Raw genomic sequence first — 58341 nt, 5'->3', positions numbered from 1 at the left:
AAGCCCCTAAACAAAAATGCATACTAGTTCAGTGATAATGGATGTCATACTATAAACAACTTGATCTTAGTAAGTAAGAGACAAGATCATACAAGCATCATATTGTTTACTTCTATTAGACTTATTTGAAGAAGATTTCATTCAGCAATAATTTGTACAATTACATTTATTTTGTAAAAGAGGGACGAAAGATACCAAAGGGACAGTCGAACTCATAAATCTAAAACAAAGCTGACAACGCCATGGCTAAAAATGAAAAAGACAAACTGACAAACAATAGTACACATGACTCAACATATAAAATGAAAGAATTAACAACAGGAACCCCACCAAAAACTAGGGTTGGTCTCAGGTGCTCCGGAAGCTAAGCAGATCCTGCTCCACATGTGGCACCAGTCGTGTTGCTTATGTGATAATAAATCTGATAAATAGTCTAATTCGGTAAGTAACTGTCCTTGGATAATCTAATTAGTGCACTTAAACTTATATACACACATGCTTTTTAGCCACAACATCTATATAGACATTTTAACCATCAATATATTTTGCTATCATCAAAATTGAATGTTGGGTGAACCTAAACAGTCTCTTGTAATGGCTGATTTTGGCTTACTCTGATAAAATGCTGACTTGTAATGCTCATGAGTTTGCTTAGAAGGTGGCACAGTAGTAATTGCATTCCAGAATTTAGGTTGCTGTTTGTGTACCCTACCTAAGTCAATGTTTCTGAACAGTGATTAGACAAAAAATACTGTATCAACTGAACATACTTTTCCAAACTGAGGGATTAGGTGTAGAAAAATATGAAATGATTTTACATATAGATGAAAATTAATTTTTGAGAATTTTGTATTCACTGCTTGATAAAAGACTAGTGGCCTTAGGTTTTTATACGACCGCAAAAAATTTTGGCGTCGTATAATGGTATAATGGTATGTCGTTGTTGTCCAAAGACGCATTTAGTTTCCAAACTGTAACTTTTTTTTTTATTATGAATGGATCTCTATAAATTTAAACCAGAATGTTCAATATCACTAAAGGAAGCTTTGGATTGACTTTTTGGGTTATGGTCCCAATAGTTTAGGAATTAGGGGCCAAAAAGGGGACCCAAAATAAGCATTTTTGTAGTTTTCAAACAATAACTTGTTTTTAAGTGTATGAATCTCTGAAATTATACCACAAGTTTCCATACCATGAAGGGATTGTTGTTAGTTTTGACTTGGGGGTATTATTGCTCTAAATGATTTGGTAATGGGGGCAAAAGGGGCAAAAACTAGTGTTTTTTTTTGGTCAATGGACATTTAAAACAATTTGAAAGCAGTGTTAGACAAGTTGAAAAACATATAACATGGGTATGTTCAGATTTACCTCCCTTACACTACTTGTAAATTATGTATAAAGAAATGTCAGGTTTTGGACTAATTGGAAAAAAGGGGGGTGGACGTAGTTTCAATTTTTTTTTTCCAAATTTCTCAAATTTCAAATTTTTAAAAGTTTAAAGATGAACTCTTTTAATTTGCACAATATTGCGCAATAGATTTGTATACTTTTTATAGACTTCGAAATAGCCTGAGTCAGTCCACCGAGAGAGTCTATGGTATATCATGAAGAGCTATGGAATACCAGACAAGAAAATAAGAACCATAAAGGAGATATATAAAGGATTTAAGTGTTTCGCATTGATCAGGGAGAAACATCAGAATGGTTTGAGATTAAATCAGGAGTGAAACAGGGATGCGTAATGTCAGGTTTTCTTTTCCTTTTAGTCATGGACTGGATCATGCGGGTAACAACTGCAGACAAAGCAAGAGGGATACGATGGAACTTCAATGCTGTTCTAGAAGATCTTGACTTTGCTGATGACATCGCACTTCTTTCCTCAAAATTTAGCGACCTTGATGAAAAAACACAGAAATTAACAACTGAAGCTGAAAGAGTTGGAATGAAACTTAACCTCAAAAAGTGTAAAACTCTGAGATCCCAGCAAACAAAGAATAAAGAGTTGATAACGTTATACGACCAGAAAATAGAAGATGTAGACAAATTCACATACCTGGGAGCAGTCATGGACAAAGAGGGAGGAGGCAGTTGTGACATCAAAAACAGAATACAGAAAGCAAGAGGGACATTTCATCGCCTAAGAAATATAGGGTATTCAAGAGGAATTGGCTGAAAAACAAAAATACACCTATATAAATCATTAGTAAGACCTGTATTATTGTATGGATGCGAAACATGGAAATTAACAAATATTGAAGAAAAGAAACTAAATACTGTAGAACACCAATGCCTAAGAAAGATCCTAAAAAGAAGATGGCAAAGTAAAACATTGAACAAAACAGTAAACGAAATAGCTAACACCAGAAACATCAGTTGTGAAATCAGAAGGAGACGGTGGACATGGATAGGACATACATTAAGACGAGAAAGAGACAACAACAGCTATGTAGCTCTACAATGGGCACCAGCAGGGAAAAGAACTAGAGGAAGGCCAAAAACTACATGGAGAAGAACAACAGAGAGAGAAAGGAACCAACAAGGATGGACAAGTTGGAACGTAGCCAGAACAGCAGCAAAAGATAGAAAAGGGTGGAAAAACAGCGTGGAGGCCTTATGCGACTTCTGGCGCGGAGAGAATTAAGGTTAAGGTAAGGTAAGATTTGTATGCTATTGACATTTGTTTTGTGTCAGACACTCATATTATGTAAAAAAAATTGATCACAATCCAAATTCAGAGCTGCATCAAGCTTGAATGTTGTGTCCTTACTAATGCCCCAACTGTTCAGGGTTCGACCTCTGCGGTCGTATAAAGCTGAGCCCGGTGGAGCACCTGGTTAAGAATGGCAAAACAAGTAAACGGTCATGATACACATTCAGATTCATTTCTGAATAGTAAAATAAAAGTAGTTCAGTTAAATGTAAATGTAGAATTTTTGGCAGTGTAAGACGGTGGTGAAAATTCTAGAGGCCCTAAAGAGCCTGTGTCGCTCACCTTGGTCTATGTGAATAATTACAAAGGAAGCAGATGGATTCATGAAGTGTTTTGGTGATGGTGATGTGTTTGTACATCTTACTTTACTGAACATTCTTGCTGATTACAATTATCTCTATCTATAATGAACTTGGCCCAGTAGTTTCAGTGGAATATGTTATTAAAAATTAACAAACAAATTTTATGAAAATTATTAAGAATTGACTATAAAGGACAATAACTCCTTATGGGTCAATTGACCATTTCGGTCATGTTGACTTATTTGTAAATCTTACTTTGCCGAACATTATTGCTGTTTACAGTTTATCTTTATGTATAATAATATTCAAGATAATAACCAAAAACAGCAAAATTTCCTTTAAATTACCAATTCAGGGGCAGCAACCCAACAAAAGGTTGTCCGATTCATCTGAAAATTTCAGTGCAGATAGATCTTAACCTGATTAACAATTTGGTCCATGTCAGATTTGCTTTAAATGCTTTGGTTTTTGAGTTATATATGCCAAAAACTGCATTTTATCCCTAAGTTCTGTTTTTAGCCATGACGGCCAATTTGGTTGGTTGGCCGGATAGCCGGACACATTTTTTAAACTAGATACCCCAATGATGATTGTGGCCAAGTTTGGTTCAATTTGGTCCAGTAGTTTCAGAGGAGTTGATTTTTGTAAAAGTTAACGACGACGGACGCAAAGTGATGGGGAAAAGATCACTTTAGGTGAGCTAAAAAGGCTATCGTTATCCCTCATGGGCTAGTAAATACTACTGTGCCACCATAAACGTAGCACTTACTAGGGTAAGCTGATATAGAGGTGTCACACATTTTCAGCCCGTTATAGTATTTGTATAAACCGTTATATGTCGAGAGGGAATAGGACTTGGCCACTTCATACTTTGTATGCATATGCCTTATGTTACAAAGCTCCAGTCTGTCATATTTCCATTTTCATGGTTCAGCGAATCACTATGAGTGATTGTGATAACTATATTTGGAGTTCCTTGTAAGGTCGACATGGTTCAGTTGATATCAACTTTATTTCATGGATTAGTGATTCTTCAAATACTGCTAGCAAAACGTCATCTGTATGTGATGTGTGCAATATTGTAAGATGTACATATTACTCTTGTATGTACATTCTGACCTTGACCTCATTTTCATGATAAATTAATCATTGTTTAATTTTCATGGTTTGGTCGGTCTTTATACTATAAACATTTGGCCAACTATGTATGTAGCATGGAATGATTGTAAGGTGTACATGTCTATCTGATATGTCTATCCATCTGACCTTGACCTCATTTTCATGATTCATTAACCAATGTTAAGTTTTTATGGTTTGGTCTTTCTTTTATGCTATAATTAACAAACTATATATGTAGCATGGAATATGTCTTATCTGATATTGAGCCCATTGCCATTGATATTGCTAATATTGAATAAATGTGATACTTGTGGCAATAATATCATTATATTAAGACTTTCAGTATAAAATTAATCATAGTCAGTAAATCTGACGCGACATATATCAGCATGTGTATTCCTGTTTGTGTAACTTTTTTTAGTACTTTAACATGTAGTTGTTAAAAGAAAACATGAATCCAGTATGAAAATCACAATAAGTTTATATATAATATGTAATATATCAATCCTTTAGAATATAAGACATGTTCAAGATATTGGACATTTCCAAGCGAGATAACTCAAGTAGTTTAAGAAAGTTTTAGAAAAACTCTGATAGTTTTAAAATTGCTCACCGAGATATTGTTTTATTATGACACTTGATACTAAGTGTATTTAAAGTATTTAAGTCTTCATAGTTTTGGTAAATTGATATAACCTCGGGTTTGAAATTACAGAATGTATCTGTGTTATCCTATTGTTCTTTTTTTTTTTTTAAATATATATCATGGTTACGGTATATCAAATTCATAAACAAAACACGTCATTTGATAACAATTTTCTGTATCAAATCTCTTATAATTCGATAGAACTTTCAATAACAACTACCACTTTTCATTTCAAAATAATGAAAGTGGGCATAGCAGACATTATTATAAAGTCAACCTTTCTATTATGTCAATCCATTTGTATACTGAACATAAAATGGGGCATCTCCGCTGTTATTGGTTCTACACAATGTTATAAAATGTGACATCTCCATTGTCATTGATTATACACAATGTTATAAAATGTGGCATCTCCGCTGTTATTGGTTCTACACAATGTTATAAAATGTAACATCTCCATTGTCATTGATTATACACAATGTTATAAAATGTGGTATCTCCATTGTCATTGATTATACACAATGTTATAAAATGTGGTATCTCCATTGTCATTGAGTCTACACAATGTTATAAAATGAGACATCTCCATTGTCATTGAGTCTACACAATGTTATAAAATGTGGCATCTCCATTGTCATTGATTCTACACAATGTTATAAAATGTGGCATCTCCGTTGTCATTGATTCTATACAATGTTATAAAATGTGGTATCTCCATTGTCATTGAGTCTACACAATGTTATAAAATGTGGCATCTCCGTTGTCATTGATTCTATACAATGTTATAAAATGTGGTATCTCCGTTGTCATTGATTCTACACAATGTTGTAAAATGTGGCATCTCCGTTGTCATTGCATACAAATAATGTTTTTTTGTTTTTATTGTAACACACTGGAACCGGATGATTCAGACCGTCAGATTCGCTAAGTAACATCTTACTAACCTTTCCATCATTCTGTATAATTAATAAATTGTTAGACACATGTCCTGCTGCAAACACATTCTGGATATTATCAACAGATATTCCCCTAGGATAGACCAGATATTTGTCACTGAACACCCATATTTCATCCCCTGTCATACTACAGCAATGGATTGTGTTGTTCACATAGTCTGTGTAGTAAATCCTGTCCTTGCATGCAACAATATCGAAGCAGGACACGTTACACTTTATTGTATTAAACATCTTTCCCGATTTATCCATCACAACTATTCCTTCGCTTTCTACTAGGACGTAGATTCTATTATCATGACATGAGATACCCCAACATGACCCTTTGGTATCTATTGTTTTAATGACAGTGCCATTTTCTATGTTTACAATATCTATGCGTTTGGATTCGCCACGAGAAACCGCAATACTTTCTCCATCTATTACAGCTACATCATACGCCATACCACAGACGGGAATGTTCCGGATGTGTTGACCTGTATCATTATATTCTAGAATTGCTTTGTCACTGGTGTAATTTGCAATCATTACATGACCGTTTGGTAAAATCGTTACTCCTGTGATTTCCGAGTTCTTTATTTGTCCTTTAAGTGAAAACTTGCTTCGGAAATTAACTGTGGTATTGTGAACGGATCGTACTGGTTTATATAGTTGTGTCTGTGCTTGGTCAATGTTCTCAAATATAAACGGTATACTGACAGCGTTTTCATTGACTTTTATTTTTCCAAAGGAGTTTATATTCTCTAACATTGAGGTCAATTCTTCGTTAACCTCTATTTCTATTGTGTATTTGCGTATAGAACCCAGCGACATCTTGACATATTCTATTTCTTCATGGACTATTTTATCAATCTGACGCGTACCAAGAAATACTTGGATATCAGAGTCGAAACGTTTAAGTTGGACTGTTTGTTTTCTTAGTCGTTTAATTTCATCATTCCTTCTGCTTAATTTTGTAATAATCTCTTCGTTTTTCGTCTTATAGTTATTTCTTGTTTCTGACAAATTAGCTAACAGTTTTTCTTCAAGTTCGTCTATTCGTTTGTTTACTGTAAATCGTATACTTTGTACCGATTTTTGAACGCTCTTTTCTTGTTCCTCGATATTTGTGGAGACCATTCCACAATCTTCAATAATACGTTGTAGTTGGTCTAAGGCTCCATCAATTGATTCCAATACTCCCTCGAGAGCTATCGATGTCTTAGCGTTTGTTGCTGCCTCTACTAGAGAGATAATAAAGTCAGAACATTTCTCATGGCGAGATGTTAAGCAGGTCTTACAAATTGCCACATCATGCGTCCTACAGAAACTTTCAAGGTCAATTCCATGCTCATCGCACGCTGTTTTAATCGAAATGCTTTCACAAGTTCTGTTATCTTCCATCGGTATTAATGTATCGTCCTGCTCTTTCCAGAAACGTCGGTTTACATTTCACACCACGTTCGTCTTTACTTCCGTGACAAGCCAACAAGGACTAAGTTGAATGACCTACAACATATAATATCGCATACATCAGTGCGGGAATTTTGTCGCAGAACGCTAGCTGGAAATAGGGATAGTGACCCGGTGATGGCGGCGGCAGTTTTAACTAACTTCTTAAAAGTTTTATATTTTAGAAGGTGGAAGACATGGATGCTTAATACTTTGTAAATAGATGCCTTATGTTTCAAAGTTTCCGTCTGTCACATGCCCATTGTCTTTGGCCTCATTTTCATGGTTCAGTGACTACTAGTACTTGAAAGTTATTTTGTTTTGTAATGTCAATTTCTCTCTTATTATGAGTAATATTATAGGATAACTATATTTGGTATGTGCGTACCTTGCAATGTCTTCATAATCGTTTGACAGTTTTCACTTGACCTCGACCTCATTTCATGGATCAGTGAATAAGGTTGAGTTTTGGTGGTCAAGTCCATATCTCAGATACTATAAGCAATAGGTCTAGTATATTTGGTGTATGGAATGATTGTAAGGTGTACATGTCCAACTGACAGGTGTCATCTGACCTTGACCTCATTTTCGTGGTTCAGTGTTTAAGTTTTTGTGTGTTGGTGTCTTTTTCTTGCATTGTGTGTAATAGGTCTACTATATTCGGTGTATGGAATTATTGTAAGGTGTACATGTCCAACTGGCAGGTGTCATCTGACTTTGACCTCATTTTCGTGGTTCAGTGTTTATAGTTAAGTTTTTGTGTTTTTTGTGTGTTTTTCTTGCATTGTATGTAATGGGTCTACTATATTTGGTGTATGGAATGATTGTAAGGTGTACATGTCCAACTGGTAGGTGTCATCTGACCTTGACCTCATTAACATGAATTTTTCATGGTTCAGGGGTCAAAGTTAAGTTTTTGAGTTTTGGTCTTTTGTTATTAATATTATATGCAATAGGTCAACTATATTCGGTTTCATTGGTCAGTTTAGTTTTCTTTGTTCAGTCTGTTTCTTTGAAACTATAAGCAAGGGTCAACTACATTTAGTGTATTGAATGATTGTTATATGACCTTGACCTCATTTTCTTGGATCATATTAAGTTTATGTGATATTTGTAGCTTTATATTTAGGACTATCAACATGATATCAATGGTTAGTAATTAAGAAGGCAAGACATTTCAGCATGTACAAGAGTAAGGGATAACATGATCTACTTTTATTTCCATGTTGATCATGATCAGTGGATTGATATCAATAAATGACTATGTGTCTTTTCAGGGTTGATTATTAGCTCACCTGGCCCGAAGGGCCAAGTGAGCCTTTCTCATCACTTGGCGTCCGTCGTCCGTCGTCCGTCGTCGTCGTCGTTAACATTTTGAACTTCTTCTAGAGAACCACTGAATGGAATGAAACCAAACATGTATGATTGTTCCTTATGAGGTGCTGACCAAGTGTTGTTACTTTGTAGCCGATCCATCATTCAAGATGGCCGCCAGCGGGGGCTTAGTTTAACATAGGACCCTATTGGAAATGCATACAAATCACTTCTTTTAGAGAACCACTGAATGGAATGAGACCAAACATGACATGAATGTTCCTTATGAGGTGCTGACCAAGTGGTGTTACTTTGTAGCCGCTCCATCTTCCAAGATGGCCGCCAGAGGGGAACTTAGTTTAACATAGGACCCTATGGGAAATGCATACAATTGACTTCTTTTAGAGAACCACTGAATGGAACGAAACCACACATGGCATGAATGTTCCTTGTGAGGTGCTGACCAAGATTTGTTACTTTGTAGCCGATTCATCATCCAAGATGGCCGCCAGCGGGGGACTTAGTTTAACATAGGACCCTATGGGAAATGCATACAAATGACTTCTTTTAGAAAACCAATGAATGGAATGAAACCAAACATGGCATGAATGTTCCTTATAAGGTGCTGACCAAGTGTTATTACTTTGTAGCTGATCCATCTTCCAAGATAGCCGTTAGCGGGGGAGTAAGTTTAACATAGGACCCTTTGGGAAATCATACAAATGACTTCATTTAGAGAATCAATGAATGGAACGAAACAAAACATGGCATAAATGTTCCTTATGAGTGAGGTGCTGACCAAGTGTTGTTACTTTGTAGCCAGCGATCCATCATCCAATGTGGCTGTCAGAGGGGGACTTAGTTTAACATAGGACCCTATTGGAAATGCATGGACATGATTTCTTTTAGAGAACCAATGAATGGAATGAAACCAAACATGGCATGCATATTACCTATGAGGTGCTGACCAAGTGTTGTTACTTTGTAGCCGATTCATCATCCAAGATGGCCGTCAGCGGGTAACATAGGACCCTATGGGAAATGCATACAAATGTCTTCTTTTAGAGAACCACTGAATGGAATGAAACCAAACATAGCATGAATGTTTCTTTTCTGGTGCTGACCAAGTGTTGTTACTTTGTAGCCAAATTTTATCTTTTTTTATATGAATTCAAAAACCCAAGTAGAGTCAGGTAAGCGATACAGGCTCTTGAGAGCCTCTATTTTTATAGTTTTTCTGTTAAATATAATCAAACACATACGCTTTACTTTGCAGTTGACTATGCTAATGCTATATCAAAACTGCTTTAACAACAATGTACACATTTAAATTATTGATTATTAAGGTTTGTTCATTTAGATTATTTTATAACTATTTAAATGCCATAAGATTTTAGCATAGATGTACCGATAATACCGAGTTTAGTAAGAAACCCTGGATATGGCCTTGAAATTCAAGGGTGGCTGATTATTCTAATTTCATACACATTTTCATCTTTTCATTCAAGTGCTAAACAAATTTTTTTTTTAAAGCAAAACATAAAATTGAATGTCTTAAAATAGCTTGCTATAAGTCTATGTATTGTCTTGTCACATAATAAAATAGCTTGCTATAAGTCTATGTATTGTCTTGTCACATAATAAAATAGCTTGCTATAAGTCTATGTATTGTCTTGTCACATAATAAAATAGCTTGCTATAAGTCTATGTATTGTCTTGTCACATAATAAAATATACTTAAATACCTCTAATTACTAACCGTTGATTGTCCATGGAAAACGAAACATATATATCAACCAGTGAACCAGAAGTAAACCATGACATCAATAAATATATTAAATGCATAAAGAATGATATACATGTAATATCATAACATGATTTCCCGACCTAACCGTTCTTATATTCTTTCCTTCTATTGTACAAGACCAAACACGTTAGCAAATAGATGTTTGGAAATGGTAAAATGTTTCTATACAAAATATTACGGAATAATAACCTACCTATAAAACTAATTCCATCAAATTGAAGTACTGTTCAATCTATATATAAACACCCTGATCTCACCAAATGTTCTTTTAAAACGCTGCCACGCACTAACAAATATAGGTATACATTATAAAAACTGAAACTGGATTTAATACAGGTAGCCTAAACAGTAACAATGACATGCAGTTGTGTTTTAAATTTGAATAAAAAAAAAGTTATCGATATACTAGTATATATACTGTCAAGGTTACTTCAAGAAAAAAACACTTATCTAGGTATGTATGGTGTAAACGGGGAAAATCTTATTGTCTTGGTTCTTATTTTGTTCTTTCGATTCGAAGATGTATATTTATTTAGAAAATTCTTCGTTACATCCTAAAACTAACTTTGGTTTTCAATCTAATTGAGCATTTTCAAAGGAAAATATTTTTAAAAAATCTTAAAAAAACCTGTGTATGTCATACAAACAAGGCATGACAAGACAGAGACTGACAACGATGACAAGATAGAGACTGACAACGATGACAAAACAGAGACTGACAACGACGACAAGACAGAGACTGACAACGATGACAAGACAGAGACTGACAACGATGACAAGGTAGAGACTGACAACGATGATAAGACAGAGACTGACAACGATGACAAGACAGAGACTGACAACGATGACAAGGTAGAGACTGACAACGATGACAAGAGAGAGAGACTGAAAACAATGACAAGACAGAGACTGACAAGAGAGAGAGAGACTGAAAACAATGACAAGACAGAGACTGACAACGATGACAAGTCAGAGACTGACGACGATGACACGACAGAGACTGACAACGTTGACTCGACAGAGACTTACAACGATGACAAGACAGATACTGGCAACGATGACAAGGCAGAGACTGACAACGATGACAAGACAGACTCTGACAACGATGACAAGGCAGAGACTGACAACGATGACAAGACAGAGACTGACAACGATGACAAAACAGAGACTGACAACGACGACAAGACAGAGACTGACAACGATGACAAGACAGAGACTGACAACGATGACAAGGTAGAGACTGACAACGATGATAAGACAGAGACTGACAACGATGACAAGACAGAGACTGACAACGATGACAAGGTAGAGACTGACAACGATGACAAAACAGAGACTGACAACGACGACAAGACAGAGACTGACAACGATGACAAGACAGAGACTGACAACGATGACAAGGTAGAGACTGACAACGATGATAAGACAGAGACTGACATCGATGACAAGACAGAGACTGACAACGATGACAAAGCAGTGAATGACAACGATGACAAGGCAAATACTGACACCGATGACAAGACAGAGACTGACAACGATAACAAGACAGAGACTGACAACGATGACAAGACAGAGACTGACAACGATGACAAGACAGAGACTGACAACGATGACAAGGCAGTGAATGACAACGATGACAAGGCAAATACTGACACCGATGACAAGACAGAGACTGACAACGATAACAAGACAGAGACGGACAACGATGACAAGTCAGAGACTGACAACGATGACAAGGCAGTGAATGACAACAATGATAAGACAGAGACTGACACCGATGACAAGACAGAGACTGACAACGATAACAAGACAGAGACGGACAACGATGACAAGTCAGAGACTGACAACGATGATAAGGCAGTGAATGACAACGATGATAAGACAGAGACTGACAACGATGACAAGACAGACTCTGACAACGATGACAAGGCAGAGACTGACATCGATGACAAGACAGAGACTGACAACGATGACAAGGCAGAGACTGACAACGATGACAAGGCAGAGATTGACAACGATGACAAGACAGAGACTGACAACGATGACAAGGCAGATACTGACACCGATGACAAGGCAGTGAATGACAACGAAGACAAGGCAGTGAATGACACCGATGAGAAGACAGAGAATGACAACGATGAGAAGACAGAGAATGACAACGATGACAAGACAGACTATGACAACGATGACACGGCAGAGACTGACAACGATGACAATGCAGAGACTGACAACGATGACGAGGCAGATACTGACACCGATGACAAGACAGAGACTGACAACGATGACAAGACAGAGACTGGCAACGATGACAAGGCAGTGATGACAACGATGATAAAACAGAGACTGACAACGATGACAAGACAGAGACTGACAACGATGACAAGACAGAGACTGACAACGATGACAAGACAGAGACTGACAACGATGACAAGGCAGAGACTGACAACGATGACAAGGCAGTGAATGACAACGATGATAAGACAGAGACTGACAACGATGACAAGACATTGACTGACAACGATGACAAGACAGAGACTGACAACGATGACAAGACAGAGACTGACAACGATGACAAGGCAGTGAATGACAACGATGACAAGGCAGATACTGACACCGATGACAAGAGAGAGACTGACAGACAAGACAGAGACTGACAACGATGACAAGGCAGAGACTGACAACGATGACAAGACAGAGACTGACAACGATGACAAAGCAGTGAATGACAACGATGACAAGGCAAATACTGACACCGATGACAAGACAGAGACTGACAACGATAACAAGACAGAGACTGACAACGATGACAAGACAGAGACTGACAACGATGACAAGACAGAGACTGACAACGATGACAAGGCAGTGAATGACAACGATGACAAGGCAAATACTGACACCGATGACAAGACAGAGACTGACAACGATAACAAGACAGAGACGGACAACGATGACAAGTCAGAGACTGACAACGATGACAAGGCAGTGAATGACAACAATGATAAGACAGAGACTGACACCGATGACAAGACAGAGACTGACAACGATAACAAGACAGAGACGGACAACGATGACAAGTCAGAGACTGACAACGATGATAAGGCAGTGAATGACAACGATGATAAGACAGAGACTGACAACGATGACAAGACAGACTCTGACAACGATGACAAGGCAGAGACTGACATCGATGACAAGACAGTGACTGACAACGATGACAAGGCAGAGACTGACAACGATGACAAGGCAGAGATTGACAACGATGACAAGACAGAGACTGACAACGATGACAAGGCAGATACTGACACCGATGACAAGGCAGTGAATGACAACGAAGACAAGGCAGTGAATGACACCGATGAGAAGACAGAGAATGACAACGATGAGAAGACAGAGAATGACAACGATGACAAGACAGACTATGACAACGATGACACGGCAGAGACTGACAACGATGACAATGCAGAGACTGACAACGATGACGAGGCAGATACTGACACCGATGACAAGACAGAGACTGACAACGATGACAAGACATAGACTGGCAACGATGACAAGGCAGTGATGACAACGATGATAAAACAGAGACTGACAACGATGACAAGACAGAGACTGACAACGATGACAAGACAGAGACTGACAACGATGACAAGGCAGAGACTGACAACGATGACAAGGCAGTGAATGACAACGATGATAAGACAGAGACTGACAACGATGACAAGACATTGACTGACAACGATGACAAGACAGAGACTGACAACGATGACAAGACAGAGACTGACAACGATGACAAGGCAGTGAATGACAACGATGACAAGGCAGATACTGACACCGATGACAAGAGAGAGACTGACAGACAAGACAGAGACTGACAACGATGACAAGGCAGAGACTGACAACGATGACAAGGCAGAGACTGACAACGATTACAAGACAGAGACTGACAAAAATGACAAGGTAGAGACTGACAACGATGACAAGACAGAGACTGACAAAGATGACAAGGTAGAGACTGACAAAGATGACAAGACAGAGACTGACAACGATGACAAGACAGAGACTGACAACGATGACAAGACAGACTATGACAACGATGACACGGCAGAGACTGACAACGATGACAATGCAGAGACTGACAACGATGACGAGGCAGATACTGACACCGATGACAAGACAGAGACTGACAACGATGACAAGACAGAGACTGGCAACGATGACAAGGCAGTGATGACAACGATGATAAAACAGAGACTGACAACGATGACAAGACAGAGACTGACAACGATGACAAGACAGAGACTGACAACGATGACAAGACAGAGACTGACAACGATGACAAGGCAGAGACTGACAACGATGACAAGGCAGTGAATGACAACGATGATAAGACAGAGACTGACAACGATGACAAGACATTGACTGACAACGATGACAAGACAGAGACTGACAACGATGACAAGACAGAGACTGACAACGATGACAAGGCAGTGAATGACAACGATGACAAGGCAGATACTGACACCGATGACAAGAGAGAGACTGACAGACAAGACAGAGACTGACAACGATGACAAGGCAGAGACTGACAACGATGACAAGACAGAGACTGACAACGATGACAAAGCAGTGAATGACAACGATGACAAGGCAAATACTGACACCGATGACAAGACAGAGACTGACAACGATAACAAGACAGAGACTGACAACGATGACAAGACAGAGACTGACAACGATGACAAGACAGAGACTGACAACGATGACAAGGCAGTGAATGACAACGATGACAAGGCAAATACTGACACCGATGACAAGACAGAGACTGACAACGATAACAAGACAGAGACGGACAACGATGACAAGTCAGAGACTGACAACGATGACAAGGCAGTGAATGACAACAATGATAAGACAGAGACTGACACCGATGACAAGACAGAGACTGACAACGATAACAAGACAGAGACGGACAACGATGACAAGTCAGAGACTGACAACGATGATAAGGCAGTGAATGACAACGATGATAAGACAGAGACTGACAACGATGACAAGACAGACTCTGACAACGATGACAAGGCAGAGACTGACATCGATGACAAGACAGTGACTGACAACGATGACAAGGCAGAGACTGACAACGATGACAAGGCAGAGATTGACAACGATGACAAGACAGAGACTGACAACGATGACAAGGCAGATACTGACACCGATGACAAGGCAGTGAATGACAACGAAGACAAGGCAGTGAATGACACCGATGAGAAGACAGAGAATGACAACGATGAGAAGACAGAGAATGACAACGATGACAAGACAGACTATGACAACGATGACACGGCAGAGACTGACAACGATGACAATGCAGAGACTGACAACGATGACGAGGCAGATACTGACACCGATGACAAGACAGAGACTGACAACGATGACAAGACATAGACTGGCAACGATGACAAGGCAGTGATGACAACGATGATAAAACAGAGACTGACAACGATGACAAGACAGAGACTGACAACGATGACAAGACAGAGACTGACAACGATGACAAGGCAGAGACTGACAACGATGACAAGGCAGTGAATGACAACGATGATAAGACAGAGACTGACAACGATGACAAGACATTGACTGACAACGATGACAAGACAGAGACTGACAACGATGACAAGACAGAGACTGACAACGATGACAAGGCAGTGAATGACAACGATGACAAGGCAGATACTGACACCGATGACAAGAGAGAGACTGACAGACAAGACAGAGACTGACAACGATGACAAGGCAGAGACTGACAACGATGACAAGGCAGAGACTGACAACGATTACAAGACAGAGACTGACAAAAATGACAAGGTAGAGACTGACAACGATGACAAGACAGAGACTGACAAAGATGACAAGGTAGAGACTGACAAAGATGACAAGACAGAGACTGACAACGATGACAAGACAGAGACTGACAACGATGACAAGACAGACTATGACAACGATGACACGGCAGAGACTGACAACGATGACAATGCAGAGACTGACAACGATGACGAGGCAGATACTGACAACGATGACATGACAGAGACTGACAACGATGACAAGGCAGAGACTGACAACGATGACAAGGCAGTGAATGACAACGATGATAAGACAGAGACTGACAACGATGACAAGACATAGACTGACAACGATGACAAGACAGAGACTGACAACGATGACAAGACAGAGACTGACAACGATGACAAGGCAGTGAATGACAACGATGACAAGGCAGATACTGACACCGATGACAAGAGAGAGACTGACAGACAAGACAGAGACTGACAACGATGACAAGGCAGAGACTGACAACGATGACAAGGCAGAGACTGACAACGATTACAAGACAGAGACTGACAAAAATGACAAGGTAGAGACTGACAACGATGACAAGACAGAGACTGACAAAGATGACAAGGTAGAGACTGACAAAGATGACAAGACAGAGACTGACAACGATGACAAGACAGAGACTGACAACGATGACAAGACAGAGACTGACAACGATGACAAGACAGAGACTGACAACGATGACAAGACAGAGACTGACAACGATGACAAGGCAGAGACTGACAACGATGACAAGGCAGTGAATGACAACGATGATAAGACAGAGACTGACAACGATGACAAGGCAGTGAATGACAACGATGACAAGACAGAGACTGACAACGATGACAAGACAGAGACTGACAACGATGACAAGGCAGTGAATGACAACGATGACAAGGCAGATACTGACACCGATGACAAGAGAGAGACTGACAGACAAGACAGAGACTGACAACGATGACAAGGCAGAGACTGACAACGATGACAAGGCAGAGACTGACAACGATTACAAGACAGAGACTGACAAAAATGACAAGGTAGAGACTGACAACGATGACAAGACAGAGACTGACAAAGATGACAAGGTAGAGACTGACAAAGATGACAAGGCAGAGACTGACAACGATGACAAGGCAGAGACTGACAACGATTACAAGACAGAGACTGACAAAAATGACAAGGTAGAGACTGACAACGATGACAAGACGGAGACTGACAAAGATGACAAGGTAGAGACTGACAAAGATGACAAGACAGAGACTGACAACGATGACAAGACAGAGACTGACAACGATGACAAGACAGACTCTGACAACGATGACACGGCAGAGACTGACAACGATGACAATGCAGAGACTGACAACGATGACGAGGTAGATACTGACACCGATGACAAGACAGAGACTAACAACGATGACAAGACAGAGACTGACAACGATGACAAGGCAGTGAATGACAACGATGATAAGACAGAGACTGACAACGATGACAAGACATAGACTGACAACGATGATAAGACAGAGACTGACAACGATGACAAGACAGAGACTGACAACGATGACAAGGCAGTGAATGACAACGATGACAAGGCAGATACTGACACCGATGACAAGAGAGAGACTGACAGACAAGACAGAGACTGACAACGATGACAAGGCAGAGACTGACAACGATGACAAGGCAGAGACTGACAACGATTACAAGACAGAGACTGACAAAGATGACAAGGCAGATACCGACAACGATGACAAGACAGAGACTGACAAAGATGACAAGGTAGAGACTGACAAAGATGACAAGACAGAGACTGACAACGATGACAACGCAGAGACTGACAACGATGACAAGGCAGAGACTGACAACGATGACAAGGCAGTGAATGACAACGATGACAAGGCAGAGACTGACAACGATGACAAGGCAGAGACTGACAACGATTACAAGACAGAGACTGACAAAGATGACAAGGCAGAGACTGACAACGATGACAAGGCAGAGACCGACAACGATGACAAGACAGAGACCGACAACGATGACAAGACAGAGACTGACAACGATGACAAGGCAGAGACCGACAACGATTACAAGACAGAGACCGACAACGATGACAAGACAGAGACTGACAACGATGACAAGGCAGAGACTGACAACGATGACAAGGCAGAGACGGACAACGATGACAAGGTAGAGACCGACAACGATGACAAGGCAGAGACTGACAACGATGACAAGGCAGAGACTGACAACGATGACAAGGCAGAGACTGGCAACGATGACAAGGCAGAGACTGACAACGATTACAAGACAGAGACTTACAACGATGACTCGACAGAGACCGACAACGATGACAAGACAGAGACTGACAACTATGACAAGGCAGAGACTGACAACGATGACAAGGCAGAGACTGACAACGATGACACGGCAGCCTGACAACGATGACAAGACAGACTGACAACGATGACACGGTAGAGACTGACAACGATGACAAGACAGAGACTGACAACGATGACAAGGCAGAGACTGACAACAATGACAAGGCAGAGACTGTTGTGTAATTGCTCATGTTTTTCTTTCTTCAGTTCGTACCATCTTTAAATGTAATGTCCTCAGAATCCATTTTAATTTTTTTTTTATCTATTTTGCTGGTTAAAAACTCATGAACAATTTGTTTTATAAAGGATATCAGAAAAGTCTTGATTAATGCATGATTATTTTTATTAGTTGTCCTTGGAATTAAACTGCCTGTCGGTTACTGAGATTCCTCTCAGATCTGTACTTCTTGTTGTGGGGATTTATAAGTACCCTGCCACTTCCACTACATGTTTTTTGTAACTTATATGTGTGCTTTGTATCAATCTGATGGGTTAAGCCTTTTTCAACGTTTGGTGTACTGTTACTCCACTGTCCCATGTTAGATGGAGGTTTGGGTGCCTGCTTACATGTTTAACCTCCTTGCCCTATTCTGTATATGCCTGTTCCAAGTCAGGAGCTTGTAATTCAGTGGTTGTTGTTTGTTCCTATATATCATGTTTTTTTTCATTCTTTATTTTGTACATAAATCAGGCCGTTAATTTTCTTGTTTGAGTTGTTTTACATTTGTCATTTCAGGGTCTTACACAGCTGATGATGCAGTAATGGGTTTAATCAACGTTGACGACTGTACAGTGATCTAGAGTTGTTAATTTTTTTTGTATGCCATTTAGTCTTTCGTGGAGAGTTGTCCAATTAGCAATCATATCACATCTTCTTATTTTCATGTTAAAATTATATCTACAGAAATATAAACACAGTCCTATTAGATGTCAATATTTTTATTCATTACTCATTATATAAAAACAGTTAAAGCTACTACATGTAACCTAGATACACTTTTAAAGTGTAACCAACATATACATCTTACTTGGCTAACAAACAAACATTTGCATACTTCAATAATAAAATGGTTAAATTCTTCACACAGTTATTGTAGCTTGTTATAAAGCTATCAAACATGTATACACCAAAGAATCTTTTGTTACATACTCAGCCAATACAATAGCAAATGTCCTTAGCTGTCTTTGTTCTTAATTTAAAAATAATGACATGTTCATACATATTTAAATTCTTATTTCAAACTTAAAATGTACTTCCAAATTGATTTGTTTATGGTAAAAGAAGTGAGTTTAGTTTGTATACAGGGTCTTTGAGAGTGTGGATGATTTAGCTTTTATTTATTTACCACCTCATTTGTTTGTAACAGTGGCCATGACTGTATCATGCCATATTTATTCCAAACTTTGGTTTTAAAATTGTAGACTCTTATAATTACTTTTTTATTTTGAACTTTTTTGGTTTTATATATATTTTGATATGAGCGTCACTGATGATTCTGATTTTGACAAAAAATGTGTCTGGGGTACTATATTTTTATCCTGCTACCTATTAGAACATATGAGCAAGACATCGGTTCAAGTTGGAAATAAAGTTTGAAATACATGAACAGTAGTCATTACACTATAGTATATTATATAGAATGTTTAAATAACAAATTACTACTCAGTGAAAAAGGTGAAAAAGTACTCATACATCACATTGCTCAAAACATAACTTCATTGGAGTCTAGTGCTAGCGTAAAAAACTTATGTCTCTAAAAAGACTTGGCCAGTTGAGGAATATCCTTGGGTGTCAGCAGTTAATTTTTTTTACTTTTGCAGCTTAAGGTGGTACCTAACACTACAGGGAGATAACTCTGTAAAATCAGCTTAACGTTTTAATTACGTTGTGTTGTTAAAGGGAATCTTGCGCTTCTTAATGATCAAAATTAGTCTTTGTCAAACTGCTATATTACCAGTGTAATTTTTCAGATCAATTTGTTGGTTCAAATATTTTGAATTTTTTATATTTTTGCCAAAGGGTCAAAGAAAATACTGTCAAAATTTTATGAAAATTAAACAAGCCAAATTAATTTTAGTGAAAGTGTTGGGTACCACCTTAAGTTATGCCTGATTTTTTTCTTATCTTTTCAAAATATAAGTGGTCTCATGCCAAATATTTATTTTAATTAGAAATTACATTTCATTTATCAATACCATATTTGTTTGACAGTAGTTCTAATTTATTTCAATATATTGCATACCATGATTCTTACAATTGAAATATTTGTTCAGTATCAAGTGATAAGTTTTTGTTTAAAATATATAGGCACAGATGAGACAGAACGATCTTTGAATTGATATATTGTAGGTAAGCATTATAATCTTTATTATTAATGCTATAAACTGCTCGACACAAACTTTTTATTTATAGGCCAATTATAGGAAAGAACATAGAATTGTTCTTATGTCAATAAGAAATAATAGTTTACACAGGGTAATATCCTGTAATGAAGTATTCTTATATTAAGACTTGTAAAATACATATGTATTATATACTCTTTCTCCAACAACCTTCAAAAAAGATTATTTATATTGGACAGAATTTGACATTTTTGTTTGCACTTGAATGATACAGATCACTAGGTTTTTCATCTTCTGCAAGGCTCAAATACACCATAGCACTACATCAAAACACTATTATCAGACTGTCACATTAAGCCACTTATTTGCATTCAACATTGTGCAATATTTTGTGTAATATAATCAATGTAATATTATAAGGTAATACCATGAAATGATCAATGTAATACAATGTAATACAGTGTAATAATCAATGTAATACAAGAATAATCAATGTAATACAGTGTAATAATCAATGTAATACAACATAATACAATGTAATACAGTGTACTGATCAATGTAATACAAGAATAATCAATGTAATACAATGTAGTACAACGTAATACAATGTAATAAAATGTAATACAAGAATGATAAATGTAATACAGTGTAATAAAATGTAATACAATGTAATACAGTGTAATAAAATGTAATACAAGCACAATGATGTTGTTCTACAGACAAACCATGAAATATGAAACTGATGAAAATGAAATAATAAAGCATAATGTACTTGCATAATTATTAAATGGAAGATCTGTACAAACACATGATTCAATATGAACATGTAAGATCTGTTAAACCTTATAAAACCATGACAACTCAATATGAACATGTAAGATCTGTTAAACCTTATAAAACCATGACAACTCAATATGAACATGTAAGATCTGTTTAACTTATAAAACCTTGACAACCAGACATAAAATACTGTCAAACATACACATATAAAATGTACAGTTTTTCAGTCAGTAACAACACTTTTACTGATATGGAACTTAATGAAATGTGTGAGCAGAGTTATTGGTATGCATCTAAATACTGTTAAACATGAATATTTATTTATGAATTTGTTCATCCTGATAAGAACACTCATCTTTATTGCAGAACAAAAATTCAGATTAGTGGAAATGAGTGCAAGTGTTACAACATCAACACACGGTGTAAGATATAACTACATATGAAGAAATTATACTTTTGGTCTGACAATATTGTATACACCTTATTAGTCCTAGATCAGCCTGATTTATAAAGTACATTAATATGTAGATGGAAGAATGACAGGTAACATCTACAAAGAGTGGGATTAGTGTGTAACGTTGGACTGGTCTCAAAGATAATTTTGTTTTTGATGTCATTCATTTCAATTGTCAAAACATATTTTGTTTAAATAATCTACAGATAAGAATTTCCTAAATTAAAAATAATATGAATTTGGATAGAACATAAAGGATTTATAAATTTCATTTTAATAATCATTTGTCTCCCTTTGACTGTTAAAACCACATTTCAGTGAAAACTTGACAACACATATATTTCATTGAAGTACTTTGAGAAAAGTCAAGATGAAGGTTTTAAATATTTATTCCATTCTGTAAACATGGAATTCAGAGAAAATTTCTTTTATCTTATTCAAGTTTAATTACATGGAACGATTGAAGACCGGAAGCCAGTGTGACAGTGAGGAATTTACCAAAATAAAATTTGACTTTATTGAAATGTATGAAAAAAGATGTGGGAAAAAACATCAATGAGACAGTAATCTAACAAGACAAGTTCATTAAATATGAACAAATAAGAAATTTTACTATTACCCTTGCATTCAGACAAAAGAAACTGGTCTTACAATACATTTACAATCATAAACCCGAAGTAAACTTGATAGAAACATAACGAGACATTGTATCACATGTAAACATAAGGTGTAATGTATTCAATATTTGTTACATCCAGGCACGTGTACTCCTTTTTGACATTTTATAATAGCACCAACACTTTAAGCACTAGATTGAAATTCAAGTGATCATTTTGAAGATCTTTCATCTCTTGTTAAACTAAATAGAGTATTCAGCATAAAATAACGTGTTTATTTAATAACTAATCTATTTTTAAAATGAAGTTCACATTGCAATTAAAAATGTATTAAGTCTTCATTACTATGCATAGAAAATACATATACAATCTTAGAAAACTGATGACAAATCAAACATGTTGCATACCCTATAATAAAAAGAGAAAATAACAGACTCAGAAAACTAGCAAGGTTGTTTCACTTAATTGTTCTTTTTTTATACTAGCAAAAATAAGGTTAAAAATATAATGGATCAAAGAAGTTTTATAATGATCAATTTATTTTGTCCATGGACACTTAATTTGTGTATTGTAAATAAAAATGTGACATATAAAACAAAAGTATAAATAATCTGTATATTAAACCAAGTAGACAGAAATAATAGCAATACATTTATAGTACCACAATAAGAACCTTTGACCAGAATTACCATTTAACATCTTCCTTCCTGTCTTCAAATTCATCTGTGATTACCAGTATGTTCAAACTGATTATTGGTAGTATTCTAAATTTATAAAATATTTCGACTTTTGTCCTTAAAATCAAAATGTAAAGCAGTTTCTCATTTCCATGTCTGATGTCCATTCAGTCTTTTGGTATATTTACCAAATTACTGACTAAATTTCTTGATTGTTCTAATTGCAATTCATATCGGATTGACCAATCTACAGAATAAAGAAATATTTAAAAATTATATGCAAAAACATGCATCTAAAGGCAATAATGCTTGTAAACTGAAAAGAAATGCAATCTTTAAAATGATGGTTGAACTTATTTCTTTTGATTCAGATTTAAATTGTTATTTCATGTTATATTTAATGTTCTCTTTCTGTTTCAAAATTTGGAGAACAAGATTTACTGTAAGTTACTTTAATATCCTTCTTGGTCTTAATTTAAAAATAAAGGAAAAAGATGCATGAACACAGAGAGTGGTCTCATTGGCACTCACACCACATCTTCTTATATCTAGTTATTTAAGAAACAGAAAGATCTAGTTATTTAAGAAACAGAAAGTCAAAAATTTCTTATAAACTGTAATTACTGGGCATGTTTAGTAATGCTATATCTAATACCACAAACTACAACATAGAAATAAACATGATTTGTTGCAGATTAACAAACACAGTAAGGTTTAATAATAGGATACAATGTATAAAATGAAATTGTATTACAGTGTGACTTGCCTAATCTGACACATTGGGGGGCCAGAAAAAATGTTGGGTTGAGCAGGGTGTCAGAATACTCAGGTTTTTTCTGCAAGGATACACATATTTTGGGACAATGGAAATGTGTCAGTTAAAGCAGGATGTTTGAATACTCAGGAATCTGATAAGGCAACTTACACTGTACCTTGATAACCTTCATGAAAATCGCCTGCTAATATTGCACTTCTATAGTAATTTATTTACCTTAATATATAAAATATGTGTTAATGCCCCTTTTGAGCTTCTTTAGCAGCTAATATTAAAGGTTGTAAATTGGCTAATGGTTTTGCTAGTCGTAAAAAGGGATGCTGAAAAAAATAAAGAAAACATTATAGCCACTCTCTCTATATATAAAATCAATTCTAAAAATATATTAGCTAACAAACAATCACATCAGAATGATGAAGTATTCATTAATGTTCTATGTAAGGTGTATTTTTAGAACTTCTACCATATACAGAGATTCTTTATATGCCTGTCTCAAGCAAGGAGCCTGTTTTTCAATGGTTTTCATTTTTTGCTGTCTGGCATATTTTTATTTTTGTAATTTGTTTTGTTATAAATTAGACAGTTAGTTTTCTCCTTTGAATAGTTTCATTGTTTTTTCCTCTCTGGGCCTTTAATAGCCGACTATGCAGCATGGGATTTTTTTTATTGTTTAAGTGGCTTATATCCACTTCATTTGAACTCTGGTAGATAGTTGTCTCATTGACAATCATACCCCATCTTCTTATCTTATATGAAGAGCAGTATTTGATATAAATTTTGTCAGTGATGTTTAATAAATCGTTACAAACCTTTAAGAGATCTGAGGCACAACAACGTTTGTCTACATCCACCTCCAGACATTTATCTAAGAAGTCTTGGAACACAGGAGATAATTTATGTTTTTCTTTTATATCTGGTTTACCATTAGTGGCAATTAAATACAAAGCCTAAAATACAAAAGATGCTATTATCTTATACATATATATTTAAAGGTTGTAGTTTCACCAATGCTATACAAATATTTTTAAGTGTTTCTGGATATTTTCTTAACTGTAATTGCCTAACTGAAATCACACTTTAGCTAAACTTTAACCAGATGCTCCGCAGGGCGTAGCTTTATACGACCGCAGAGGTTGAACCCTGAACGGTTGGGGCAAGTATGGACACAACATTCAAGCTGGATTCAGCTCTAAATTTGGATTGTGATTAAATAGTTGACACAGCATAGGTTTCTGACACAGAATGAATGTGTTCTAATGAAATTAAAATTTTTGTTTTCTCTTAGAGCAATTCACTATGCTGTTGAATATTAATCCTCTCAAAAAATGTTTGAAGAAATTTTCTTTTTATTTATGAAATTTCAAATGAGAAAATTGAACCCAATTTTTTTAATCACATCCCCCTTTCCCTTATTCCAAAACTAATCTCAATTAAAATTTCTAATGGAGTTTGCAACAATAACTACTCATTTAAATACATCATAAAATATTAAGATGTAAAAAAACTGCTTGTTATCACTAAATGGTAAAGATTATTTTAATTTATCAGTTGGTAGTAAAAAGTGAATATACATTACATCTTTCATGCCTTATATATCATGTACTGTAGTACGCCGCTAGATTAAAACTGACGTGGAAAGGTAACATATGGTCACCGAAAGCTCTTTTTTGAGAGCCCAGGTGGTCGTGTGGTCTAGCGGGACGGCTGCAGTGCAGGCGATTTGGTGTCACGATATCACAGTAGCATGGGTTCAAATCCCGGCGAGGGAAGAACTAAAAATTTGCGAAAGCAAATTTACAGATCTAACATTGTTGGGTTGATGTTTAGACGAGTTGTATATACATTGTATATTGTATATATAACAAAGATTTAAGTTGATTCTGGACAAAGAAAGATAACTCCAAATAAAAAAGAAATCTTACAATTAGATATTTCTTGCTTACTATTCTGGACAAAGAAAGATAACTCTAATTAAAAACAAAATTGCTATTTCACAATATTTTGCAATAAGATATTTCATGCCATTGCGCAATACTGTGCAATTGAAAAGACTTGCTATTGCACAAAACTTAATATAATAATTTTAGATCCTGATTTGGACTAACTTGAAAACTGGGTCCATAATCAAAAATCTAAGTACATGTTTGGATTCAGCATATCAAAGAACCCCAAGATTTCAATTTTTGTTAAAATCAAACGAAGTTTAATTTTGGACCCTTTGGACTTTAATGTAGACCAATTTGAAAACAAGACCAAAAATGAGAAATCTACATACACAGTTAGATTTGGCATATCAAAGAACCCCATTTATTCAATTTTTGATGAAATCAAACAAAGTTTAATTTTGGACCCCGATTTGGACCAACTTGAAAACTGGGCCGATAATCAAGAATCTAAGTACATTTTTAGATTCAGCATATCAAAGAACCTACACGATTAATTTTTTGTCAAAATCAAACGAAGTTTAATTTTGGACCCTTTGGACCTTAATGTAGACTAATTTGAAAAAGGGACAAAAGTTAAAAATCTACATACACAGTTAGATTCGGCATATCAAAGAACCCCATTTATTCAATTTTGATGAAATCAAACAAAGTTTAATTTTGGACCCTTTGGGCCCCTTATTCCTAAACTGTTGGGACCAAAACTCCCAAAATCATTACCAACCTTCCTTTTATGGTCATAAACCTTGTGTTTAAATTTCATAGATTTTCATTTACTTATACTAAAGTTATGGTGCGAAAACCAAGAAAAATGCTTATTTGGGTCCCTTTTTGGCCCCTAATTCCTAAACTGTTGTGACCTAAACTCCCAAAATCAATACCAACCTTCCTTTTGTGGTCATAAACATTGTGTTTAAATTTCATTATTTTCTATTTACTTGAACTAAAGTTATTGTGCGAAAACCAAGAATAATGCTTATTTGGGCCCTTTTGTGGCCCCTAATTCCTACACTGTTGAAACCAAAACTCCCAAAATCAATCCCAACCTTTCTTTTGTGGTCCTAAACCTTGTGTCAAAATTTCATTGATTTCTATTAACTTAAACTAAAGTTATAGTGCGAAAACCAAGAAAATGCTTATTTGGGCCCTTTTTGGCCCCTAATTCCTAAAATGTTGGGACCAAAACTCCCAAAATCAATACCAACCTTCCTTTTGTGGTCATAAACCTTGTGGTAAAATTTTATAGATTTATATTCGCTTTTACTAAAGTTAGAGTGCGAAAACTAAAAGCGACGACGCAGACGACGATGCCAACGTGATAGCAATATACGACGAATTTTTTTTCAAAATTTGCGGTCGTATAAAAAGTAGAACCAAACATAAGGCATACTTTAATTTATTTTTCCAAATGTCAGGTGTGACAGTGCAAGCCCGGTATCAACATGTTTGTAATGTGGTAAATTTTTTCACATTTATCATTTATCTGATGCATTTTACGTAGTTCATTTTTCTAACCCTTTTAATTGTTTTTAGTTCATATCTTTTAATTTTCTTCACTACTCACTCTAAGAGGATTTTCATTTAAATAGGGAGGTTCTCCTTCTATCATTTCTATGGCCATGATCCCTAAACTCCAGACATCTACTTTAGGACCATACTGTTTTCTGGAAAATAAATTAGCACTGACTAAGATAATTGTGTTTGATGAACATCTTCAAAATTAATGTAGAATGTGTCCATGGAATACAGAATAACCTTATAAAGGGACATTACTCAAGCCAGCCAGATTGAATCTTTATCTGAATTTTGTGTTAATAAGCATGGTGTAAAAATATTATACCATTTGGTTGAGGCAAACTTCAGTTAGGGAATGGAAGTGGTGAATTTTTCAATTTATAAATGGGCATAACTCAAGAAAGGTAGAAATGACATCACCGTAATATGATCTGTTTTGTGTGTACAAGTTGAAAAACATTTGTTTGAGACAATCTAAATTTAGATATAAGAAATCTATTTCAGGATGTAAGTCCTTACAGGTGTACAGAAGGACAAGGGTAACACTTAATGCCCCTCCTGCAAACATTACTAGTATTATCTGGAGTCTTTTCTTTGTCAGTAGCTACAAATGTTGTTCATGTTCAAACTCAGACATTATGTGATCTTACCTTGTGACAACTTCTGGGGCCATCCAATAAGGTGTTCTAACCATTGTTGATCGCCTATTTTTTTATCGGAGAGATCTCAGACATTACGATATCTTACCTTGTGACAACTTCAGATCCAACAAGGTGTTCCAACCATAGTTGATCGTTTATTTTGTTATCAGAGAGATCTCAGACATTGATTACAATATTTTACCTTGTGACAACTTCAGGGGCCATCCAATAAGGTGTTCCTACCATTGTTGATCGTTTATTTTGTTATCAGAGAGATCTCAGACATTACGATATCTTACGTTGTGACAACTTCAGGGGCCATCCAATAAGGTGTTCCTACCATAGTTGATTGTTTATTTTGTTATCAGAGAGATCTCAGACATTAGGATAGCTTACCTTGTGACAACTTCAGGGGCCATCCAATAAGGTGTTCCTACCATAGTTGATCGTTTATTTTGTTCAGGAGACAATTGAGCACAAAAACCAAAATCAGCTGTGAAAAGACAGATATATCATTTACAATTATTCTTTGAAGTAAAATACAAGATCATCGATCTTAAATAACTATAATTGGTTTTTTTTTCAAATCCAGGGGTCTTTTGCTAAATTGCTCAATGAAACTAACAAAGAAATGACTATGTAATGTTGAGTCACTTGAGATGAAAAATTATCACACAAAAAGATCAAGCAAAATTTACGAAAAAGTGAAAATCAAGATCTAATGACAAATTCTTCTTTTTCCCCTGTTCAAAATGTGAACATGCACATTACATATACAGAGGTTCAACTTCTTTGATATATAAGAATACTATCTGAAGGTATATTTCATTTTAAGTAAGATCTATCTTCTTAGGAATATATAACAAGTAATATTTATACCTCCTAATGGATTTATGACAAGTTTTATTTATACCTTCTAATGCATTTATAATAACTTATATCTATACCTCCTCACAGATTTAGTGTAACTTACTTAATTTGACACTACCATCCATGCCTAACAGTATATTATCACTTTTTATATCTCTGTGGATCACCTGGTTCTCATGAAGAAATTCTAATGCATGTAAACACTGAAATAATCATTAATAGTCATTTAGTCATACAGAAAATTAAAAAAAATCAATCATATAAGACAAGAATTTTTTCTCATGAACATTAAGAGTATTAGTACTAGTTAACTTATAGCATACTGTCAAGTATCTGCATATACAATATGTAATAATCCCAAACATGTCCATACCCCCAAACGTGTCCGATTTCCCCAAACATGTGTTTTCTCCACAAACATGTTCTTAATATTCAATATTGCCAAAATGTGTCCGATTTCATAACCCCAATCTTGTTCGATAATGTTTTTCGCCAAAATATGTCATTTATTAAACGCCATAACGTCTCACTTCTTTTCAGGCTTATAAATGAATGTCCTACATGAAATCAATAGCATGAATGGCAATTCAATAATGGGGGACACAGCTGATGTAGTTATTATTCATTATCATTAGTTTGTTCAATGCCTGTTGTTTTGAGTATCTACCGAAATTAGACTTTTTACTGCGTTGGTAATAACATGAGCAACATGACGGGTGCTACATTAGGAGCAGAATCTGTTTACCCTTCCGGAGCACCTGAGATCCCCCCAGGTTTTGGTGGAGTTCGTGTTGCTTTGTCTTTAGATTTCTATGTTGTGTCTTGTATACAATTATTTGCCTGTTTGTCTTTTTTAATTTTTTAGCCATGACATTGTCAGTTTATTTTTTATCTTCGATCAATGAGTAGTCAATGACTGTCCCTCTGGTATCTTTTGTCCCTCTTTTATCTTAATTGCATATTTAATCTGTAACATATGAATTAATTTTTTACTTAAAATTACCTATTCTAGTTGCAAGTATTTAGTTTATTATGTAAATTATTTTGTACTAATGAACTCAGATGATGCCTTTTATATATTTGTGTTACCTCTCTTATAACAGCAGCTATCTGACCCTCATCCATACAAGTTTCAGTGACTACATCTGTTAAAGACCCACCAGCTAAATACTCCATAACAACCTATAATTAGTAATCAAATATTTACAATAACTGTAGCGTAGAGATCAAACATATTGGATGTGTACTGCCCTGGTTTCCCTATCTACTGTTTCTGAAGCATTAAAATTATTAGATGTAAAAAAAACTCAAATCAAAAGAGTATTTTGCATTATACATAAATCTCCCTCAACTAGTTTATAAGACACTAAATTTACCTCAGTTTATATTTGGTTTTCAATTATTCAAATCTAACAAAAACAGTATAGATATAACCAATTAAAGTATAAAATAGTGCCATCTAGCTTAATCCTTTTCTTTTGTATTGTAGATAAAGTTTTCTGTTCTTGGTAAAACAAAAATCATGTCTATAAATAGAAGTACTAACCCACAGTTCCTCACCCCCTACGTTATTTAATTATGTCTATAAATAGAAGAACTTACCCACAATTCCTCACCCCCTACGTTATTTAGTAAATAAGAATCCAGGTAATTCACAATATTAGGATTTTGATTTTCCCGCATCACTAGAATTTCATTAATTATAAGTTCCTTTTTAGGTTGTTGAGATAAGTTCATTGTCTTTATAGCCACTTCACGACCTGTGGCCACTTCCATAGCAATGAATACAGTTCCTGAGGCTCTGAAATATACAATAAAAGTTCATGATATATTGTACTATCTTCACTTACACAAACTAGCAATAAATCATTGTTAATGAAAATAATCATGGATATAACATAGTAATAACTAACAAATAAGATTAATGTGACTGATAGTCATTTCTAAGACAATAGTGTCTTCTTTCCCGTTAATATAAGGCTACTTAAATAGTCCTTGTTTTAATTTGCTGTATGCTTCTTTTTAAAATATGATATTAATTGCTTCTGGAATGTTGTCCGCCAATCATTAATTTCGGATTCTTATACCAGGAGTATGAGTATTTCATTGATTGTATTTAAAGAACGAAGATAACTTTATGTTAGGGGTTGAATTTCCATTGTTGAGAATGTTGTTAGACAGCAAAACTTCTGGTGTATGCTTTTGAAAAAAAATATCTTGATGCATAATATTCTTAAATGGCAAATAACATCGCAATCTTACCCTTGGCCAATTTTTTCCATTTTAGTATATTTCCTATTGGGGTCTCCGATTGTCACTATTGTTCGTAATTTTTCTATTATTTCTTCATCTGTCATTTTCTTTTTCTTTGGTTTATCATTTTTTGAGATAGCCCCGTTTGTTTTCTCTTCACTTTCCACAGGTTTTGTATACTACAAGACAAGCATTGATCAAAAATACAATGTGGTGTTTTTAACAGATATATGTATTCAGGAAAAATAACAGCAACATATATATATGTTGTGAAATTAAAATTTCCTCATATGGTAGACAAAGGAAATTCCTTCTCTAGACTGGTATTTTTCACAGTTTCATATTATCTTAATTTATTTAATGATTTAGCTTTACCAGGATCTTGCTACTACAAAACTGGTATTTTTTCATTAGAATTGTTTTACATTTTTACTCTTTGTTTTTTTATTATTGGTAATTTTTTAAGATGAAACATGTGAAATTACATAATACAGTATTAGAAACAAAATATAAGGAATTTAGTAGCACTTGTAAGATTGATCAAATCCTAATGATATAATAAGAACTAAATATCACAATTGATTTTGTTAATTAAATGATGCTTCTATAAATAGCCACTTCTGATCCATTTCCCCCCCTCATTGTTGAAGACCAGTGAACTATGTTGCTAACTTCTTCATCATTTGGTCTCTGGCATTCAAAACACAACTTCTTTTTGACTATTGATTCTATTTTATCTTGAACTTGTTGCTATGTAAACACATATATATTCTAATCTTAACAATTCCTCATTGTTGAAGGCTGTAGAGTTGATAACTTTTCATCAGTTGGTCTCCTGCAGAAAGTTGTCCCATGTGTACATATCTTTTTTTATATATACTATACACTTACAATTGATTTCGTTTTATCAGGCCGTGTTGCTATGGGTGGTGGTGCTTCCTCATCGTCGTCGTCCTCGGGAGTCGAGGCCCCTGTTGAGTTTTCTGGCTTTGCTGTTGGTGCTGGTTGCTGAAAGACAAGAATATTGTTGAAGCAATTGACTACTGCAATTTTTTTACCAATAACAAAGATGAAATTTTAAAACTTATTAATATGTAAGACATTCAGTTTATTTATCAAAGTCATTCTTACAAAAATAAATGCTTACAGGTGCTGGAATTTCTCGCTACATTGAAAACCTGTTGGTGACCTTCTGCTGTTGTTTTTTTATTTGTTCGGGTTGTTGTCTCTTTGACACATTTCCCATTTCCATTCTCAATTTTATTAGATATACAAGTTTTATTCTCTGAAATCTTTGAAATAAGTGATTTTCTTTTTAACAATAGCTGTTTTAACTATGGTCCGTGCATGCGGTTATATGTGAGGTTTGTGACAGACCATTATTATCTAGATAGCAATAGCATTGAAGTACTAAATATAAGAATTTAATTTGCTGAATTATTTGTACAATATAGCATTTTCATTTTTTGACCAATCACTCAACATAGGAACAGAAGTGACTCCCTTTCGAAAAACACATGAATGACACTCACTAAAACCAAAATTTTTGACGGAAATGCAATGAAGTTAAACTATGGTAAAGTGACAATTTACAATTGTAACCTTATTGTTGGTCAAACTAAAGTGAATTACCTGTGAAATCATAACATTTGAGTTAAATTTGTCTGATAGGGTTGGCCCTCTTGATTCTGCACCTGAAGTTATATAAAATATTGTAAACAGTAGGTTCTAGTCAAATGAAATATTCAAAGCACTGGAATGACTGATCAAATTAAAATCAACAGATACCATGTCTTTATAAAACATAACAAACAGTAAAAATTTCATAACATTTTCTGAAGCATACTGGAGTTATCCTAATACATATTTTTAAATTTTGCCTACTTTTTAGTAATTAAAATTCATAAGTTGGATAAGAATTAGGGTATTAAAAACTCAAAAGAAATGTTGGGTAGTTCTTTTTTCATGTAACAGTAACCTAACTTATTTCATTGTGTAAAAGTTAAGTGAGGAATAGTATATATGTCACTGGAGAAGATAAGAGAATAAGATGGAAAGACACCAGTCAGAGCAGAATACAATTATATATCCAGGTTTCATAGGCATGTAACAAGTGTTCCTCTAATTCTTCGTCAATTTTATCGGTTTCTGCACCCATTGTAAAAAAAATGTAATCAACATGGGGTTCATTTGATTTCAGTTCTTTATTGGTTAAAATCCGATTATGACGTCAAATTTTCTTGCTTTCCTTTTCAATTTACTATTGTGATGGCATGAAAAAAGCGACCATCAATCATGTCTAATGACATCATACATAAAGAACACATCTTTTTGCAGATCATTCGAAAGAAATAAGTTTTCTGGCGTTTTTTTGAAAATCATTAGAGAAACAGATACCACCACCGAAACTCGTGAAATTTGGTATTTATCCACTGTCGACAGTTAAATTTCAAATATTTAATACACTCGGCAAGCCTAGAGTTTAAATTTGAAAATTTAACTGTCTTGAGAGGATAAATATTGTATCGCACTTGATGCAGTGGTAGAATATATCTCTGATGCAAAACCATTTAATATGCTTAAGTTGCAAAACACATGTGTAACTATATATTGTTAAACCTAAAGTCATATACTAGCAGATGGAAATGGGCAGGGGTTCCTGATATGACAATTAAGGATATAGCTTTGATTCATTTAATTTGAAGTAATAATGATATATAGTTTGTAAACTCCATTTGATACTAACTGTACCTAAATAATGCAATTTGTAAAATGACATTTACATTTTTAAGTTCATTTGATTCCAACTGTACTGGATAAAGGGTGTTTGACACTTGATAATAGAGGTCCTTCCCTCCCTTATACAGCACTTAAAGTAGTAACTTACTAGGAGGTTTAATGTTGGTCATATATTTAGGTTTTTGTATATCTTTTTCTTTGGTGGATGTGTCATAATATTTGAGTACATCTAACACGGCCTGAGGATTCTTCTTTTGTTCTGATTTAGAGATGTTTGATTGAGACAGTAGTTTAGCCCAGGATTCTGGCATACCCTGAAATATAAAATATCAAACTATAGTCTTATTACTACAATAGTTTAGCCCAGGATTCTGGCATGCCCTATAGAATATCAAACTATAGTCTTATCAATACAGTAATTTGATTGGACACTGCAAAATGTGTAATAAGTATGATTGTCACTTTCTTTGAAGTATTAAAGAAAAGTTAAATATTTTAGAAAATTTGATCTTAAATTTCTGGTGAAGAATGATTCTATTGGTAGAAATTTAATAACAGGCTTTTTTCAAACATATCTTTTTATGATGTCATTTAAAAAGCAAACATATATAGGAACTTACTTTTTGTAATTAAAGATTTAATTCAATGCTGTTGATATGAGCTGATAACCTACCCTTAACGCTCCCGTATGAGCTGATATCCTACCATGAACTCTCCTTGTGAGCTGATAACTTACCGTGAACTCTCCATAAGAGCTTAAAACCTACCGTGAACTCCCCCGTATGAGCATCAAATCCAACATGGACAATATGTTCAAAGTCTGAAAACCTACTATGAACTCTCCCGATTGGGCGGATAACCTACTGTGAACTCCCCCTTATGAGCATCAAATTCAACATGGACTATATGTTCAAAGTCTGATAACCTACTATGAACTCTCCCAATTGGGCTGATCACCTACTATGAACTCTCCCAATTGGGCTGATAACCTACCATGAACTCCCCCGTATGAGCATCAAATCCAACATGGACTATATGTTCAAAGTCTGATAACCTACTATGAACCCTCCCAATTGGGCTGATAACCTACCATGAACTCCCCTGTATGAGCATCAAATCCAACATGGATGATATGTTCAAGATCTGATAACCTACTGTGAACTCCCCCGAATGAGCATCAAATCCAACATGGATGATATGTTCAAGGTCTGATAACCTACCATGAACTTCCCCGTATGAGCATCAAATCCAACATGGATGATATGTTCAAAGTTTGATAACCTACTGTGAACTCCCCCGTATGATCATCAAATCCAACATGGATGATATGTTCAAAGTTTAATAACCTACCGTGAACTCCCCCGTATGAGCATCGAATCCAACATGGATGGTATGTTCAAAGTTAGATGGGGATGATATGACCGGCTTCTCATTCTGTAGCCTTGTAATCTTAGTACCTGAAATATAAAGAGAAACTGTTAATGATAAGACTGTATAAGATAGGCATTGTCCCAAACACTCAACTTTTAAAACTAAGACTGAGTGTAAAATTGATAAACTGACTACTTTATAAATTTTACATGGAATTTTGTTTGATTTTTACCATTCAGTACAATTTACAAATAATTCAAGCAATAGGGCTGTTAGTTTTCTTGTTTGAATTGTTTTCCATTGTCTTATCGGGGCCTTTTATAGCTGACTATGTGGTATGGGCTTTACTCATTGTTGAAGGCTGTACGGTGACCTATAATTGTTAATGTCTGTGTCATTTTGGTTTCTTGTGGACAGTTGTCTCATTGGCAATCATACAACATCTTCTTTTTTTTATGGTCAGGAAAAGACCAATTTATTATCTATAGAATCTTCAGAGTTTCAAATAAGATAAATGGTTGGTGATTTAAAGACAGCCACTGGAAAACTAGTGCACCAACCAAATTCTGAATGAATTATTGAAAGATTTCTTTAAAATGCAAAGCATGCTATTCTAATCATAGGTGGATCCAGGCCCCCCCCCCCCCCCCCTTTTTCGGAAAAATTTGGTTGATTATATAGGGAATCACTGAAGCATGACTGGAGAGGGACCCCCATATGAAAAGTTCTGGATCCGCCACTGCTTATAATGTTGTTCTTTAAGTTTCTAAAAACTTTTACAAGATGTAACCTATTAAAATAAAGTTTCCCAGGTTTATCTAGATACTTTTTCAGAGAACAGTCAGTGGTTAGTCGTTTTGGTTTAATAGGATATAAATGTTGGAACTCCACAATATATTTAATATATTTCCTATTTCAATTTTACTGTTTCTCTGAACTGCTGTTTACATGTAAAATGTAATTCCAGCTAATGTCCATTAATAGGACACCTGCTCATGATCGTTAACATTAAATATAAAAAAAAATATGTACCTGACATTCCAGTTTAGAAAAGTTTTAAATGTAAAAGGAAACAAAATCTATTGTAATAAATAGAAAAGAAATGAACATTTCTAGTGCATGATGGTGTTATATACTAAAGTATGTTACAGAAAAAAGAAAAATGACAACTTTTTGTTGTTGAAGAACATACACATTTTGTTTTATTGAAAAAAAAAATGATATCTAATCTTTAGACACAGCATCATTGCCAAAAATAAAGTTATGACTAATTTTCAGTTGTGTACATGCCAATGTACATGTATAGCACATTCAAGGAAATAATGAATTGAATCTTCAATTAGCATGATTAGCCTTCCTTAGACTTAACATTGTACATTTAGAAAGATGGTATTAATCTTTAAAGAGTATTGAGTAATCTAGAGTCAACAGAATATTTATAAGGGGATGCAATGTAAATTGGATCTCTTGGCCTTTCTAAATCAAAATATCTTTTGATCAAAAGTCTAATTGAGAAGGGGGAAATGTGTTCAACTGTAATATTGTAAAAGGTTATCCATAACCAAATGGCATTTTAAAGAGTAAAATTGTATTCCCTAGTAACATGAAATGCAAAGTAATATTGATTTAAAGTTAAAAGAGTAAGAAAATTACAATCATATTGCAGACTATATAAAACAAAATGATTTTATACAAAGCAATACTCTCAGTTGGCTTATAAAACAAATCTTTTTCAATGAAACAGGTTTACATATTTCAAAACTAAATTTTACAATCCACTTTAGAACAGTTAGATTAAGAAAATAAAAAAAACATAATGTTTATCCATTTGTTCAGTAGGACCCCTGTTTTATCTGTGTCTAGTAGGACCCCTGCTTATCAATCTTTTTAGAAGGACCCCTGTTTATACATCTCTTCAGTAGGACCCCTGTTTTATCTATCTGTTTTGTATGACCCCTGTTTATTCATTTATTAAGTAGGACCCCCGTTTATCCATCTGTTTTGTAGAAACCTTGTTTATACATCTGTTTAGTAGGGCCCCTGTTTATTCATCTCTTCAGTAGAACCCTTGTTTATCTTTCTGTTTAGTTGGACCCCTGTTTATCTACCTATTTAGTAGGACCCCTGTTCATCTACCTATTTAGTAGGAACCTTGTTTATTTATCTGTCTAGTAGGATCCCTGTTTTTCTATCTGTTTAGTAAGGCCCCTGTTCATCCATCTGTTTTGTAGGACCCCTGTTTATCTATCTGTTTAGTAGGACCCCTGTTCATCCATCTGCCTTGTAGGACCCCTGTTTATTTATCTGTTTAGTAGGGCCCCTGTTCATCCATCTGTTTTGTAGGACCCCTGTTTATCTATCTGTTTAGTAGGACCCCTGTTCGTTTTTCTGTCTAGTAGGACCCCTGTTTATTTATATAATTAGTAGGGCCCCTTGTTTAACTATCTGTTTTGTAGGACCCCTGTTTATTCATTTGTTAAGTGTTATATATCTTATTTGTAGGGCCCCTATTTATCTAATTATAAAAAATCGTTTTAACAATTTTATCATTTTTAAAAAAGAAATTTCAAAAGTTCAAAAACTAAAATACAAAATTAAGAAAAACATAGACTTCACAAAAACATTATCAACCCAAATATATAACTCAGTACCTGTGACACTGATTCTTCGAAGAGTATTGGATAAAAAATTCCCACCACTTGACCGCTGCTTCTTCATCATTTTAGATCACAACAACATCATACTCCTTTATCATTCCTTGATTAATTACTTAACGGAACAAATACACTTCAACTTTAAGTTACTCCATGTATTTTATGTACTTTAACCACTACACAAAAGTCAATTTCCCTAATAAGTCACAGGATGAGAAATAAAATTAATTCCCATAAATTTTATAAGTAAATCCCATCTGTTGGTGAGATTGAATTATTCCAAATTTTTCATATCATTTCTGGGTAGCAATATGATTGTCTTTCTCTGAGGGCTCATTTAATTTAATTACTCTATTGTGCACATTCTCTTCTAAAGATGCAATGACTAATTCTAATCGAGGTTAGCAATGGGGAATTGACCTTCTGTTACAAATCAATAATGTACAAAAAATGTCAAACAGGAAATTAAAAGGGAAAAAATCTCATCTATTATCAATATAATTTCGACAACAATGTTATCTTTTCCCTACACAATAACAAAAATATCAGGCAGTAAATCTTTCCCCCTTGGTAGCCTTTGACATCCTGTGTTAAGGAGAAGGGTTCATTAGTAGAAATTGTGTATAACAAGTACTTCCTTTCCTGGTCATGGGGTATTTATTTAGGGTAGTACTGTATATATATGTATGTCAAAGTGTGGGGGAATTCACTAAATATTTCCTCATCTCAAAATCATCCTTTTAATTAATAAAATCTGTAATTTCAATATAATTTAGTAAACATAATAAAAAGAATTTTAAGGCCTCATCAAAATTCACTTTTTGTTACATTACATTTATAGATTCACAGGAAACATGCTTTCTACCCAACTGTCTAAAATATATCACTAGTTTACTGATCATTAAAGGGAGATAAATCTGCAATAAAAGGAATCAAATCTAATATCTCTGTTATGTTAACTACTTTCTTTCAGGTAAGATAATCGGCTCACTAGAAATACTCTTCATGTAATAATTACAATATTATATTTACTGCTGATAAACCAGTCTATTACTAGTATTCCTAAGTTCAGATTGAGAAATGTGCAAAAAAGGAGTAAGTTTGATAACAGCCATATTTGGCCCCAATTATAAAGTTCAATGTTACAAGTCAAAAGACATTTTAAGTTGACTTAAAGACATGGGAGAAAGTTAAATAGAACAATTTTTGTCAAAGTTTAATTCTGACACGTTGAATTTTACATCCCAAAAAGGTCAAAATAGGGGATTTTGATCTAATTTGACAAAATCGGCTAAATTTTAACCAAGTTATGACCAGGAAACATAGAGCGCAGGGGTCGACAAACTAAATATTAAAATAAGACATGTGAAATGTCTTCACAAACATTATTTTAAAAGATCTTTGTTGTCGACGTATGCGCTCTATGTTTCCTGTCCAATAATCTATGAAAATTTACCCATTTTCTTTGATTTTTCGTGGAAAATCAATATGAGTACAACTTGTGACGTCATAATGAAACGCAGGAACGTAAATTTTCAACAAAATGGCTTATTTCATATCTAGTCACTGTATTAGCTATAATTTATTGTGATATTGGTCAATTAATCCTAAATCGAAATTTACGCTAATAAAGGGGCCATTTTAGGACCTTACCGAACCTACTCCCGTAAAAAAAACTTGAATGGAAAATGAAACGAGAAAAGATTTTTATTGGAAAATGAACAAAACTGAAGGTTTTAAGAGGAACGTACTACCAGCAACTGTTTTTTTTTAATAAGAAAATAAATCAAGCTCAGATTTTTAAAGGTAAATGACCCAAGAAAAGGCTTTTATAGGATATCAAGCAAGATCAGGTTTTACATGAAAATGAATCAAGCCCAGCACCTCCACCATAATGCGATTATTACATTATACATATAACAAGTAGAAAGGAAAACAAGGTATATTGCTCACTTTTAGGGGTCTTTATTCTTCTTTTTTCTTCTTTACTGTCAGGTTCTTTAGGGAGAGGTTTATGTTCATGAGGAAGATCAGCTACTCTACAATAAAGATAATAACTAATATGTAATGCGTAATTAACATTGTGATATAAATCAGTTTACATTGTTTGGTACCCTAATATGTGGTGGTAGCCCTCCTACCTAGAGAGAACTAGGACCTTCAAAATGACAATCCAGTCAATGCCTGGTTGCTGTCTAAAAGAAGATTTACCAACTGAATTAATGTTATAGAATTCAAACAAACATTAGTTGAGCTGAGCACAAAACATAGGCGATGTGAGTTGCCTGAGAAAAGTACAAACATTTTGCTTGAGATAGCTGATTAAAATTGTAAATTCATATCAAATGTTTCTGTTACGAGTAACCCTTTACAGCCTTGGATGGAAATGCCAAATCTTGAGTGATACATGTGGAAATTGACAGTACTGAATGCAGCAATTTTATTCCTCAATTAAATCATGACAAAGAAATCACTGGAATTGACTGTCAGCTGCAATCTGCTGCATGTAAAATATCATCTATAATTCACAGCTAAAACATTCAATTTCCTGGCTTCAGTTGAATCTAATTCAGATTTCTAAATTTCATCAAAAATAAATTAAATTGAACTTAAAGTTTTTTAAAGATATTTACATTATATTCATTTGGATGATGGAAATGTAATTCCTTGCTTGTAAAAATTTAATTTATCAAACATGCATTTCACCATTGCGAAATAAAAAGACTTTGTTTGAAAGATATAATTTCTGGTGTGGGTGGTCTTTTTAAAACTTTTTCTTTCTTCAAAGAGTAAATAGTGAACCCATATTGGTGGTTCAGCACAAACATTGATTTTGTTATCAAACTAATGAAACTTTATCTAAATTTTATTCCAAATAAACAGCTATGAACATTTACGGTCCTTAATTATATTAAGCAATATTCATTTTTTCATATGTATACAAATGTACATGTACTGATATTTTGGCATTGTAAAAGATCATGTTTTTTCAAGACTGTGAAAAAATCCTTACGCTAAATCAATTGGATGTGTTCAGAATGATATTCTAGTCTTTGATACATGCATTTTATAGTTGTTGTGTTGCTGTGAACATAAATCAGGATGTTAGTTTTCTCAATTGAAATGTTATACATTTGTCACTTGTGGCTCTTTTAAAGATTGCTATGGGGTATGGGTTTTGCTCATTTTTGAAGACTGTGACCTATAGTTGCATGTATACTGTAAATTCAGAAATTATTGCATGCACTTATTATTGTGATTTTGTCATTTTAGAATAAATTTCGATTTAAATCTTTGAGATATTCAGAAAAATCCTTTTCTATTCATATAAAATATTTCAAATTGCGAGTTTAAATTATTGAGATTATAACCCTGTCGCATCTTTCGCAATAATAAAAACATCGCAATAATTTTTAATAAATTTACAGTACTTCTATGTCATTTGGTTTCGGATTGAAAGTTGTTTCATTGGCAATCCTACCACATCTTTTTTTTTTTTTATAATATATTGATCTACTTATTATATTGTAATCTACTGCTTTTTTTTAACCTGAGGCTTTATTTATAATAAACAAGGAAATACTCAATATAACAATTTGATTACCATTAAATGTTGACATTAATCATATCTGTACAACATTGTGTATACTTCATTACCATTGATTACAATGACTAACATATCTACATAATAACAATAAACTGATGGATAGGCATGGTAAAGGAACATTTGTTAAATCCTTATGACACATGAGGTTTAGTATAAACATTGTAGGAAGACAGATTGAAACATACTAAAAGGTTTCCTTCTTATAAGGTTATTCTAGACTTTTAATGAAAAATCCTCTCACTGTTATTTATACCCTACATCTTAACAGAATTCTAAGTTCTGAGTATCTCAGTACTGTTTTATCTGTATTTGGGGAGTGAATGGCCTGTTAACATTGCTTCTGTACTAGTGCTTAGGAAGCAACATTTGAAATAACATCTTTTTCATTTATCATCATCCTCCTTAACAATATGGATTAGAAATACTTTCCTTCAATATTGAATTTAAACAGCTCTATCGATCAATTAAAACAAAAAGTAGAGGTCAACTGTGTCAAAGTCACTGATATGACCCCCTCATGGATCAGAGGTCATTTTGGAAGAAAGTTCCAATGATTTTGAAAAAACAAATCCCCATAGAAGTATCTGCTAGATTTTAATATGGTGCAGACACAAAAGCAGAGAATACATTAACCAATCTTTTCAGAAAAATCTTTTTTATTTAGTAGTAACATTTTTTGTGAGAAGAATAAATGATTAGCTTTTACCAGAAAGAATATATGATGCATAGTATGTATAAATACACAACATAAGAGTTGTACTCTTTCAACTGTCTGTCAGAAATAGTTATTTCTTACCCAGTATGCATCAATTAGTTTTTCTCTGTGTAATATTTAAATGTTGCTGAGCTGTATGCATTTGAGGAATCAATAATAAAGAAACAGTAGACCTGTCAATCATTGTATTTACAATTCTATATGAACCACTGCAGGTCTAAACAATTCACAATTAGAATTTACTTTTCTTATGCTGAAGTCTTGTAAAGAACTCATTAAGAAATATTTTGTTATAAACTTGATTTCTTGTATGCAAGTCAATTTAGTATTACTGTGAAATAACAAATACAATGTACAAGGATAAGATGAATCATTGTTTAAAACTGCCTTTAAAAATCCTATCTATTTGAAATCAAATATACAGTGACAGATGTCAAAACGGGCACCCTCCTTTTGTAAGCATACCTATTAACCAGACAAAATATCTTAAGCCAGGTAACTTTGCCACTTATACTGTTTCATCCATATTCATTTACATAAAAATGTTAAAAAAAAACAAAAAACCAAAAGGTAACGTCTTTTGTCTTTTTAGATCCCTTTCAACTGACAATTTTGGCTCTTTATTCAGTGTTTGTACAAAACCAATATTGCAAGTTAAATAGAATTCTAAGCAAAGAAACATAAAAGGTTAGCTAAGAGAGATTATATTTATCATCAGTATAAATCTATACCCATTAGATCACATAAATTATTCATCTGAACAGTCATATTTAAAAATAAACATGCAGAGGGAGAAAAAAAATTCTTGCTGATTATAGTATAGAAACTATAAAATGTGACAATGCAGTTTTAGGAATAAAACAGTACAACTTAGTTTTCACATTTAAATGTGTAAAGAAGAAGCATTGAGTTTTATTGAAATTTACATCACTTTTACAATACAGAACTGTTGTATTGATGTATACAAACTACATTTCCTTTTATCCATCGGTAGGGCTATTGTAGGGAAATGATTTTTATGAATGAATCTTAACCATCCTGAATAAAATGCACTGAGTTTATCGATTTTGATTGTCAGCGACTATTTACATTATGATTTGTCATTTTTCCTGTCCTGCCGTTTTATGTTCCTGTGTATTAAGTAAGGTATTCACATGTGTTTAAATTGATCAGACTTTGTGTAAACATTACATTATCGGATCAGTTGACTTTTACCTTGTCAAAAAAGCAAGGTGGGCTAGGTCTATTCAGGTGTAAATCTATTCTAACATTCATCTAAACACCAATTTAAATAAAACTTAAAGGTTCATTTACAAATTTAGGTTAGATATATTGATAAAGGCTTTGCTGAATACCTTCCAGTCTTATTATTATGAATTTTAAATCAGCTGACATGACAAATGTTTATTCTTATGTAACGGAGTAGAATTAAAGGTAGCCTTCCTATTTTAACATTATTTTGTACTTTAGATAAACAGATATTACACCTATTTATGTCTATACAAATGTAATTGTGTTTTATGACTGATGGAATGACTGGTAAATTATTATCATTCATAATACAGTCATTTAATATTTGGTGGTATTATTTTAACATTTAAAACAGTGCTCTGTACATAACCAAACACAAGTTCTCAATAATAATATGTAAATCTAGAAACCAGTATGGAGGAGTTGTGACTAATATTACCTTGTGCTTGTATGCCTGACAGGAGGGGCTGGCGGCTTCTCCCCCTCCTCAAAGTCCGACATTCTGTATGATTGTCACCCGGGATTCTGAAATTATAAAATTTGTCATGAAACCTCAAAAGTTTATTTTAGTTGAAAGTTTTATCACCATATTGATATACATCATTCAATATAAATTGACATTTCCAAAGAATGATTGACACTCCTTTGAGAGTACATGTATGATGCATTAGTATCATATCCTATATATACAGTCTTATGCAATGAGCAATTACTCTGTTATTACTGTATTATGTTATAGACACTCCCTTGACAATATAACGTAGCCAACACTCCATTTAGAAGTAAAACAAGGGATAATCAACATGTAACACTTATCTAGTTTTGAATTCCAGATTTGAAAATAACAAAAAAAATTAAAGTTTTATTTCTATCTTTTCAAAGAATCTAAATACATAAATATTTCTTTAAATGACTAACGTAAACAATACATTAGAACACATCTTAGTTAAAAGACATTGTATCATAGCTAAAAATGTATGTTCTCCATTTATGATACGTTGTAATACCATCTTCCTGGGTCATGACTTATCTTCAGATTGTAATTATATACATGTACAATTACAGTAGCAGCAATGTTCAATATAATTTTAAGTTTATTTTACATACATATTTTTTTTTCACAAATTGTTTATAAGACATGTATTGTACAATTTAATTAAACACTAATTTTTGAAAAGTATATTTTTTTTCCTTTTTTACATTCAGACATTCTGTCAGTGTCATGAAAGTAAGGCTATTGTGTGGACTTCAGAGTCCAGAGCTAAAATAAGAGTAATCTGTTCCTGGACCGTTTATCACAAGAAGTATAAGCCAATACAATTTCTCATTTAAAGATAAAATACATGTTGTATTATTATTATAAATCTTCCTGGAGTATTCCAATGCAGATAAGCAGCACTCCGATTTCTGGCAATCAAGTTATTGTTATTTCATTGATATTCTCAATTTATAATAAAATGTAAGAGTAATTCACCAAAAATATGTAGGAAATCTGCAATCTTGGTAAATACAATGTATTTGATTATACTGTATAACATTTTTGTATGAAAAAACTGGCAGATTGTCAAACTTTATTGAATCTGTATTATAACTGGGTATCAATATTCAATTAGCTGTAATACAAGGAGGTTTTTAGGAGAAAGCAACTTTGATAGATTTAAAATGTGAGCATTAAACCACTATATAACTGGATATATATAAATATCATGTTAATGGAGAAACATCATGGCTTGGCACCATACTGCTTAACAATTAATTGGTCATTCTACATAGACTGCTATTTATATTACTGTTCAATGTTTAGGTGTTCTGTGTAATTGAGCTTTACTAATTATAATGCAGTTGCTTAGAAATTTTAAGTATTTGTTTTGGAGTGGGGTAACAAATCTGAACTTCTATATATTTTTTAAATAGCATTGACAGTATTCAAAATTTAAAATGGAAATGGGGAATATGTCAAAGAGACAACAACCTGACCAAAGAACAGACAACAGTATTTTGTTATTAGCATTTAATAAACTCAACTTCTGTAGGACAACTGCCCAAAAAGATTTATCTAAATCATTTGTCCGCCAAGGGTGACTGGGGGATAGAAATATGGTCGGTCTACTCCCGACTGGCAGTAAAACAATTGCCGAAGTGGGGCGTCCAGTTGGCTTTGAGGGATGTATCAAGTTCACAGTCAGGTCCAGTCAGAATGGGGACGTTAAATTCCATTTCTCGTGTTAAGAGAGTGCCACGCTCTTTGCACGTTGGAACCCTTGCAACAACTCTTTAAGGGCCCGTTTGTGGCCTGTAGCAAGGCCAAATTTCTGTCCCTATCTAATATACCCACATTTTCCAGTGGCAGTCCAAATTTCCCCAACAATCATCCAAGATGGCCTCTTTTATGACAAGACCTACCTATTGTATTTATTGTGAACTTGTTCTCATCCTGAATATGCATGAAATGTTTGCCACTGGAAGTTAAGCAACCAACAATCAATCAATCAATAAATCATTTATTCAATTTGATACAATCAAGCACTGCTGTATACTAGAACATGTAAGGAATCCATGAAGTGTTATCGTCACCATGGGGTTTCTCAAGTCTCAATTTTAGTAATGAATAGGGCCAATTGTTTTTCTTTACTATTATTATCAGTTAAATTTCCAGTATTTATCAACAGATGAAGTGTTTACTGAAAAAGCAAAATGTAAGGGAAAAGTTGTCATGCGATGTCATCAAAATGTCATCTTTTTAAAATTAGAAAATACAATATGTTACAAGTATCTATTTCTTAAAAAATGAAGAGTAAACATGGACTTATCTCCAATTGTCCAAAATATTTGAAGAAATTAAACAAAAGCTCTGTTATTCTACTTTTGACAATGCGAATGCATGGATGCAATTTGGGTACTCCTCATTATAGAATCATTGATGGTATGGAGGACAGTTCAGACCAATTTTTCTATTATTCCATATGGATTCAAAATTAAATTGGTGAAAAGGAGCCTGTACATGTTAATTGAGTGGTTGTCACTTGTTTATGTGTTACATATTTGTTTTTTGTTTATTTTTTTACATAAATAAGGCTGTTAGTTTTCTCGTTTGAATTGTTTTACATTGTCTTATCAGGGCCTTTTATAGCTGACTATGCGGTATGGGCTTTGCTCATTGTTGAAGGCCGTACGGTGACCTATAGTTGTTAATGTCTGTGTCATTTTGGTCTTTTGTGGATAGTTGTCTCATTGGCAATCATACCACATCTTCTTTTTTATAGTAAATAATGATACATTAAAATTAACACATAATGAAAACTTTTGTCCGAAGCAAAAATAAATGTAGTTTAAAAAACTGTCAAAATATGTGCAATTTGGGTACCCTCACGTCATATATATATATTGTAACATGTTTTTACTTAATAAAAAGTTATTTTGGTTATATCATACACTGAACCAAAAGTGAAGAAAACAAATTAAATCTGTGTGCTAAAATGACAATGTCATTCCATAACCCTTCCTGTTTTTCTCAAATTGATAACAGTCAGTTGTTGGTGTGTCCATAGTCTGATTAACTAGGGATACTCTTTGTCAACCTCATGTTACTAACTTGCACACTCTGACATGTACAGCTCTCAGTAAGTATGGTAAGTACAGAGGTCTGCAGGGATACACATCATTGTTTACAGAATTCTGGGTGTTAATTGGTATGATTCAACATTATGTATGAAGATCTGAAGTCAATATTTACATTCAGTTAATAACAAGTCTAACATCCTACAATACATTTGTTTATTGTTTACACCTGATCAACTTACAGCATATATACTTAAACAATCATAAAATTATATGTACATCATAATAACATACCTATAAATAGTATAAAATTGGTCCTCTTCAAACTATATAACACAATTCTTATTTACTAAATCCCAAATATAAGAATAAATCTACAGTAAACAATCCTTAAAGTCAGACACATGAACTAGTGTACTGCACACACACACATATTTTTGTAATAAGAGTTGAGATTAAATGAGATGAGTTTTAACATTCCAGTGCAGATAGCAAGGTTACACTTGAGTGGAATATATCTCAGTACATTGATTTTACTTATAGTTAATGTATTCATAAACAATATATACACAAAATTAGTCATCTAATTGAGACGGGACCCCCTTGGTACTGATATCAAACAGTATATGATTTAGTGATGGTCAACAGCTTTTTCCCTTATGATTCATTGACCAATATTTTCCACAACAGAAGAATGCAGATTTTTGTATTCCCTATTATGTTTTTTTGACTTTGACTTTAGTGTGAGTCAGTACCTAAACAGATTATAGTGGGATTACTAATCAATGAAACTGATAAATCTCTGCTTTACTTAGTGGCAGTATTAATACAGGGTTACTTCTCAAAATTCTCAATCTATCTTAAAGCTGATGTACAAATCTGACAGTTGTTTTGTAACATAAGAATAAAAGATAATTTGGGGTATGTGTCAATGAGACAGTAACCTAACAACACAAAATTGTCTACAGATCAACATAGGGTGTTTAACAGTACACATCCATCTCTAATCCGAAAGTCTGGACAAGTTGTAAATCAATTTCACTTACAATAAAAGGTAGATGATACAATGGAGCAACAAAAAACTAAAAAGTCCAGACGAAAATAATTCAATGTCAAAATGAGCAACATGTCTAATTGATTTATGTTTGATGCAGATATATTTCATAACAGTCAACAAAATCATGATCATGAAGAGATGTCTTCAATCATGCAGAAAATGCAATTCTAAGAATGTTTATCTAGGCAGAAAATTTCTGTTTTCAAATATTTCAATAAATTTCCCATCCTGGCACTTATTAGCATTATTGAATGCAGTTCTATAGAACACAAAATCCATTATTTTTATGGGCAGTAAAATTATGTAATAATTGATTGTTATGTTTCTTAACCATTCCATTTTAATTTATTTATTACACATTTATTTGCAAATAAATCATTTGGCATGCATGATTTTCTTCTTTTTTTTTGGGGGGGGGGGGGGGGGGGGAGTGACAAACTGCATGATATTCTACATGGGTTTCTATGTCCTAATGAGTCATTCAATGTTGGTGTGGTGGTGGTCTTTTACTGGACCACCCCATTCTAAGTCTAAGAAGATGTTTGGTCCAGTAAAACCACAGTATTTATATATAGTTATAAACTTGACTTTTAACTGAGAGTTTTTAAAATGTTGTTCTAGAAAACATACCATTTTCAAATAGAACAATATGTACTAGTTGAAGAAAATCATAAAAATTCAGACACAAGAACGCATAACTACATAATATTGCCAAATCAAGACTAACAGCATATTTCATCTAGGGTCAAGGTCAGACTGTGAGTCAGTCAGTATTTCAATCAATGTACTTAAAGAAAATTTCAAAGTCTACATGTACATAATATATTTGACTGGTTAAAACCAGTTGGAAACATGAAAGTTCCATGTCCAAAGTGACCAGTTGCATGCCATTGTGGAATGTTCAGAGTGTTCTGATTTGGGATTTTACTTAGATTTTTACTTAACTTATATTTCATTTGTTGAATATCACTAGGAACTATTGGAAAAGGATGATGTATGATGAGACTGAGTCACAGAAGGAAAACCCAGCCACACAGCTGTCATTATCCATCGGATTACAAAGACAGCCAGACATCTTTATATACAGGACTAAATCTAATCAGCAGTCAATTCTCCTTGTGCATATGGTTTTGCAAAAATAATGAAATAAAATGAATACACATTCTTTTGTATTTCTGATTCGACACACAAGGGGCCATGACAATGTGTTGGTTTAAGCCTAATGTTGGAATACTCAGGTGTAGGATTAGGCAGGTTGCACTGTATTAAAAGGTCCAATATACCTCAACTAGAAGAAAAATAACTTATAACTATTTAAAACAGAATAAAATTCTTTGCTGAGCACACCCTGATATGACAGCAGAGGTTGAACCCTGAACAGTTGGGGGCAAATTTGGACTTCTTTTTCAAGCTTGATACTGTCTGAATTTGGATTGTGATAAAAAAAAATTGTCATATTAAAGGTTTCTGACACAAAACAAATCTGGTAAAAAAAAAAAAAAATCAATTGCACAATAATGTGCAATTAAAGATTTCTTCTGGAAACTTTTGAAACTTTTTTTTTTTAATTTTGGAGAAAAAAAATATAAACCTCTTAAAATAATTTGCCAAAAAAAATCCGCCCTTCGGAGCAATGACCCCAAACCCAATCCCAGTCTCCCCTTTGTAGTATGGATTCTTGGAGTTCAACTTTTGAGATCCATATACAAGTAATCATTGACCTGGGAACAGAAAAAATGCTTGTTTTTACCCTTTTTTTTTACCCTAGAATTCTAACATGTATTGGGCAATTACCCCCAAAATCTAACTCAGCCTCTCCTTTGTGATAAGGAACCTTGTGGTACAAGGTCAGAGAGATTCATACACTTACACACAAGTTATTGTCCCAGAAACTACAAGAATAAAATTGAGAATGGAAATGGGGAATGTGTCAAAGAGACAACAACCCGACCGTAGAAATAAACTACAGCAGAAGGTCACCAGCAGGTCAATGATTGTTTTTGGCCACTTAATCATAACTGTTGGTACCATAATCCCAAAAATCAATCCAAACCTTCCTTTTGTGGCTTTGAATGTCCTCATGACATTTCATATAGATCCATTCACTAAAACTAAAGTTATTGTCCAGAAACCAAACGTGTCTTTGGACTACGACGACGCAGATAACATCATTCCATTATAGGAACCCCCAAAAAGTATTTGCAGTCATATAAAAACATGTCAATAAGATTTGAATTAAAACAAAGTTTATAGAATGCATGAACTTCCTATTATGTTTTTACAGATGTTTTAATGTATCAATGATCCAGTAATGTTTGAGTTTACAACAGATGCTTGATGTTTATATGCATTTTGTGGATAGACTGGTGCCATCTGGTACAAACACTGACAAGGGCAAACAACATACCCTCATATTACTGTAAACAAACATATATTTTCATGACTATAGTGAGTAGAAAATTTAACATGAATATATATTGTCATTTAATAATATTGTATAATAGAACCTCAATCATAATGATATATAAGGAATAATTGATGCCTAAAAACTAGACTTTTAAAACCCTGTTGTAATTGAGTTAATTCTAAAAATGCTTTTATAATTCTAAAATTAGTATATCAAAATAATAAAAAAAATACCAGGTTGTTCCTATAAAATATGCCATTATTTAATGCTATTCCATGTTCTTTACACATAAACCTTAACATTTGTTTAAACTAAGAACTTCTTTTGCACGTCCTTATCAGACCGGTAATCCAACAACTTATTGAATCCTAAATACAATTCTAAGCAATCATACTTTAAAATAAATTCCTGTGAATTATCCAGTCAAACTTAGAAGATGAAACATCTATGTAAACAAACATGAAGAGTTACATCTGATAGTATGTATAGGCTCACATTTCTTTATCACTCTTTTACAAACTAATTAAACAACCTACCTCTAATCAAATTATAAACTAGTTAAACATCCCAACTCATTAATAAATTCAATATATACATATGATTGTACAGTCCACAGTGATTGTAATACACAGGTAATGGTACAGGTGGTCATTGTTTACAGTGTAATAATACTGTGCAGTGTATGAGTCATCTTATTGATGAGCTTTATGTTATCAAGAATTGATCTTTCAGGAATCTGTAAGGCCAATAAATCATAATTCTTTGTTTGTCTCAGGAATCAGTAAGGCCAATAACTCACAATTCTTTGTTTCTCTCAGCAAACTGTAAGGCCAGTAACTCATAATTCATTGTTTCTCTTCAGAATCTGTGAGGCCAATAACTCATAATTCTTTGTTTCTCTCAGGAATCTGTGAGGTCAATAACTCATAATGTTTTGTTTCTCTTAGGAATCTGTGAAGCCAATAACTCATTATTCTTTATTTCTCTCAGAATTCTGTAAGGCCAGTACCTCATAATTCTTTGTTTCGCTCTGAAATCTGTAAGGCCAATAACTCACAATTCTTGTTTCTCTCAGCAATCTGTAAGGCTAATAACTCATAATTCTTTGTTTCTCTCAGCAAACTGTAAGGCCAATTCTTTGTTTCTTTGTTTCTCTCAGCAAACTGTAAGGCCAATAACTCATAATTCTTTGTTTCTCTCAGCAAACTGTAAGGCCAATAACTCATAATTCTTTGTTTCTCTCAGCAAACTGTAAGGCCAATAACTCATAATTCTTTGTTTCTCTCAGCAATCTGTAAGGCCAATAACTCATAATTCTTTGTTTCTCTCAGCAAACTGTAAGGCCAATAACTCGTAATTCTTTGATTCTCTCAGCAAACTGCAGTCTTCACACTGAGTGGCAGCCCATGCTTGTAAAAATGATCTCAGGCCTGCAAAAATCATATCTACAGGCCAACAGAATCTAACTAAAAAAATTCAAAATTTGAGCTCTGAGCCTGTAGATTTAACAATGTTTAACAGTTCATCGTGAAGACTGAAACTGTAAGGCCATTACCTCACAATTCTTTGTTTATCTCAGAAATAAGCAAGACCAATAACTCACAATTCTTTGTTTCTCTCAGCAATCTGTAAGGCCAGTAACTCCCATTTCTTTGTTATCTCTAATTAGGAATCTGTAAGGCCAATAACTCGCAATTCTTTGTTTCTCTCAGCAATCCGTAAGGCCAGTACCTCACAAATATTTGTTTCTCTCAGGAATCTGTTAGGCCAATAGCTCACAATTCTTTGTTTCCCTCAGGACTCTGTAAGACCAAAAACTCCCAAATCTTTGTATCTGTAAGGCCATTTATTCACAATTCTTTGTTTTTGATTAGATAAAGTTAATAAGCAAATCTAATATATTTGCTTCTAGTATTGACCACTGTCTTGCCAACCTTGTTTTTCAACAAGTCCAACATAACCAACACAAGGGCTTACAAATTTCAGAGAACCTAAACTAGACTGCCAATATTTCCAATTTAGTGAAGAAGGCAAACTCAACATTAGGCTTTCTTAAAAGGAATTTGCATCATTCCCCACCAAAAAACAAGAAAACACATATAAGATAGCATATACCTCACTGTTCAGGTCAACAATGGAGTACGGAGCAATAGTATGGGACCCTGCATATCTACTAACATCAACGAGCATGGTAAAATAAAACAGCATACAAGATTTATAACTGAAGACTATAAATCCAGAGATGATGGGCTGGTCTCATTCTCACCAAACTGGAATTACAAGATCTACAGAATGACAGACAAAACGCTCATGTCAGAAGAGAATATTTCTGTTCAAAGCGGTTGATAGGTTCCTGCTATAGAACAAGACAAATATCTAAATGACACACATCTTAGAAGAAAAATTATTGCCAAGAAATTTGAAATTATCAGACAACAAATATTGTGGAAAAGCAAGTTAAGAACAATACTAAGTTGTTTGGATTTCCAACTGCAAAACAAAACAATATTCAAATTCATTTTTTTGTAAAAACATTGATTGAGCATGTTGAGTGGAACACATTGCCCAAAGGTTGAAACAGTGGGAAGTAGGTAGGTATTTCCTTTTTTTTTTGACAAAAAGCATGAAATGTTTTTTAGTCTCCATGCCTTTCTGATTAAAAAACCTTTTTCACATCAGGACAATAAAATAATTTGAGAAGCCAGTTATTTTTAGGGTAGGTAGGGTAAGGGCAAAGAAGCATAATCTTTTTTATGGCCTGAGTGTAATGAGCTTCAAGACTGCTCTTGCACACCATCAATAAATCCACAGCGCACTTTCTCTCTCTACCATTGGATGAAAGCAGGTATTGGTATCCACATTCAACAATATACTCGTACAGATACAGAATAATATAAGTATCAATAAAACCATCAGCTCTATGGAGCTTGAACATCCCTATGCTATTCAGAATGATATTGTTCATTGGCTTTTTTGTGGCCGGTAATGAATTGGGACATATACAAATGTAGCTGGAACCCCCCTTTTTAAAATGACTGGATCCGCCCCTGTTGTTTCAATTTCCATAAAAAATGCATGAATTGTACAAATTGATAAGGGGGGGGGGGGGGGGTCGGAAGGGTCCTCACCCCAAAATCCTGGGCTTAAAAACATCTGGAAGTCCCAAATTTGAAGAAAATTAAATCCCAACATTCCGAAATAGGAAAAAGTATTCCCGGATTGTGAAAGGATCAATCCTGAAATCCTGAGCTTAAAAACACCTGATCCTGATGTCCTAAAAGCGGTCTGCTCCCTCTCCCCTCATTAAATATTACAATGTATTACTAGGTACCAAAACATATGAATCTGAATATGTAAGTTGCAGAGGTCAGTTTGTGGTATTACTGGCAACAGGAAAGAGCTCAGGATAGAGGTGCTAGTAATAGAGTCCAATGATGTGATAGCACCAAAGTCTTAAATGAAAGTTCTCAATTGTCTTGACATACGCCAGATTGTTGGTATTCTATTCCAATCAGATATTGTTCTTTATACTAAGTAAGTAAGTAAATTTTATTTAGAGTCGGCATATATATACATAATAACAGAGAAAACATGAGCTCTGGTGAGCTCTTTAACCGACTATCACATTAAAAATCATGCAGCATCATGCAAATAATTCTACCAAATAAAACTGATAAAACATGCAAATGTTATACAAAGAATGACTTTTTATATTCCTCCGATTTGCTAGGGGGAATTTGGTGTTTTTCTTATTTAGATTTTGATATCTTAAAAAGATATCATGTGGAATATGGAAATACAATATGGTATCCGCATTTAAAGAAAGATATTAATGCTGTAGAAAAAGTGCAGATGAGAGCAACGAAATTAATTCCTGATATACGACATTTAAGCTATGAAGACAGATTAAAAGTACTTAAACTACCCTCCCTAACTCACAGAAGGCGAAGAGGTGATATGATACAAGCGTTCAAAATATTAAAAGGAATCGAAGATATATCTTATGAAAGATTTTTTACTGTCATCAGTACTAATACCCGTGGGCATAATTGGAAATTAGCAAAACCTAGATGTAACACTTCTTTTTGATTAAGACATTTCTCACAACGTATTATTAATGATTGGAATAACCTACCAGTTGAAGTTATTTCATCTAAAACTGTGGAAGCCTTTAAAATTAGTATAGACCGTCATTGGGAGTCAGTCATGTATCAGTTAGGAAATTGATGAGGACACAAATAGTTTTATATATAACTTTTAATTGTGTGAAATAATGCACCAAATCATGCAGGATTGATGATTGTATCAGTTTTTGAAAGTGTACCAAAATATGGTGGGCTAAAAAGGATAGGATCCTTCCATATGAGCCCCACAACGATCTTACAGGTATCTTACAGGTATCGTAAGAAAGCATCATGGCAAACATTAAATTAGTCTTCTAAGACAGTATTTGGACAAGGGTTATCTTTTTATAATCGTAATCATTGATAAAACAAAAGACAGGCCTCTGTATGATAATGAAAGTATTTAATGACAGTGTGATTGGATTAAGTTAATTGTATGATTACCTGAGCTTCAAATGACGACTAACACTGGCAATGTACCAGTTGAACCACTTTATTACTGTAGTCCGGAAAATAGTAACAAGTTTTTTAAGTTGACATTTCCTTTTCGTGGTTCGGTACCAGATCACGCAAAGTCCCGTAGGAAACAAGCACCTGTCCGAGATTTCAAGCTGAGTAAGAGTTACTCCTCTTTGTACATCTGTACTACTTCTTCTATCGCACGACACACGTTTTTTTGTTTATGGTATTGGTTTTTCTTACATATTAAGGGTACTATATTTTTAAATGTCGAGATGTTAGACGCAATGTAAATTAATATATTTTATAACAATCCCTAATGTCATGATTTCATGGTTCTTCCTGACAAGAATAAAGTGTACATACTACTAAATTGTCTATTATTCTTACCAGCACACTTGGTACAATTAAAAACCTTATAATAAATTGTTCAAATAAGGCCTTCGAAAATAGTGGAATAAATTACTTTTGGAGTGTCAAGAACTCGTTGGAAGTACTTGATAAATTGCATGCTTATATTGGTGATTTTGAATCTGTTCAAAGTTTTGATTTTTCTACCCTGTATACCACATTGCCTCACATTCTCATTAAGAAAAAATTCACACACCTAATTAAATGGGCATTCAAAAAATCAGAATGTGAATATATATGTTCAAACTCTTTTAGGTCATTTTTTAGTAGCAATAAACAAAAAAACTATGTTAATTGGACATGCTTTGATACTATATATGCCCTTGAATTTTTACTAGATAACATTTTTGTTCGCTTTGGGGATTCCGTATATCGTCAGATTATCGGAATTCCAATGGGGACTAACTGTGCACCACTTATTGCGGACCTCTTTTTGTATTGTTACGAGTTACAATTTATGACAAAAATAAGCAAAGACCCATCAAAACAACATCTGATAAACAAATTTAATAATACTTTTAGATATTTGGATGATATTTTGGCTCTCAATAATGACGACTTCAGTATGTATATTAATGAAATTTATCCTGGTGAACTCACTTTAAATAAAGCTAATACTAACAATGACCACTGCCCTTTCCTCGATCTTGATATCTATATCACTAACGGAAAGCTGAATACTAAAATTTATGATAAAAGGGATGATTTTTCATTTCCTATCGTTAATTATCCGTTTTTAGATGGTGACGTTCCCTTGTCACCATCTTACGGTGTTTATATATCTCAACTTGTACGATTCGCTCGTGTATGTAACAATGTTTTAGATTTTAACGAGAGAAATTTATGTATTACTGAAAAATTATTACACCAGGGTTTTCGATATCACAAACTAGTCAAAACATTTACTAAATTTTATCATCGGTATAAAGACATCATTCGTAAATATAGCTCAACATGCAGACTTTTTATACGTTCAGGTATTTCACATCCAATTTTTTATGGAAATATTCTTTATAAAGCACAAAGGTGTCAGTATTCACCTCATAAACTTACAAAACCTTTGAATAGACTTATTAAGAAGGGATATAATTACGATACTGTTGTCAAGTCATTAAAGATTGCATATTTTGGCGGCGTTAATATTGAGTCACTGATAAGGTCTTTGCGTCGGAACTAAACACATTTATTCTAAAAACAGTTGTTGGCATGACACGGGTTATGTTCTTCTCATATATGTTATGATGGTATGATACTAAACCCCTTACGGGAAGGATTGTGCCTGATGTTCATATGATGAAATCATAATCTTTCAGTCAGTTTAATTGAAGTCTGGAGCTGGCATGTCAGTTAACTGCTAGTAGTCTGTTGTTATTTATGTATTATTGTCATTTTGTTTATTTTCTTTGGTTACATCTTCTGACATCAGACTCGGACTTCTCTTGAACTGAATTTTAATGTGCGTATTGTTATGCTTTTACTTTTCTACACTGGTTAGAGGTATAGGGGGAGGGTTGAGATCTCACAAACATGTTTAACCCCGCCGCATTTTTGCGCCTGTCCCAAGTCAGGAGCCTCTGGCCTTTGTTAGTCTTGTATTATTTAAATTTTAGTTTCTTGTGTACAATTTGGAAATTAGTATGGCGTTCATTATCACTGAACTAGTATATATTTGTTTAGGGGCCAGCTGAAGGACGCCTCCGGGTGCGGGAATTTCTCGCTACATTGAAGACCTGTTGGTGACCTTCTGCTGTTGTGTTTTTTTATTTTGGTCGGGTTGTTGTCTCTTTGACACATTCCCCATTTCCATTCTCAATTTTATGTCTTCTGTTAAACTAAAAAAAAATATGTAGATCTATCATGATAACATCTATCTATTTTTTTTATATTTCATTTCAATGTAAAAAGTTTTTTTTTTCTGTTACAATTTCCAATGTATTGTTTTGTGTGTATACATACCATGCTGCCAACCATGGGCATAATTGATTTGAAAGAATACATACTCTTATTCTTATAAAAAATTTAAGTATTTGAAAAAAGAAAAATACAAATGTACAACATGATAAGTTTGATCATGGTTTGATGTAAGTTGTTGAGTTTAATACTGATTATTTGAAATTGAAGATACGAAAGAGTCTACTGATGTCAGTAGATTATTCCAGTCGGTTATGCTCTAGGGAAAACAATTTCTGTTAGTCTGTACAATACTGTGATTTGAAGAATGGAATTCAGATGTTGAGCTTATGTTAAGGTTCCTCCATAGAAAGCCTATGGTACCATTAGGTTTCTTGCATATATTGTAAATGTGTATGTATATCCCATTTAAGGTTGGTACTGATGGTTCCCCCCAGAAAGTATGCTGCCAGTGTAACGTGTTCTAAAGAGTGATCGTGTAATGTTTAGTTAAATGCGATTTTTTTTAAATTTGGTGACTGAAATAACATTACACTTATCTGGGTGGAATGGCATTTTCCGCGTAGTTTCCCATGATGGCAATTTGTCAAGACATTTCTATAACGTGGAATCAAAACTTCAGACAAGTTACACTTTACAGAAAATAATATGGAGAAAAGTTTAAATGCTGTAGACTGA

The 58341-nt window shown here is 34.2% G+C and overlaps 5 protein-coding genes and 1 pseudogene across 11 annotated transcripts; 4 read left to right on the top strand and 2 right to left on the bottom strand.

Moving 5' to 3' along the window:
- Window positions 1-4869: 4869 nt before the first annotated feature.
- On the bottom strand, window positions 4870-10622 carry LOC134712783 (uncharacterized). 2 transcript variants are annotated; one of them, XM_063574641.1, is made up of 2 exons: window positions 10476-10622; window positions 4870-7218 (listed from the first exon to the last, which is right to left on the bottom strand). In XM_063574641.1, the coding sequence occupies exon 2, from the start codon at window positions 7111-7113 to the stop codon at window positions 5593-5595; it is 1521 nt and encodes a 506-aa protein (XP_063430711.1). In that variant the 5' UTR covers window positions 7114-7218; window positions 10476-10622; the 3' UTR covers window positions 4870-5592. The 2 variants fall into 2 exon arrangements, with proteins under 2 accessions (XP_063430711.1, XP_063430712.1); XM_063574642.1 differs by lacking the exon at window positions 10476-10622 and adding an exon at window positions 10235-10390.
- LOC134711132 (serine-aspartate repeat-containing protein F-like) lies at window positions 10326-13819 on the top strand (annotated as a pseudogene).
- A 963-nt stretch (window positions 13820-14782) lies between these two features.
- On the top strand, window positions 14783-15727 carry LOC134711131 (clumping factor A-like). The gene has a single exon (XM_063571575.1). It carries the CDS (start codon window positions 14783-14785, stop codon window positions 15725-15727), a length of 945 nt encoding a protein of 314 aa, XP_063427645.1.
- A 273-nt stretch (window positions 15728-16000) lies between these two features.
- LOC134711130 (serine-aspartate repeat-containing protein C-like) lies at window positions 16001-16465 on the top strand. Its single transcript, XM_063571574.1, has one exon. The coding sequence runs from the start codon at window positions 16001-16003 to the stop codon at window positions 16463-16465; it is 465 nt and encodes a 154-aa protein (XP_063427644.1).
- Window positions 16466-16547: 82 nt separating this feature from the next.
- Window positions 16548-17655, top strand: LOC134711129 (clumping factor A-like). The gene is made up of 2 exons (XM_063571573.1): window positions 16548-17054; window positions 17098-17655. The coding sequence occupies exons 1-2, from the start codon at window positions 16548-16550 to the stop codon at window positions 17653-17655; spliced, it is 1065 nt and encodes a 354-aa protein (XP_063427643.1).
- A 1799-nt stretch (window positions 17656-19454) lies between these two features.
- Window positions 19455-55476, bottom strand: LOC134712781 (serine/threonine-protein kinase Pak-like). 6 transcript variants are annotated; one of them, XR_010106323.1, is made up of 17 exons: window positions 55327-55476; window positions 44176-44261; window positions 40117-40202; window positions 35489-35595; window positions 34287-34452; window positions 33032-33093; window positions 32291-32407; window positions 31409-31578; window positions 30749-30947; window positions 30236-30328; window positions 29250-29349; window positions 28673-28769; window positions 27685-27784; window positions 24987-25124; window positions 24394-24497; window positions 21765-23649; window positions 19455-21716 (listed from the first exon to the last, which is right to left on the bottom strand). XR_010106323.1 is itself a non-coding variant. In XM_063574636.1 (16 exons), exons 2-15 carry the CDS (start codon window positions 44235-44237, stop codon window positions 24414-24416), a joined length of 1581 nt encoding a protein of 526 aa, XP_063430706.1. In that variant the 5' UTR covers window positions 44238-44261; window positions 55327-55476; the 3' UTR covers window positions 19455-23649; window positions 24394-24413. The 6 variants fall into 6 exon arrangements, 5 of the variants coding, with proteins under 5 accessions (XP_063430706.1, XP_063430707.1, XP_063430708.1 ...); XM_063574636.1 differs by having other exon boundaries at window positions 19455-23649; XM_063574637.1 differs by lacking the exon at window positions 55327-55476 and adding an exon at window positions 51295-51488 and having other exon boundaries at window positions 19455-23649.
- Between the last annotated feature and the right edge of the window lie 2865 nt (window positions 55477-58341).

This window comes from Mytilus trossulus, chromosome 3, assembly GCF_036588685.1.
Source record: "Mytilus trossulus isolate FHL-02 chromosome 3, PNRI_Mtr1.1.1.hap1, whole genome shotgun sequence".
Classification (NCBI taxonomy): domain Eukaryota; kingdom Metazoa; phylum Mollusca; class Bivalvia; order Mytilida; family Mytilidae; genus Mytilus; species Mytilus trossulus.
Note: the sequence above shows the minus strand (reverse complement) of the source record. Positions and strands in the feature narration are given on the sequence as shown.

Coding starts and splice junctions, on each gene's coding strand:
- LOC134712783 (XM_063574641.1), bottom strand. CDS start 7,113: ATGGAAGATAACAGAACTTGTGAAAGCATTTCGATTAAAACAGCGTGC.
- LOC134711131 (XM_063571575.1), top strand. CDS start 14,783: ATGACAAGGCAGATACTGACACCGATGACAAGAGAGAGACTGACAGAC.
- LOC134711130 (XM_063571574.1), top strand. CDS start 16,001: ATGACAAGGCAGATACTGACACCGATGACAAGAGAGAGACTGACAGAC.
- LOC134711129 (XM_063571573.1), top strand. CDS start 16,548: ATGACAAGGCAGATACTGACACCGATGACAAGAGAGAGACTGACAGAC. Junction 17,055..17,097: donor TGAATGACAACGATGACAAG/GCAGATACTGAC, acceptor CTGACAGACAAG/ACAGAGACTGACAACGATGA.
- LOC134712781 (XM_063574636.1), bottom strand. CDS start 44,237: ATGTCGGACTTTGAGGAGGGGGAGAAGCCGCCAGCCCCTCCTGTCAGG. Junction 29,350..30,235: donor TAGCTGCTGTTATAAGAGAG/GTAACACAAATA, acceptor TGATTATTTCAG/TGTTTACATGCATTAGAATT. Junction 25,125..27,684: donor TAAATGAAAATCCTCTTAGA/GTGAGTAGTGAA, acceptor TTTGTATTTTAG/GCTTTGTATTTAATTGCCAC.